We start from the raw sequence: 72089 nt of genomic DNA on the forward strand, positions 1-72089 counted from the left end.
TGAATTCATAATGTATTGCATACTAGTAACCAATACCACTTTGTATAGCCGGCTGCCAGACTAGACTAGAGACTACTGTTATCTTGATAGCAGGAATTTAATGCAATTACCATATCATAATCTGACGTTTTTAATAATTCCAGTAGGTTGGTGAAGTTGTACTCCTAACATCAGAGATGGTAATGGTGGTAATGTATATAAAAAAAAATGGGTTTCTAAAGTAGAAGTAGTGACCTCATCATACTGAGTTTGATAATCAACTAATACATGACTGAATTGCACATTGACCCCGACGTTGAAGAGTTGACCTTTGTCCTCTAGCTACCTGCTCAATCTCTTCACCTTGTCTTGACCTGCTCCTGCTAAATGCTGAACTGTGCCACAACATCTCCACTTCTACTCTCTTTCCTCTATTAATTAAAGGTGCGCTCGATGACTTTGAGAAGACAAACTCGGCCACCTTGGGCCCAGCCCTTGCTGCTGCCATGGCTCCCCCATCAGCCAAGGGCAGTGAGGAGAAAGTAAGTCAATCTTTTCCCTGGTTTCTAGAATGTCCCTTAGCTTCACCAATTGCTTATAAGTGCTTGCTTATAAGAAACTCTGGTTGTTGGTGTTCTGATTGTGGTACAGAAGATATCTTTCAGTGTCTCCTCAATGTCTGTCAACCCTTCCCTATACATTTCTCTCTGTGAATGGGGGAAGATCAATTGACCAAGAGTTTACCTGTTGATGCAAATCTCTCTAGCTCCCTCTACTGGAGGACAGTCAGTTCTTCGAGGCTCTGTTTGAAGGTGAGATGGCCTCTCAGGCAAAGGAAGAGTGGGAGAAAGCCATGACTGAACTCGCACAGGAAGAACCTGAGCTGCTGCAACACTTTCACAAATTGTCAGAGGCAGCAGGGAAAGTTGGTAAGCATCCACATATTTTCAGTTCTGTTTTCCCCCTGTGTTTTGCGGATATATATATATGTATATATTTTTTTACAGGTACTGATGTAGCCTCCCAACAAGAATTCACTTCCTGTCTCAAAGATACCCTCAGTGGATTGGCTAAAAATGCAGACAACTTACAGGTAGTTCAGATGATTATAATTTGGATGTTTTTTAATAAGTAATGAAAGGTTTGGTTATCACCACCCTTGGACAATGTTCTGAAAATATTGACCTTTGGTGGACTGTCCCTTTATTTGTACTTCAATGCATTTCAGACTGTTCTCGTGTTTTTATTAATCAGAGTGCAGGATTGGCTGGAGAGGCTCTGGCAAAGACTCTGGAAGGGCTGGATTTAGATGAGGGTGGAGAGCGGGGCGGGCAAGATGGAAACATCCTGCCGATCATGCAGTCCATCATGCAGAATCTTCTCTCCAAGGAAGTGCTCTACCCGTCTCTCAAAGAAATCACTGAGAAGGTTAGTGTGTTTTTCTTGGCTTATGTTTGGGTTTTTCCTCAAATTATACTTTATTCTTATTTTTTATATATCTTGCCCTTTACCCAACTTTCTAACTGGATAACTGATTGTCATTCACTCCTCATGCAGTATCCTGAGTGGCTGAACAGCAATCGTCAGTCCCTCCCCCCAGATCAGTTCCAGCGCTACGAACAGCAGCACAGGGTCATGGGAGAGATCTGCAGCCAGTTTGAGAAGGAGGGAGATGTGGAGAACAGCTTTGAGAGCATTCTGGAAATCATGCAGCAGGTGAGACAAACTTGCATGAACTGTTGGTTGTCATCCATACTGATGGTTTCCTGTGTATGGATATTGATTGAGTTATCTGAATTTTCAGCTACAAGACCTGGGCCAACCACCCAAAGAGCTGGCTGGTGAATCAGTATGTTTCTCCTCTCACTTGCACTCTCTTTCTTTGTCTACCAACCTATCTTTGTTAGTGCAGCTGTATAGTAACGTTAAATTGAACCCCATATCTGTTTTCCCCCATCAGCCACCTGGCCTAAACTTTGACCTGGAATCCCTGAATCTCCCAGGAGCCTCTGGGACTGGAGCTGCAGATCAGTGCTCGATCATGTGATCTCAGAGCAGCCAGTTCAATTGATACACAGGCTTGGGCCGTGTGCAACGGGGCTGACGAGGGAGGACCATCAATCACTAGAGCAGAAGGACAAGGAGGAGAACGAGACTGTGCACTGCTCTCCTCCTAACATATGTTTCTGTGTCAAAATAGAAGAGCACTGTGAAGGGTGGCAAAACAAACCAATGTGACCACACCCTTCGGTAACTCACTGATCATTACATAACTGATTTTAAGTCAATTGCTTTGGTTTGTCATAATAAGCTCTTCCAGGTCATTTATAGTACAGGTAATAGCTTTCCCACGCACAGCTCAACTGACTAGCACTTGACTTATCTGGCAGTTTTTACACTCACCACTGTTTAGCCTCATGGTAAGACTGGTTGAACTGCCCTATTGGTTAAAACAGTGCCTTGCACATTTTTCTTGAGAATGTTCATTATTGTTCTGAGTCTTACAGCAGGGATATTAGGTTTCTCTGTTGTAAGAGTTGCTGAGTGATTGAGTTGTATCATGGGGCTGCATGCCTAACAAAGGTTGTTGAGTCAGTGTCACAGTTCCACTCATCAATAAAGTAACACTAACACCTCAGGTTGATTCAGGTTGTTTCTGACCACTAGTTTAGATTTACAAAATGTGTCATTGAATTATTTAAGGAAAAGAAAATGGAAGAGTTAAACTTGCCTCCTAATTTCATAACATAATCATAAGACGGCTAGCTGATTTTAGAGACTTTACCTGGGTTCTCGGTTAGTTATATCTTCCCAATAGCTGCCATGTTGTACCAGAGATGGTAAACTGGTCTGTGCACATGATTTGACCTCTAGTTTTCATGTTGGTTCAAAAGTCATTGTTATATCAATAAGAGTCCACAGCCGCAGAGCCAGTCATGCGGCCAATTGGGGCTCCCGAGTGGCGCAGCGGTCTAAGTCACTGCATCTCAGTGCAAGAGGTGTCACTACAGTCCCTGGTTCGAATCCAGGCTGTATCACATCCGGCCGTGATTGGGAGTCCCGCAGGGCGGTGCACAATTGGCCCAGCATCGTCTGGGTTTGGACAGGGTCGGCCGTCATTGTAAATAAGAAATTGTTCTTAACTGACATGCCTAGTTAAAAAAAAAAAAAATAGGTGTTTATAAGGGACATTATTCAAGTGTATAAACCGGTTAGTTCATTTGGGGCTGTGGTTAGCTCATTGGCACTCTGACTAGATGGGTTCGAGTCGTGATGGGGCTAAAGCCAACGTCAGTCAGCAACCGTCGGGGTAACGACGGCCCCAGATTCCCAGGGTCATCTGTCCAGTAGTAGGACCACAGACACCACTAAGATTGTTAACTTTTTGGGTACTGCAACCACCTTTGCTTTTTATGTCGCTACAATTTATGCCGACGTTATGAAAAAAGGGTGTGTGACACCAACGTGACCACAATCTTGAAATAGGATTTGTGCCTTCAGGAGAAAATACTGTGTTTTGCACGATTATATTGAAACCGGTACCACTACCGATATGTGACCTTGCTTTGATCTAAAGAAAAATAATACAAACTATGATAATATATGGTATTTGTTTTTTAAAGCGACAGATACAAGTACAAATATTTAAAACCTTTTCTGAGAACCTTTACAGGTGTGGATTTTAAGTGATGTGCAAAAATGACTTTTCCCAATGGCCTTTGCTGTGGGCACAGTGATAGTAGTGTTAGAGATACTGTGGAAGTAACCCCCTCGTGTTTGCCAGTAGTTTGCTGTTTCTTTAGTTTAGAGTGAGTGGAGTGACCATGACATTCCTTATATTTCATATGCCAACATATGCATTGACTGAATCTTAGGGAGTAGCCTTAGTTAGTAATGATTTTCATTAGTCAAATTGGGTGACTTCATTAGACTACCTGTATGTACTCTTCCATGCCCTACATCCAGACATGTCCTGGTCATAGAATGTATTGGCATCTAGAGCGGATCACCTCAAACAATGTGACTTACTTAATTTGCATCACTTGTGGTAAACATACATCAGGTTGATAGACTCATGGAACAGCAGATAAGAAGAGGAGTGTGATAGAAATAACAAATAATATATAGGCTTCCCATTTGCATATGGCTGTGAGGGGAGATGAAGGTAGCCTATTATTGCCACATGTTACTGCAAGAGGAAAATTATCAGACCATGTAACACCGTCAGAGCTGATAGCCTCTGTTCAGGACTGGTGTCGTTCTTCCAATTATTTTTACCCGATTAGCTACATGTCTTTCCCCTGTCATCATTCAATCATCTGCCTGAATATATTGTATACATAAACTAACTCTGTGTAATATCCACTATATATACAAAAATATGTGGACAACCCTTCAAATTAGTGGGTTCGGCTAATTCAGCCACACCCGTTGCTGACAGGTGTATAAAATCGAGCACACAGCTATGCAATCTCCATAGACAAACATTTGCAGTTGAATGGCCTTACTGAAGAGCTCAGTGACTTTCAACGTGGCACAATCATAGAAGGCCACCTTTGCAACAAGTCAGTTCGTCAAATTTCTGCTCTCCTAGAACTGCCCCGGTCTACTGTAAGAGCTGTTATTGTAAAGTGGAAACCGTCTAGGAGAAACAACGGCTCAGCCACGAGGTGGTAGGCCACACAAGCTCATAGAACCGGACTGCCGAGTCCTGTAGTACGCAAAAATCATCTGTCCTTGGTTGCAACACTCACTACCGAGTTCCAAACTGCCTCTGGCAGCAACGTCAGCACAAGAACTGTTCGTCGGGAGCTTCATGAAATGGGTTTCCATGGCCGAGCAGCCACACACAAGTCTAAGATCACCATGCGCAATGCCAAGTGTTGCCTGGAGTGGTGTAAAGCTCTGAAAACACTTTGTGTAAATAGTGCCGAAGAACATGGCTGACCTTTTACATTGTCCCAACCAACTGTGCTATTTTGTTATTTTTTAAAAAGTTTTGTGTAACTTATTTTTTAACTTATTGTGTACATAATGTTGCTGCTACTGTCTCTTGTGACCGAAAAATAACTTCTGGACATCAGAAAAGCGATTACTCAACGCGGACTGGAAGAAACTTTTTCCTTTAACGAGTCCGACGAGAAGGATATCCTGCTTTCAGTGGAACAGGCCCAGATCCACGCCTTTTGCGTGAAGAAAAGATGCCGGAAAAGGGGACACAGATCGGGGATCCTTCTGAGAATCCGGAGGCGAGGGAGTAAACTCCCAATGCCTTCCATTCATCTTGCTAACGTGCAATCATTGGGAAATACAATTGATGACCTACTATTAATATTATCCTACAAATGAGACATTAAAAACTGTAACATCTTATGTTTCACCGAGACGTGGCTGAACGAAGATACGGACAACATAGAGCTAGTGGGATTTTCCATGCACCGGCAGAACAGAGACGCTATCTCTGGTAAGACGAGGGGTGGGGGTGTGTGTCTTTTTTGTCAATAACAGCAGGTGCGCAATGTCTAATATTAAAGAAGTCTCGAGGTATTGCTCGCCTGAGGTAGAGTACCTTATGATAAGCTGTAGACCACATTATTTACCAAGAGAGTTCTCATCTGTATTATTCGTAGCCGTCTATTTACCAACACAAAGCAAAGCTGGCACTAAGACCACTCTCAACCAACTCTATAAGGCCAAAAGCAAAGAAGAAAATGCTCACCTAGAAGCGGTGCTCCTGGTGACCGGGGACTTTAATGCAGGCAAACTTAAATCAGTTTTACCAAATTTTTACCAGCATGTCACATGTGCAACCAGGGGGGGGAAAAACCCTAGACTACCTTTACTCCACACACAGAGATGCATACAAAGCGCTCCCCCGCCCTCCATTTGGCAAATCTGACCATAATTCTATCCTCTTGATTCCTGCTTACAAGCAAAAACTAAAGCAGGAAGTACCAGTGACTCGCTCAATACGGAAGTGGTCAGATGACGCGGATGCTACACTACAGGAATGTTTTGCTAGCACAGACTGGAATACGTTCTGGAATTCATCCAATAGCTTTGAGGAATACACCACCTCAGTCATCGGCTTCATCAATAAGTGCATCGATGACGTCGTCCCCACAGTGACTGTACGTACATATCCCAACCAGAAGCCATGGATTACAGGCAACATCCACATCGAGCTAAAGGCTAGAGCTGCCACTTTCAAGGAGCGGGAGACTAATCCGGACGCTTATAAGAAATCCCACTATGCCCTCAGACGAACCATCAAACAAGCAAAGCGTCAATACAGGATTAAGATTGAATCCTACTACACCGGCTCTGACGCTCGTCGGATGTGGCAGGGCTTGAAAACTATTACGTACTACAAAGGGAAATCCAGACGCGAGCTGCCCAGTGAAGCGAGCCTACCAGACGAGCTAAATGCCTTTTATGCTCGCTTCGAGGCAAGCAACACTGAAGCATGCACGAGAGCACCAGCTGTTCTGGATGACTGTGTGATAACGCTCTCGGTAGCTGATGTGAACAAAATCTTTTAAACAGGTCAACATTCACAAATTCGCTGGGCCAGACGGATTACCAGGACGTGTACTCAAAGCATGCGTGGACCAACTGTCAAGTGTCTTCACTGACATTTTCAACCTCTCCCTGACCGAGTCTGTATCAATCATCGACAACGAGCAGTTGCCATACTGCTCGTTGTGTCCCCTGCTCGTTGTGTCCTCAGCAAACCTAATGATGGTGTTGGAGTTGTGTTTGGCCACGCAGTTGTGGGTGAACAGGGAATACAGGAGGGGGCTAAGTACACACCCCAGAGGGGCCCCAGTGTTAAGGATCAGCATGGCAGACGTGTTGTTGCCTACTCTTACCACCTGGGGGCGGCCCGTCAGGAAGTCCAGGACCTCCTCCTATAGGGAGGAGGTCAGAGAATTGGCAGTGTGGTGCCAGGACAACAACCTCTCCCTCAATGTGAGCAAGACAAAGGAGCTGATCGTGGACTACAGGAAAAGGCGGGCCAAACAGGCCCCCATTACCATCGACGGGGCTGTAGTGGAGCGGGTCGAGAGTTTTTCAAGTTCCCTGGTGTCCACATCACCAATGAACTATCATGGTCCAAACATACCAAGACAGTTGTGAAGAGGACATAACAAAACCCTTTCCCCCTCAGGAGACTGAAAAGATTTGGCAGAAGGTCCTCAAAAGGTTCTACAGCTGCACCAGAGAGTATCCTGACCGGTTGCATCATCGCCTGGTATGGCAACTGCTCGGCATCTGACCATAAGGCGCTACAGAGGGTAGTGCGAACGGCCCAGTACCTCACTGGGGCCAAGCTTCCTGCCACCCAGGACCTATATAATAGGCGGTGTCAGAGGAAAGCACATAATATTGTCAGAGCCTCCAGTCACCCAAGTTATAGACTGTTTTCTCTGCTACCGCACGGCAAGCGGTACCGGAGCGCCAAGTCTAGGACCAAAAGGCTCCTCAACAGCTTCTACCCCCAAGCCATTAGACTGCTGAACAGTTAATAAAAATTGCCACCGGACAATTTACATTGACCTCCCCCCTCCCTTTTGTACATTGCTGCTACTCACTTCGCCCCCACCTACATGTACATATTACCACCCTGCACACTTACTTGGTACCAGTGCCCCCTGTATATAGCCTCCTTATTGTTATTCTTGTTACTTTTTATTATTACTTTTTTATTTTAGCCTACCTGGTAAATATTTTCATCTTCTTGAACTGCACTGTTGGTTAAGGGCTAGTAAGTAAGCATTTCACGGTAAATTTCATGTAATTCCACATGTTCAATGGCTCAAATTGATAATTCACATGATTGACGTTTTATGTGAGCTATATAAACGATAATTGTGAGGAAAGGTTGATGCCACAGAATTAATTGAGTACAACTCATTGGGATGCAAGCCCCACCCGTAGACTGTAGTAGTGACTCCATCACTGCGCCGTGGCGTGGAGCTTTTTGCATCAGCTGCAAAGACCTATGTGTATGAACTTTATTGTTCCCAAGCAAAAAAACATTGCACCAACAGGTCGACGTGTCAGGAAATAGTCGGCGCAAGTAAATGGGCTAAAGAAGGAGTTGGGTAACAGTCTGCGAAAAACAACAGTTTCAAAGACTTTCAAAAATACATTTTCAGCGTGAAATAAATATAGCTAGCTAACGTTGGTTGTCACCGCTTTCTTACGATGTTGACCAAATTCGAGACGAAGTCGGCCCGTGTGAAAGGTAAGTTAACGTCGTTAAGTTAGCAGCCTGTGTTAGCTAGCTAACGACGTTGCCCATGTTCATGTAAAATGTTGCTCTTTAGTCGTTGTAAATTTACAAGACATATTTATTGATTATATTAGCAATGTCATTGTCACGATCTCTAGATTGTTCATGACTTCGCTAGCTAGCTTCAACCCTCTGATTGCAAGGAAACGTATGCTATCTTCGCTAATGCTAACGACACTACATGACCAAAACACATCTCGATTTGTTCAAATTTATGGGCGATTCACGATAAAACAGTAACAGTCAAAAGTTTGGACACCTACTCATTGAAGGGTTTTTCTTATTTTTTTCTAGTTTCTACATTGTTGAATAACAGTGAAGACATCAACTATGAAACAACATATGTAATCATGTAGTAACCAAATAAAGTGTTAAATCAAAATATATTTTATATTTGAGATTATTCAAAGTAGCCACCCTTTGCCTTGATGACAGCTTTGCACACTTGGCATTCTCTCAACCAGCTTCACCTGGAATGCTTTTCCAACAGTCTTGAAGGAGTTCTCACGTATGCTTTTCCTTCACTCTGCGGTCCAACTCCCATCTCAACTGGGATGAGGTCAGGTGATCTGATGCAGCACTCCATCACTCTCTTTCTTGGTCAAATAGCCCATAAACAGCCTGGAGGTGTGTTGGGTCATTGTCCTGTTGAAAACAAATGATAGTCCCACTAAGCGTAAACCAGATGGGATGGCATATCGCTGCAGAATGCTGTGGTAACCATGCTGGTTAAGCGTGCCTAGAATTCTAAATACATCGCACAGTGTCACCAGCAATGCACCATCACACCAACTCCTCCATGCTTCACGGTGGGAACCACACATGCGGAGATCAACCGTTCACCTACTCTGCATCTCACAATGACTTGGCGGTTGAGTCCAAATTTGAGATTTTTGGTTCCATCAGACCAAAGGACAGATTTCCACCAGTCTAATGTCCATTGCTCGTGTTTCTTGGCCCAAGCAAGTCTCTTGTTCTTATTGGAGTTCTTTAGTAGTGGTTTCTTTGCAGCAATTTGACCATGAAGGGCTGATTCACGCAGTCTCCTCTGAACAGTTAATGTTGAGATGTCTGTGACACATTTATTTGGGCTGCAATCTGAGGTGCAGTTAACTCTAATGAACTTATCCTCTGCAGCAGAGGTTACTCTGGGTCTTCCATTCCTGTGGCGGTCCTCATGTGAGCCAGTTTTATCATAGGGCTTGATGGTTTTTGCGACTGCACTTGAAGAAACGTTCAAAGTTATTGAAATTTTCCAGATTGACTGACCTTCATTTCTTAAAGTAATGAAGGACTGTAATTTCTCTTTGCTTATTAGAGCTGTTCTTGCCATAATATGGACTTGGTCTTTTACCAAATAGGGCTATCTTCTATATACCACCTCAACCTTGTCACAACACAACTGATTGGCTTAAATGCATTGAAGAAGGAAATAAATTCCACAGCACCCGTTAATTGAAATGCATTACAGGTGACTACCTCATGAAGCTGGTTGAGAGAATGCCAAGAGTGCAAAGCTGTCATCAAAGCAAAGGCTGGTTACTTTGAATAATTTCAAATATAAAATAGAAACAGGACCCTGTCTTTTCAGGACCCTGCCTTTCAAAGATAATTTGTAAAAATCCAAATATCTTAACAGATCTTCATTGTAAAGGGTTTAAACACTGTTTCCCATGCTTGTTCAATGAACCAAAAACAATTAATGAACATGCACTTGTGGAACGGTCATTAAGACACTAACAGCTTACAGACTAGAGGTCGACCGATTATGATTTTTCAACGCCAATACCGATTGGAGGACCAAAAAAAGCCGATACCGATTAATCGGCCGATTTAAAAAAAAAAAAAAAAAAATTACATTTATTTGTAATAATAACAATTACAACAATACTGAATGAACACTTATTTTAACTTAATATAATACATAAAATCAATTTAGCCTCAAATATATAATGAAACATGTTCAATTTGGTTTAAATAATGCAAAAACAAAGTGTTGGAGAAGAAAGTAAAAGTGCAATATGTGCCATGTAAGAAAGCTAACGTTTAAGTTCCTTGCTCAGAACATGAGAACATATGAAAGCTGGTGGTTCCTTTTAACATGAGTTTTCAATATTCCCAGGTAAGAAGTTTTAGGTTGTAGTTATTATAGGAATTATAGGACTATTTATCTCTATATGATTTGTATTTCATATACCTTTGACTATTGGATGTTCTTATAGGCACTTTAGTATTGCCAGTGTAACAGTATAGCTTCCATCCCTCTCCTCGCCGCTACCTGGGCTCGAACCAGGAACACATCGACAACAGCCACCCTCAAAGCAGCGTTACCCATGCAGAGCAAGGGGAACAACTACTCCAAGTCTCAGAGCGAGTGGCGTTTGAAACACTATTAGCGCGCACCCCGCTATCTAGCTAGCCATTTCACATCGGTTACACCAGCCTAATCTCGGGAGTTGATAGGCTTGAAGTCATAAACAGCCATTGCGAAGAGCTGCTGGCAAAACGCACGAAAGTGCTGTTTGAATGAATGCTTACGAGCCTGCTGGTGCCTACCATCGCTCAGTCAGACTGCTCTATCAAATCATAGACTTAATTATAACATAATAACACACAGAAATACGAGCCTTAGGTCATTAATATGGTAGAATCCGGAAACTATCATCTCGAAAACAAAACGTTTCTTCTTTCAGTGAAATACGGAACCGTTCCGTATTTTATCTAATGGGTGGCATCCATAAGTCTAAATATTCCTGTTACATTGCACAACCTTCAATGTTATGTCATAATTACTTACAATTCTGGCAAATTAGTTCGCAATGAGCCAGGCGGCCCAAACTGTTGCATATACCCTGACTCTGCGTGCAATGAACGCAAGAGAAGTGACACAATTTCACCTGGTTAATATTGCCTGCTTACCTGGATTTATTTTAGCTAAATATGCAGGTTTAAAAAATATATACTTCTGTGTATTGATTTTAAGAAAGGCATTGATGTTTATGGTTAGGTACACGTTGGAGCAACGACAGTCCTTTTTCGCGAATGCGCACCGCATCGATTATATGCAACGCAGGACACGCTAGATAAACTAGTCATATCATCAACCATGTGTAGTTATAACTAGTGATTATGATTGATTGATTGTTTTTTATAAGATAAGTTTAATGCTAGCTAGCAACTTACCTTGGCTTCTTACTGCATTCGCGTAACAGACAGGCTCCTCGTGATGCAGGTGGTTAGAGCGTTGGACTAGTTAACCGTAAGGTTGCAAGATTGAATCCCTGAGCTGACAAGGTAAAAATCTGTCGTTCTGCCCCTGAACAAGGCAGTTAACCCACCGTTCCTAGGCCGTCATTGAAAATAAGAATGTGTTCTTAACTGACTTGCCTAGTTAAATAAAGGTGTTAAAAAAAATATATATGCAAAATCGGCGTCCAAAAATACCGATTTCCGATTGTTATGAAAACTTGAAATCGGCCCTAATTAATCGGCCATTCCGATTAATCGGTCGACCTCTATTACAGACGGTAGGCAATTAAGGTCACAGTTATAAAAACTTATGGCACTAAAGAGGCCTTTCTACTAACTCTGAAAAACACCAAAAGAAAGATGCCCAGGGTCCCTGCTCATCTGCCTGAACATGCCTTAGGCATGCTGCAAGGAGGCATGAGGACTGCAGATATGGCCAGGGCAATAAATTGCTATGTCCGTACTGTGAGACGCCTAAGACCATGCTACAGGGAGACAGGACGGACAGCTGATCGTCCTCGCAGTGGCAGACCACGTTTAACAACACCTGCACAGGATCGGTACATCCGAACATCACACATATGGGACAGGTACAGGCTGGCAACAACAACTGCCCAAGTTACACCAGGAACGCACAATCCCTCCATCAGTGCTCAGACTGTCTGCAATAGGCTGAGAGAGGCAGGACTGAGGGCTTGTAAGCCTGTTGTAAGGCACGCCCTCACCAGACATCACCAGCAACAACGTCGTCTATGGGCACAAACCCACCGTCGCTGGACCAGACAGGACTGGCAAAAACTGCTCTTCACTGACGAGTCACAGTTTTGTCTCACCAGGGGTGATGGTCGGATTCGCGTTTATCGTAAAAGGAATGAGCGTTACACCAAGGCCTGTACTCTGGATTGGGGTCGATTTAGAGGTGGAGGGTCCGTCATGGTCTGGAGCTGTGTGTCACAGCATCATAGGACTAAGCTTGTCATTGCAGGCAATCTCAACGCTGTGCGTTACAGGGAAGACATCCTCCTCCCTCATGTGGTACCCTTCCGGCAGGCTCATCCTGACATTACCCTCCAGCATGACAATGCCACCAGCCATACTGCTCGTTCTGTGCGTGATTTCCTGCAAGACAGGAATGTCCGTGTTCTGCCATGGCCAGCGACGATCTCAATCCCATTGAGCACGTCTGGGACCTGTTGGATCGGAGGGTGAGGGCTAGGGCCAACTCCCCCCACAGAAATATCCAGGAACTTGCAGGTGCCTTGGTGTAAGAGTGGGGTAACATATCACAGCAAGAACTGGCAAATCTGGTGCATTCCATGAGGAGGAGATGCACTGCAGTACTTAATGCAGCTGGTGGCCAGACCAGATACGGACTTACTTACCCCCCCCCATTTGTTCAGGGACACATTATTCAATTTCTGTTAGTCACATGTCTGTGTAACTTGTTCTGTTTATGTCTCAGTTGTTGAATCTTGCTATGTTCATACAAATATTTACACATGTTAAGTTTGCTGAAAATAAACGCAGTTGACATGGACGTTTCTTTTTTTTGCTGAGTTTATGTTGATTTGTTAAACACTTTTTTTTGTTACTACATGATTCCGTATGTTATTTCATAGTTTTGATGTCTTCACTATTATTCTACAATGTAGAAAATTGTAAAAAAATAAATAAAGAAAAACCCTTGAATGAGTAGGTATGTCCAAGCTTTTGACTGGTACTGTATATTCTCTAAATATGCTTTGTTGTACAATTTTTTAAGGTCAAATACACTGCATTTAAAACAGCCAGCAATAATCTAATAAATTCAGAGCTTGTGTAATTATACCTAGGCTAAATATATGCCTTCCAAACCATAAGACCCACTAATAATTTTGATTTTATAATTTCTTTTTTGCAATCACTGAACTGGCTTTCAGTTCTGTCTATAAAAACCCTTTTACAAATGTAACTAGAACAATCCATAATGCACATACAGTTTTAGTGAATCAGGCATTATAGAAAATTAACACCTGTCTCATAAACAATCTCTCCAGCACAAGCCCATGTGCTAGTGAGTAGCCAGCTTATATGTATGTATGTGTGTGTATATATATGTTTGAACATGGCATCCGATCTCAGAAATCTGACTTCAGTGCGTTCAAGACAACTGATAACTTGGAAAAAACTAGCTCCGATTGGGGCAAAAAAAAATTGAGCGGTCATCCAACTCAGAATTTCAAATCTGAAACTAGGGCATCTTTCTAGAATTCCGACCTGAAGATCACTGACATCGTTTTTCCAGTTTCCAGTTTCTTGAAAGTACCAATAATCATTTATTGTGTACTTGATGACCATGTTGCCATTCATTGGTGTCATAGCTAGTAGACACAGATTGTGTAACTAGCGAGTCTCCCTAGGCAAACTTGTTACCGCCCACAATGTGTCAAGCTTTGCCTAGGGGCGGGTTTACAAGACTAGTAAGTCAACTTTCTAAAACCATTTATTTTCCATAGGGCTGAGTTTCCACCCTAAGCGGCCCTGGATCCTTGCTAGTCTTCACAATGGAGTCATCCAGCTGTGGGACTATCGGATGTGCACACTGATTGACAAGTTCGATGAACATGATGGTAAAATGAGTTTTGTAACTAATTTCAACAGCAAAAAAATGGAAGAATTTGATCCATTTTGATTGGTTATTGATTATGATGTTTGTTTTTTTATTGTAAAGGCCCTGTCAGAGGAATTGATTTCCACAAGCAGCAGCCTCTTTTTGTGTCTGGAGGTGATGACTACAAAATCAAGGTTAGACATTTATATTAGGGATGTGAAAAATTTACAATTTTGTTTAACTTTTAAACTGCCATTTGAAAAAAATAGTTTTTCCATTAAAATTATAAGAAAAAAAATCATACAATTCCATGTCAATTCACAATGCAGAATAATGGTCCTATTACATATGTATATACCCTTGAAAGCGCTACGACATGTTTGTTTGTCTGTAAGGGTATACAATGGCTTTTTAACACTAGAACCGCCTGTCCTTTCAGCCTAGTACCCGCTAGAGAACATTGCTAACGTTGCCGGGCGTCCCCTTTAGCATACACATCAGATGCATATCAACCCGCAAGGTTGCAAAGATATTCTTGGAGAAAGTGATATTTGGAAAAGAGCTGCACCTCTTGAATTGAGTTATTTGACAGAAGTTAGTGTCACAGAAAGTGCAGAATGTTCTTTTTGATACTATATAGAAATCAAAAAGTTTCACATGCATGTGACTGAAGGAGGATTTGATAAAGGGATGCAGGTAGACTGGCTTCGTTTGCTTCCCCTTGCTCATCAACTCAGTCAAAGATATATTTTTCATTATTCCAAAGGCCTACTGCAACACAGGATATTTTTGTTTCCCTTACAGTAAATGTAATTCGTAATAATAGAATTATGGTAAATAAAACAGTCCCGTAAAGCTTATTTTAACAAAGTCAAATGTAAAATAGGATGATATCGACCTGCCAGGCACGTGGTCAAATTATTTGCCATAAACATGAGTGCCAATGCTGATTAAATAGGCATAACGCAAACTCATCGTTACACTATTGTTCTAAATTAAATCAACCTCTGACCCTCATTGTCATTCAGTTAGGCCTGGCTGGGTACCAACGTCCTACATCACATTGTCTTTGAATAAGTAAGTAAATAAATAAAATACAAACATTAAGGAAAAGTCGGGGAAGGACATAATTGTTTGGGGGCCATTTAAAAAAATTAAAAAATATATAATTTTGTTTTTGACACCATCTAGGCGGTTCTAGTGTTAGGCGGTTCTAGTGTTAGGCGGTTGTTCTAGTGTTAGGCGGTTGTTCTAGTGTTAGGCGGTTGTTCTAGTGGTTAGGCGGTTGTTCTAGTGGTTAGGCGGTTCTATTTTTAAATGCAGACATAAAACCTTCTCTGTAGATAGTTTCATAGCACCACTGAATGGGCATTTTACTTGTCTGTTAAGGAATGCCGCTTCACTAGGCGACCAGAACTGTCAAACAAATAATCTCAAGCTGCCTGCACACAGCCTGTCTACTTCTTACGGGCAGACCACTCGTTCCTTTATCAAATAAAATGTTATTGGTCACATACACATGGTTAGCAGATGTTAATGCGAGTGTAGCAAAATGCTTTAAAGTTACTTAAATACTGTGACTTACCAAGACGTTTAGTAGAAAGAGAACACCCCTTCCGCTAGGAATCGACTCCTAAGATTCAGTGTTTTTGAAACGGAGGAGACTGATTAGCTGCCGTAATTTCGAGAACACAAACACTTGCATCTTTCATAGCGAGCTAGCAAGCGACCGAGAGCGAGGGGAGGGGCACAATATAGGCAGGTCGGCCACTAGGCAGACGGAGTCAGAACCATAAACTAGGCCTATCTATCGGCAGTCAAAAGTTGTATCTCGCAATGGTATTTAGCCATTTCTTGGCCTCCAATGTCTCGTAACTTCAGTAAAGTAGGGCCTATCATCAATGAATAGGCTAGGATATTCTACACACAACAGAACGAAGACTGAAAACACACTCTCATCAGCGAAGAGAAAGAGCAAGTGAGCCAGCTGCACTGTGATTTACATTTTGTGAGGGGAAAAAACATTGTTTTCCATTAGAGATTTGTCTTAACGTTAAGGATCCCAATTTAATTTTAACGTTTAAACATTTACACCCCTAATTCATACACCCTCACCTTCTCCCTCATATTTGTTTTAGCAGAGAATACATCCTAAAACATACTGGAAAACTGTGATGTCACTGCTCTATTAACTGTTTATCTCCCTTTACCAGGTGTGGAACTACAAGCTGCGGCGTTGCCTCTTCACTCTTCTTGGACACCTGGACTACATCCGCACCACCTTCTTCCATCATGTGAGTCCTTTCTTATTTTTACATACAAAATGGCTAGCCTACATCCATTTTGTTGTCACTTACGTTAAGGCCCAACCTTTGAATGTCATGTTTATCACTTAGTTTCATGTTCTCAATGCGTTCTGAAACCCATTCCTTTCCTTTCTCCAGGACTATCCCTGGATTCTGAGTGCCTCAGATGACCAGACCATCCGCATCTGGAACTGGCAGTCCAGGACATGCGTCTGGTAAGTCTGTGCCTGAGCCAAGAGTTGGCACCTCACTCAAACGCTTGCATGTGTCTTTTTTTCTAACTGTAAATTATGATATAATTTTTTGTGTTTCTCTCCTGCAGTGTCCTGACAGGGCATAATCACTATGTAATGTGTGCTCAGTTCCACCCATCTGAGGACCTGGTGGTGTCGGCTAGCCTGGACCAGACTGTGCGCGTGTGGGATATCTCTGGTGAGGTCGTGGGGATGGGACTCAGGGTAGCGGGTGGGGGTGGGGTTTGGGGAGGGGGCTGGGTGGTATGGAAAGGAAGCCAGGGACAGGACATGTCCTGAACCCCTTCCGCTCCTCTTTGTAGAGAATTAATCTCTATGGGCTGTTTGCAGAAACACCTCTCTCCTTAGTTGAGATGGACAGGTGAATAGAAAGAGTGAAAAGGATAGGGGAAGCAGATGATGAGAGCATAGCTATGAACAGAACTAAAGACCTTTCAGTGAAGAATTGTAGAGCACGGTAGTTAAATGAGATAAGGTAACACTTTGTCAGATGGTGAGATTGAGAGAGAATATGGGAGAGGTGTTTCTGTGCTTCTGCATGTTTTAATATCTACTTATCGTCTGATCGTGTTTGACTGTCCTTCCATCATTCTTTTACTCTTCTCATATACTAACCCATTTTGGGTATCTACGTTTCCTACCTCATTCTCAACTCACACACACACACCACATAATTCTGTTCCTGCCACCTTTGGTAGATCAGTGTTGGTATGCATGGCTTCAGTGACTTCTCATAACCAAATAAAATGTTATTTGTCACATGCTTTGCAAACAAAAGGTGTAGACTAACAGTGAAATGCTTACTTACGGGTGCTTCCCAACAATAGAGAAAAATATAGAAAAAAGAATAACACAAGGAATAAATACACAATGAGTAACAATAACTTAGCTATATACACAGGGTACCAGTACCGAGTAGATGTGCGAGGTTATTGAGGTAGATATGTACTGTAGCTCACAATCCTGTGCAGCTGGGAGGTGTGGAATTCCCTTATTTATTCTCACTATTCTGTGCGCATGAATGTCCCAGATTACATGATAGCCAGCCACTGTCTCCAGGCTCAGTTTGGCCGTTACAATTTCACCTCTCAAATACCCTAAGTAAACTATGTTAGGCATCAGTGCCGTGCTACTACTCACTATTAACTGCTCTCATTGATGATAACGCATCACCTCGCAAACTTACCAGTTGTTATTACCCTTTACTAATAAGTAATATATATGCATGATATAATGCTCTACCTGTGCAGTGTGCAATGTCTCCATGGCACAGTCAGTAATACTGTAAGTAGCCATAACATCCTCTTTCAGACTTTATCAATATCATCTTTGCATTTCCTGATCAATGCTGTAGATTACATTAACTTGTAATTGATAAGTTTGTTGGTCAGTAAGCATGAACTCTTGGCATGACTCAAACCTCAAAGCAGCAGAAAGATGTTTAGTTTGTAGCAGTATCTAACCCAAGCATGGACTCTCCAAAATACTACTCACCCCTCCTGACATTCAACGCCCAATCAGAGCACCTCTTTACAACCCCAACCACCACCTCCACCAGCCCATCAGCCAAGTCCATCCCTTCCCACTTCCACCTGTGTCACCTGTCCCCATGCTCTCCCTGGAAACATCCACACCTGCACATGGGTTCCTAGTGCAGTTCTCCTTCATGAATCCGCTTGATCCTGTTGGCTTATTTGTTCACCACATGATTTCCCTGGGCTAGCGACACTGACACAAACTGTGTTCTCTCCATATTAAGTGTGTGATCTGACTCGAGTCCTGGACATCATCTTTTTGTAATTGATTAATTGTGAACCAATGACGGGGAACTGGGATGCTCTTTGTGTGTTGGTGATTAATTAACCCCATTACGGCTGTTTTGATGTGCCGTTAAAAAGAGATGGTAGTTCCTGGACTCGAGTTAGGACCACACTGAGAAAACAGGTTGTGTTGTTGCTTTTCAGTGCATGTGTGTGTGTGTTCCAACAGCTACGTTTTTATGTTAGAGCTCTCAAATCATGCACTGCCTTTACTCTCACTGATGGTATCTCTGAGTGTATTAACGTGTGTCAATCCGTCTCTTTCTCCCTCCCCTGTATGTGGATTCCCCTGTGTAACATATATATGGATTCCCCTTGTGCGTGGTGCTATGTTTGTTGGTTCCAGGTCTGAGGAAGAAGAACCTCTCTCCCAGTGCCGTGGAGACTGAGGTGCGAGGCATCTCTGGCGTCGATTTGTTTGGCGCTTCCGATGCAGTCGTCAAACACGTGCTCGAGGTGAGTCATTGATGTCTGTTGAAAGTAAAGTCGGTGTTTACCCTAGGATGTTTTTCAACAGTGGTGGCAAAGTTAGCGTGGGGGGTGTGGTAGTAGTGGATGTGGTCAATAGTGCGGTTTTAGAGGCCCTCTTGGCCACAGAGACATGTTAGCGTTTTAGAGCAAATTTCCTGCAATTCTACATATTTGCCATGTTTTATGCTTTGTTCTTATGCAATCTAAGTGACTCAAACATAATAAAATCAATGGGAGCCCCATGACATTATTATTATTATTTTTTTAGATTAACCCTATCTGTAGTTTTTATTTTGATTGTTAGGTCTCAAAGATGATCTTATTTAAAAAAATCTATAGCTCCATTATCTTTTCTACATAATTTATGTCTGGTTTTAGTCATCCATAAAATTAAAAGTATTCACACCCCATTACTTTTTCCACATCATGTTGTTACAGCCTGGATTTAAAATGGATTCCATTTCGATTTTTTTGTCACTGGCCTACACACAATACCACCTAATGTCAAAGTAGAATAATGTTTGTAGATTTTTTAAACAAATTAATAAAAAATTAGAAGCTAAATTGTTTGTTCAGGAGTGAAACAAGTCACGTAATACGTTGCATGGACTCACTAGCCCTGTTTCCGTTGGCTCGAATGTAATTATCAAATTCAAGCTGGGCCAGCGCAGCCCATTTTCCCAATTGCTGCCAACTCGATTAGAATTCGGGCTGGTGATGCCGTTACTATGTAACCACCAGCTGATCACTGCTGGATGCTGTCACCACGTTTAGCTAGCTCGTCTCGGCTTGTTGCTGTTAGCTAGCACATGGACAAGCAGTACTGCAGTAGTCAGACAGGACATTAATTACCACCATAACTGAATCCTTCATTAATTGTTGCATTACACAAACTTTTATGAGAACAGTCAGCCCTCAAATGCTAGCTACCTAACGTTAGCTAGGACTGAAGCTAGCCTGTTATGCTAGCGACAATGCTAACCTTTCAGCTAGCTAACAAGCTAAAAATCCTTGCTAAATGCATAGCTCCGAGTCTGGCTGGCAGTGGCAGGAGTATGGGGTAACGTTAGTAGCATCATGGTGAGGGTGAATACAATTCTTCATCTTGCTAGCTAGCACCATTAGCGAAGCCAGCTGCACATTCACGGCTACCTAGCAAGATTACATAATTTCTCATTTCTGGAGGCAGTGGAAACCCAATTTGAGCTAGCCCACCAAGGCCAGCCTAATCCGGGTTGATTTTAAAGTGCCAATGGAAACGTGGCTTCTGTGTGCAATAATAGTGACTTTTGAATGACTACCTCATCTGAGTGAAAAGGAAGCCTGTACATAATAAAATATATTCAAAAACATGTAATACTGCAAAACAAATTGGAAAAGCAATTCACTTTTTGTCCTAAATATAAAGTGTTATGTTTGGGGCAAATCCAATTCATTACTGAGTACCACTCTCCGTATTTTCAAGCATTGTCTTGGCTGCATCATGTTATGGGTAGGCTTGTAATTGTTAAGGACTGGGGAGTTTTTCAGGATAAGAAACAGAATAGAGCAAAGCATAGGCTAAATCCTAGAGGAAAACCTGGTTGTCTGCTTTCTACCAGACACAGAGAGATGAATTCACCTTTCATCAGGCCAATAACCTAAAACACAAGGCCAAAGCTACACACACACACACACATAGAATAAAGATATAAATCCACGTAAAGTGTTGGTCCCAGGTTTCATGAACTGAAATAAAAGATCCCAGAAAATATGCACATGAAGGTTATTATTATTTTTTAAGGCACATTTTTTGTAGGTCCTTGTTAATGTGCTTTTTTCCTTTGCCTGTTTCATCAGCATGATCATTACACAGGTGCACCTTGCGTTGTGGACAATAAAAGGCCACTCCTAAAATGTGCAATTTTGTCACATAACACAATGCCACAGATGTCTCAAGTTTTGATGGAATGTGCAATTGTCATGCTGACTTTAGAAATGTCCACCAGAGCTGTTGCAAGATAATTTAATTTTAATTTCTCTACCGTAAGCTGCATCCAACGTCATTTTAGAGAATTCCAAACAGCCTCACAACCGCAGACTGAGGAGTATTTCTGTCTGTAATGTAGCACTTTTTGTGGGGAAAATCTGATTCTGATTGGCTGAGTTGGCTCCCGCCCAGTCTTGTGAAATTCATAAATTATGGGCCTAATGAATTTATTTCAATTGACTGATTTCTGTATATGAACTGTAACTCATTAAAATCGTTGAAATTGTTGCATGTTGTGTTTTTATTTTTGTTCAGTGTATCTATCTAGATCTCAATATATATAATATATTTGTGTAGTGGCGACAACGATGTAGCTAGGGCATCCCGCTGCTAAAATCTAGGGGAAACACTGAAAGTAGTTGTGGTGTGCCTCAGAATTTCCTATTTACAAGTATCCTATATGCCCGTCTTTGGAGAAGCAGAGCGGTGTGAGCTGAGCAGATCACTGAAATTAATAATATTTTATTGGTAGGCCCTGGAGTTTGTACTGCCCAAGAAAAGCTCTGAGCCATCTGAGGGCCAGTTATGAACCATGTGAGTTTTCCTCTCCCTGCAGGGTCACGACCGTGGGGTCAACTGGGCCGCCTTCCATCCCAGCATGCCTCTCATCGTCTCGGGGGCTGACGACCGGCAGGTCAAGATCTGGAGGATGAACGGTGAGTGTGTGTAACTGGAGGATGTATTGTCTTACTATGTACAGTACTTTCAGAAAGTATTCACACCCCTTGACTTTTTTCACATTTTGTTACAACCTGAGTTTGAAATGTATTAAATTTAGATTTTGTGTCGCTGGCCTACACACATTACCCCACTCATGTGCAATAATTGTGTTTAACATGATTTTTGAATGCCTACCTCATCTCTGTACTCCACACACAAAATGATTTATAACTTGATTGTCTTACTTTCTCCCACCTCTCCAGAGTCCAAGGCATGGGAGCTGGACACCTGCAGGGGCCACTACAACAACGTGTCCTGTGCTGTCTTCCACCCCCGCCAGGAGCTCATCCTTTCCAACTCTGAGGACAAGAGCATCCGTGTGTGGGACATGTCCAAGAGGACTGGTGTCCAGACCTTCCGCAGGGACCACGACCGCTTCTGGGTGCTGGGGGCTCACCCCAACCTCAACCTATTTGCTGCCGGTAAGTGACTAACGTATAATGATAACAATGAATCAAATTGATATGGAGCTTTTTATTGTGCTCAAAGTAGATTACATTGTGAGGCAGATAGAGGTGGTATTCTTGACTCACCACCTATGCAGATGGGCACACATACTGAATATCGCTGCACTTAATTTTACTGTCTTTCAGTGACAGTGTGCTGTTGAAGACATTTGTTAATTAGAAGTTGAGTGCGTAACCAGGCTGTTTGTCCTCCAGGTCATGACAGTGGTATGCTGGTTTTTAAGCTGGAGCGTGAGCGTCCGGCCTATGCTGTGTACGGAAACATGCTCTACTACGTCAAGGACCGCTTCCTGCGACAGCTCGACTTCAGCAGCAGCAAGGACACTGCCGTCATGCAGTTGCGCAGGTGTGTGCGTGTGCATGCTCATATAACACTGCGAAGTCTGTATTGTCCTTTAACTGAATTCTGAAGGATGAGACTGACTGCTTGCGATTTTCTAAAAGAATGCGAGAGGTCAGCTGGTTTTGTCATGTGAATTCTAACCACTGTTCTGTTTTTCTACTAGTGGGTCAAAGTTCCCAGTGTTCAGCATGTCTTACAACCCTGCAGAGAATGCTGTCCTGCTCTGCACTGTGAGTCTCACTCTTAAAACAAACTTGCATGCACATAATAAGTTATACAGTCATGTCCTAAATTATTGGCACCATTGATTAAGCTGAGCAGAACAGACTACATTAAATAATTCAAATACTGAGCTATATTGTGTACTTAAAAAATTGGGAAATTATATCTATTTTATACTAAGACCATTGAGAGATTTTGATTTAATGAGTCTTTATTATTTTAATTATTTGTAACCCAGTTTTCATTACCTCACCTTTGCGAGGATAACCGCACTGAGCCTTTTTCGAAAATGTTTTATGGGATTGGAGACAACATTGGGAGGGATCTTAGACCAGTCCTCCATACAGAACCTTTCCAGATCCTTGATATCCTTCATCTGTGCTTACGGCAGTGTTGTATGTAGTGCCCGAGACCGGTCTCGAGACCACGACTTATCAATTATGTAGTACAATAGAGAAATCATGCACAAAGTAGCCTATACAATCACAAAGCACGTGAAATACACTGCTCAAAAAAATAAAGGGAACACTAAAATAACACATCCTAGATCTGAATGAATGAACTATTCTTATTAAATACTTTTTTCTTTACATAGTTGAATGTGCTGACAACAAAATCACACAAAAATTATCAATGGAAATCAAATGTATCAACCCATGGAGGTCTGGATTTGGAGTCACACTCAAAATTAAAGTGGAAAACCACACTACAGGCTGATCCAACTTTGATGTAATGTCCTTAAAACAAGTCAAAATGAGGCTCAGTAGTGTGTGTGGCCTCCACGTGCCTGTATGACCTCCCTACAATGCCTGGGCATGCTCCTGATGAGGTGGTGGATGGTCTCCTGAGGGATCTCCTCTCAGACCTGGACTAAAGCATCCGCCAACTCCTGGACAGTCTGTGGTGCAACGTGGCGTTGGTGGATGGAGCGAGACATGATGTCCCAGATGTGCTCAATTGGATTCAGGTCTGGGGAACGGGCGGGCCAGTCCATAGCATCAATGCCTTCCTCTTGCAGGAACTGCTGACACACTCCAGCCACATGAGGTCTAGCATTGTCTTGCATTAGGAGGAACCCAGGGCCAACCGCACCAGCATATGGTCTCACAAGGGGTCTGAGGATCTCATCTCGGTAAATAATGGTAGTCAGGCTACCTCTGGCGAGCCCATGGAGGGCTGTGCGGCCCCCCAAAGAAATGCCACCCCACACCATGACTGACCCACCGCCAAACCGGTCATGCTGGAGGATGTTGCAGGCAGCAGAACGTTCTCCACGGCGTCTCCAGACTGTCACGTCTGTCACATGTGCTCAGTGTGAACCTGCTTTCATCTGTGAAGAGCACAGGGCGCCAGTGGCGAATTTGCCAATCTTGGTGTTCTCTGGCAAATGCCAAACGTCCTGCACGGTGTTGGGCTGTAAGCACAACCCCCACCTGTGGACGTTGGGCCCTCATACCACCCTCAAGGAGTCTGTTTCTGACCGTTTGAGCAGACACATGCACATTTGTGGCCTGCTGGAGGTCATTTTGCAGGGCTCTGGCAGTGCTCCTTCTGCTCCTTCTTGCACAAAGGCGGAGGTAGCGGTCCTGCTGCTGGGTTGTTGCCCTCCTACGGCCTCTTACACGTCTCCTGATGTACTGGCCTGTCTCCTGGTAGCGCCTCCATGCTCTGGACACTACGCTGACAGACACAGCAAACCTTCTTGCCACAGCTCGCATTGATGTGCCATCCTGGATGAGCTGCACTACCTGAGCCACTTGTGTGGGTTGTAGACTCCGTCTCATGCTACCACTAGATTGAAAGCACCGCCAGCATTCAAAAGTGACCAAAACATCAGCCAGGAAGTATAGGAACTGAGAAGTGGTCTGTGGTCACCACCTGCAGAATCACTGCTTTATTGGGGGTGTCTTGCTAATTGCCTATAATTTCCACCTGTTGTCTATTCCATTTACACAACAGCATGTGCAATTTATTGTCAATCAGTGTTGCTTCCTAAGTGGACAGTTTGATTTCACAGAAGTGTGATTGACTTGGAGTTACATTGTGTCGTTTAAGTGTTCCCTTTATTTTTTTGAGCAGTGTATATTCACATGCGCGCTGCACACAGCCTAGTTTCAGCGGAATATCATCTGCAGGCAGCGAGAGTGTGCAGCTCTCAGCTGGTTTTGGCATGGAGCAGCTCACAGAAGAATGACATCGGTAGCCGGTAGAGTTGGAAAGACGTTTCAACTTATATCTACCAGTAAATGCTAACTAAGCCAGCAATGGGTATGCAAACCAGGTATTGGAAAAGCTGAGTCTGAAGTGTTGGTTAGTAGGCTATTTGTGATGCGCAATTATCATTATGCATGTTTGCATCAGGGGCGTAGACAAGGATGTGCCTTGATGTGGTGGTTTAAGCATTGTTGTGGACTTAGACATCACCTTTTTTTTTCTAGAAAAAGTATTATTTTAGGGAGTGGAAATCTGATCAATCTAAAAATATATATATATAAAAAAAAAATATATATTTTTCACACAGGGTGCCTTTCCGTATGGGAACTTTTGGGCAAAATTAGAGTATACCCACTTCTACAGACGCCACTGCATAGAGCCGATGGAAAGACAGCAGTCACACACATGATATTAAAGGATAAGCAGTCCATAAACTTGGACATAATAATCCAGTAGGTCCCAGTCATAAGAATACAAAAACACAACCATTTAAGGATTTCCCAGTCGAAATGTACAACTATTACATCACATAGCAAAAAACATTTCACGTTTAGCACACAAAGTAACCGGTGACCTTAAGTTTACAGTGGAACTGACAGCGTTTTAACTACTTTGCAGATACGAAACACAATCATATTATCAGTAAAAAAAATATCAAATTCTCTGTATCTGCTACAAAACCAACTTTATAAGATGTTTTAAAAATAGGTTATATTTGACTCCATGTTCCATGACGTACGCTAGGGCATTGTTGGCAGAATAGATGGATGCAGTTCAATGCATGATTAATATAATTCACCAATACATGTCTATTAAATGTCAAAACGCACTGCCGCTTTCCTACTCTGCATCAGTATACGTAATTCCCAAACATTGTAAGAATTGATGAAAACTTGAAAATGACCATATCTAAGTTTAATTCTTCCTGGGGGTGTATATGAACAGATGTGGCTAAAATGCTATCAGTTCCAATTTAAATGCAACAATATTTCACACACAAGCTATTTTCAAAGAGATGACTAACAACAGGAAGTGCGCTGCAATAAACCCAGTTCCACTCACCAGATGATGATAATTTGAAACTTAACTTGTTTAAAGTTATTCTTGAAAAGAGAGAAGCTAACAAATAAGCAACAACATCCTCTTTGATAACACCTACTGCAGCCGCTACAAACTAGCAGAAAACAAAAGCTAACTAGCTAGACCGTGAGAAAACTGCTCGCTATTGCGCAGTGACCTGTTGGCCTTCAAGTTTGTTTTTATAAAAACGGTCCCACTCGGGGCCTCCTGAGTCGAGCAGCGGTCTAAGGTACTGCATCGCAGCGCTAGAGGTGTCACTAGTGTACCTCATTTGCACATGCTGTTTATAGATTTTTCTACTGTATTATTGATTGTATGTTTGTTTATTCCATGTGTAACTCTGTTATTGTATGTGTCGAACTGCTTTGCTTTATCTTGGCCAGGTCGCAGTTGCAAATGAGAACTTGTTCTCAACTAGCCTACCTGGTTAAATAAAGGTAAAATAAATAAATAAAACTATAGACCCGGGTTCGATCCCGGGCTGTATCACAACCGGCCATGATTGGGATTCCCATAGGCGGCACATAATTGGCCCAGCGTCGTCCGGGTTAGGGGAGGGTTTGGCAGGTGGGGCTTTATTTGGCTCATCGCGCTCTAGCGACTCCTTGTGGCGGGCTGAGCGCCTGCAGGCTGACCTCGGTCGTCAGTTGAACGGTGTTTCCTCCAACACATTGGTGCGGTTGACTTCCAGATGAAGCGGGCGGGTGTTAAGAAGCGCTGTTTGGCGGGTCATGTTTCGAAGGAAGCATGACTCGACCATTGCCTCCCAAGCCCGTTGGGGAGTTGCAGCGATGAGACAAGTCTCAAACATACAAGTATTATACACCATTTTAAAGATAAACTTCTTGTTAATCCAACCACAGTGTCCGATTTCAAAAAGGCTTTATGGCGAAAGCACACCATGCGATTATGTTAGGTCAGCGCCTAGTCACAGAAAACCATACAGCCATTTTCCAGCCAAGGAGAGGGCTCACAAAAGTCAGAAATAGCATTAAAATGAATTACTTACCTTTGATCTTCATCTGGTGGCACTCCCAGGACTCCATGTTACACGATAAATGTTTGTTTTGTTCGATAATGTCCCTTTGTCCAAAAACCTCAGTTTTGTTGGTGCGTTTAGTTCAGTAATCCAAAGGCACAATGCGCGCTTACAACATCCAGACAAAAAGTCAAAGTACAATAAAAGTTCGTAGAAACATGTCAAACGATGTTTAAAATCAATCCTCAGGTTGTTTTTGTCATAAATAATCAATAATATTTAAACCGGACAATAGCTTCGTCAATAGAAAAGGAGAAACAAGAAAGGCGCGTTCCCGATCACGCGCTGGACTCATGTCTGGAAATTATCACTGTCCACTCATTGAAAGTGCTGTATCTCCCTCATTTTTCAGAGTAAAAGCCCAAAACAATGCCTAAAGACTGGCCACATGCAGAAGAAGCCATAGAGATCGTGAACTGGGTCCTAAGTCTTTGTATGGTTGATAGGCTTTCAATGGAAAAACAGCCTTTCAAAATAATAGTACTTCCTGGATGGATTTTCCTCAGGTTTTCGCCTGCACTATCAGTTCTGTTATACTCACAGACATTATTCTAACAGTTTTTGAAACTTTTAGAGTGTTTTCTATCCAAATCTACCAATTATATGCATATCCTAGCTTCTGGGCCTGAGTAGCAGGCAGTTTAATTTGGGCACACTTTTCATCCAAAATTCCGATGCTGCCCCCTACCCTAGTGAAGTTAACCTGTCTGACTCTGGCGTTCCGCTAGCGGAACTCCTCCCACATTCCACTGAAAAGGCAGAGCGCGAAATTCAAAATATATTTTTTTGAAATATTTAACTTTCACACATTAACTTCTTATGGCGGCAGCCCGACGTCGGTACACTTATGACAACAGCCAGCTCAAAGTGCAGGGCGCGAAATTCAAAAGATATTTTTTTTAAATATTTAACTTTCACACATTAACAAGTCCAATACAGCATATGAAAGGTACACATCTTGTGAATCAAGCCAACATGTCTGATTTTTAAAATGTTTTACAGGGAAGACAAAATATGTAAATCTATTAGCTAACCACGTTAGCAAAAGACACCACTTTTTTTTACTCCAACAGTTTCTTACTCCATCAGTAGCTATCACAAATTCGACCAAATAAAGAAATAAATAGCCACTAACCAAGAAAAAACTTCATCAGATGACAGTCTGATAACATATTTATTGTATAGCATATGTTTTGTTCGAAAAATTTGCATATTTCAGGTATAAATCATAGTTTACATTTCAGCTACAATCAGAAATTGCACCGAAAGCAGCCATAATATTTACAGACACCAATGTCAAATACCTAATTACTCATCATAAAACATTTCTGAAAAATACATAGTGTACAGCAATTGAAAGACAGGCATCTTGTGATTCCAGACAATATTTCCGATTTATCAAGTGGTTTACAGCGAAAACAAAATGTAGCGTTATATTAGCGTAGCCACAATAGCCAGAAACACTTGGGCGCCGACGAGCAGTTCACATGCACGACAGATATTAGAAATAGCATCATAAAATGTTTCTTACTTTTGGTGATCTTCCGTCAGAATGTTAGACAAGGTGTCCTTTGTCCAGAACAGTCGTTTGGATCTGGAACGGCAAATTTCCCTCTTCATTTAGCATGGGCACTTGCCAAGTGCTACATATCTCTCCAACGTCAACAAAGTCAGAGAACGGAACACGGCAAAACTCCCGAAAAAATTTCAATAATCTGATTAAACTATATTGAAAAAACATACTTTACGATGATATGGTCACATGTATCAAATAAAATCTAAGACGGAGATGTTAGTCGTCCATAACGAGAGCAAAACAGAAGGCAAATCCATGTCTTCTTTCGCGCGCTCCAGAAACAGGAAGTGGCCGGTCACGTCAAACAAAGAGCTTTAATTCCACCTCAGACCAAGATAAACACAAAAAAAAATCTCTCACCGCCTCTTGACAACCAGGGGAAGGTGTATGAAGTGTACGTAGCCTCTTACGTCTCATGCCCATGTATAGGCAGGAAGTTGAACAGAGCATCGATTTCTGACATTCCACTTCCTGGTCAGGAAATGTGCTGCAGAATGAGTTCTGTTTCACTCAGAGAAATAATTCAAACGGTTTTAGAAACTAGAGAGTGTTTTCTATCCAATAGTAATAATAATATGCATATTGTACGAGCAAGAATTGAGTACGAGGCCGTTTGAAATGGGCACGATTTAACTGGCTACTCAATACTGCCCCTTGCAGCCATAACAGGTTAACAAGTCCAATACAGCAAATGAAAGGTACACATCTTGTGAATCCAGCCAACATGTCCGATTTTTAAAATGTTTTACAGCGAAAACAGCACGTATATTTATGTTAGCTCACCACCAAATACAAAAAAGGACAGACATTTTTCACAGCACAGGTAGCATGCACAAAGCCAACCTAACTAACCAAGAACCAACCAAACTAACCAACAAACAACTTCATCAGATGACAGTCTTATAACATGTTATTCAATAAATCTATGTTTTGTTTGAAAAATGTGCATATTTCAGGTATAAATCATAGTTTACATTGCAGCTACAATCAGAAATTGCACCGAAAGCAGACAGAATAATTACAGACACCAACGTCAAATACCTAAATACTCACCATAAAACATTTCTGAAAAATACATAGTGTACAGCAAATGAAAGACAGGCATCTTGTGATTCCAGACAATATTTCCGATTTCTTAAGTGTTTTACAGCGAAAACACAATATAGCGTTATATTAGCTTACCACAATAGCCAGAAACACAAGCCATTCCCCAGCAGTAAAAGTTAGCGATCGTAACAAACCAGCAAAAGATATATAATTTTTGACTAACCTTGATATGCTTCATCAGATGACAGTCCTATAACATCAGGTTATACATACACTTATGTTTTGTTCGAAAATTTGCATATTTAGAGCTGAAATCAGTGGTTATACATTGTGCTAATGTAGCATCTTTTTCCCACAACGTCCGGATATTTTTCTGACACTTTTTCTGACACACATATTCTGACCAAATGACTATTCATAAACATAACTAAAAAATACATGTTGTATAGGAAATGATAGATACACTAGTTCTTAATGCAATCGCCGTGTTAGAATTCTAAAAATAACTTCATTACGACATCCAGCTTAGGTATAGCGAGAGAGTACCCAAAAGCTGGGCGCAAACGACTAGCACAACATGTTCGACAGATATATGAAATAGCATCATAAAATGGGTCCTACTTTTGCTGATCTTTCATCAGAATGTTGTACAAAGGGGTGCTTTGTCGGGAACAATCGTTGTTTGGATTTAGAACGGCCTTTTTCCCTCTCGATTTAGCAAGCGGCGCGAATCTCTCCATGTCAACAAACGGAAGAGAACGGAACACGGCAAAACTTCCGAAGAAATTTCAATAATCTGATTAAACTATGTTTTTTCAATATACTTTACGATGATATTGTCACATGTATCAAATAAAATCAAAGCCGGAGATATTAGTCGTCCATAACGTCAGCTTATCAGAAGGCAAATCCAGGTCCCTCCTCGCGCTCTCCAGAAAACAGGAAACTGGTGACACGTCATGCCAAGAGCTATGATTCGAGTCCAGATCAAGTTACACACTCAATTTCTTCTCTCACTGCTTGTCGACATCTAGTGGAAGACGTATGAAGTGCATCTAAACTAATAAATAACAAGGACTTTAATAGGCAGCCCCTAGAAGAGTGCGTCGATTTCAGATTTTCCACTTCCTGTCAGGAAGTTTGCTGCAAAAGGAGTTCTGTTTTACTCACAGATATAATTCAAACGGTTTTAGAAACTAGAGAGTGTTTTCTATCCAATAGTAATAATAATATGCATATTGTACGAGCAAGAATTGAGTATGAGGCCGTTTAAATTGGGCACGATTTTCCCCCAAAGTGAAAACAGCGCCCTCTGTCCTCAACAGGTTAACAGCTTACTACACAACATACATTTAGTATTACTTTCTTAGCTACCGTATACATATCTCCCTGGCATATTACATAATTTATGCAGCAGCATACAAGACATTTTTGCACTCCCCTTGTTGTGCTGTATTCACTTTAACAGGAAGGTGGCGTGGCGGTCCTTGCGTGGGCAAATTTTGTCATCGAAATCTGGCATTCTCTGGATTTATGGTGCTTTCAAGACAACTGGGAACTCTGAAAATCATGATGACTTCAGTGATCTTCGGGTCGGAGCTCTAGAAAGTTCCGACTTGCAATTCCGAGTTGGACGACCGTTCAAAACTTATTTTCCCAGTCTGAGTTCCCAGTGGTCTTGAACGCACTGTAGTCAGATTTCTCAGTTACGAGTTTCCAGTTGTTTTGAGCACGGCAGAAGTCATGCTGGATTGACAGCATGGCCAATGTTGAATGTTTATCATTTTAACTTCTTAGGGCTGCAATCCTGGTAACGGGATCGATATGACAACAGCCAGTGAAAGTGCAGGGCGCCAAATTCAAAAAACAGAAATCTCATAATTATAATTCCTCAGACATACATGTGTCTTATACCATTTTAAAGGTAATCTTGTTGTTAATCCCACCAAAGTGTCCGATTTCAAATATGCTTTTCAGCGAAAGCACCACAAACGATTATGTTAGGTCACATCAAACCACAATAAGCACAGCCATTTTTCCAGCTTAAGATAGGAGTCACAAAAAGCACAAATAGAGATAAAATTAATCACTAACCTTTGATGATCTTCATCAGATGACACTCATAGGACTTCATGTTACACAATACATGTATGTTTTGTTTGATAAAGTTCATATTTATATCAAAAAATCTGAGTTTACATTGGCGCGTTACATTCACTAGTTCCAAAAACATCCAGTGATTTTGCATAGCCACATCGTTTCAACAGAAATACTCATCATAAATGTAGATGATAATACAAGTTATACACATGGAATTATAGATATACCTCTCCTTAATGCAACCGCTGTGTCAGATTTCAAGGTGGGGCTCAAAACAGGTGGGGCGCTCGTCATGGTCAAGTCATATTGGCAAAGTTGTTGTGAAAATGGGGAGCAGTATGTCTGTTATAAAAAAAGATGTTCTGAGTTTTTGATTCAAATCAACTAGATGTTCCAAAGGTCTGCATCAATGGCTTGTAGGCTATGCGTGGAAGCCAGGAGATGCCAAATGTGTTTGTTAGTAAATGTTCAATTACCGTGAGACTGGCAGTAATTTGCTTGACAATCACTGGCTGACAAAATGTCATGACTGCCACAGCCCTAGGCTTTACTGTCATATAGCACAATGTTTTATGGGTACATAATCATGATAGGACAAAGGTTGACCTCACCCAACCCTACATTCAACAAATGTAAATGCCACTTGGCTTGAAACCGGTGCTATGGTCAGATGAGCCCTTTGGCCACGCACACGCAATTGTATTATTTATTTGATCGTCTTTTTTGCTCATCTTTATCAAGGTTGCCAATCATTTTGGACCTGACTGTACTTACACATACAGTGCATTCAAGTATTCACACCCCTTGACCTTTTACACAATTTGTTGTTACAGCCTGAATTTAAAGTGGATTAAATTTAGTTTAGTCACTGGCCTACACACAATGCCCCATAATGTCATTGAAATTATTATTATTTTATTAAATAATTAATTACAAATGAAAAGCTGCGTTCCACCAGACACTGAGATTAATATATCTTTCAGCAGGACAATAACCTAAACCACAAGGCCAAATCTACACTGGAGATGCTTACCAAGAACACCGTGAATGTTCTTGAGTTGCCGAGTTACAGTTTTGACTTAAATCTGCTAAAAATCTATGGGAAGACCTGAAAATGGCTGTCTAGCAATGATTAACAACCAATTTGACAGAGCTTGAAGAATTTTGTAAAGAATAAATGGCAAATGTTGCACAATCCAGGTGTGGAAAGCTCTTTGAGACTTACCCAGAAAGACTCACAGCTGTAATCGCTGCCAAAGGTGATGTATTGACTCAAGGGGTTGAATACTTAATCACAATATTTGTTTTTCATAAATTATAACATTTGTAAAAAATATATATATATTTTTTTTTAAATCTTCCATTTTGCGATTATTTTGTGTAACTTGTTGACAAAAAATGACAATTAAATCCATTTAATCCCACTTTGTAACACAACAAAATGTGGAAAAAGTCAAGGAATGTGAATACTTTCTGAAGGTACTGTACATACTCATCATTTAGACACTTTCTTTAGTTGTTGAAAATGTATTGACGTGTCTCTTCTATTGCAGAGGGCAACTAACCTGGAGAACAGCACCTATGACTTGTACTCCATCCCCAAAGAGAGCGACTCTCAGAATCCAGATGGTAAAACTACACTCTTTTTCTCTCTTAACGAGACGACATCTGTCAAATGTGAATGGATTTCTAATTTCATATCTTGCTTTTTAGATGATTTAATAACCCCACTAAACCCATGTTAATTCTTTCTCCCCCTCCTGCAGCTCCTGAGGGGAAGAGGTCCTCTGGTCTGACCGCAGTCTGGGTCGCCAGGAACAGGTTCGCTGTTCTGGACCGCATGCACTCGGTAAGTGTGTGTGTGCACATGATTAAATAGCATGTATTGTCTGGACCAATGGCTGTAGTTATTCTAAATATGGTTACAGTACAGTTAAGAGGTCAGAGGATGACTATAGTAATGATGGTGAACCCTGCTCTACCTCCAGCTGCTGATCAAGAACCTGAAGAATGAGATTGTGAAGAAGGTACAGGTACCTAGCTGTGAGGAGATCTTCTATGCCGGGACGGGCTCCCTGCTGCTGCGCGACGCAGACGGAGTCACCCTCTTTGACGTGCAGCAGAAACGCTCGCTGGCCACCGTGAAGATCGCCAAGGTCAAGTATGTGGTCTGGAGCGCCGACACCAGCCACGTGGCCCTGCTGGCTAAACACGGTATGTACTAAACACACATCTTATCTGTCTTTTCATCTCTGTTTTGCTGCCAAGATTTTCTCCATACTAGTTGTTTTTCCAACCTTTCACAGATTCTCTCTCTCTCTACCTGTTGTCAACAACCTATCCCAAATGTACACCCTATCTAGCTGTTCACTCGCTTTCTAGTACCCCCAGATGTTAGCCTTCCTTTACCTGTTAATAAACCTGATTGTCTGCTTGCCCCGGCAGCCATTATGATCTGCAACAGGAAGCTGGAGAGTCTGTGCAGCATCCATGAGAACATCCGTGTGAAGAGTGGAGCCTGGGATGAGAGTGGAGTCTTCATCTACACCACCTCCAACCACATCAAATACGCCCTCACCTCAGGGTAAAGACACACCACTACTGCACAAGACACCGCTCTAGTGACGAGTTTGAGAGAGGAGAGCAGTATCCAACTTTTCTAATCACACTCCACTCCTCTTTCTGTAGTGATCATGGTATCATCCGGACTCTGGATCTGCCCATCTACGTGACCCGGGTCAGAGGCAACAGTGTCTATTGTCTTGACCGTGAGTGCAGGCCCCGCGTGCTGAACATTGACCCCACGGAGTACCGCTTCAAACTGGCCCTGGTCAACCGCAAATATGAGGAGGTGAGGAGGAGGTCATTTGATGCTCCTTCTCTCTTTTCCCTTTCTGGAGTTACTTTTTGACTGACTTTGTTTGACCGACTTTGTTTGACCCCTGACCTCCTACAGGTGCTGCACATGGTGCGTAACGCCAAGCTGGTTGGCCAGTCCATCATCGCCTACCTGCAGAAGAAGGGCTATCCGGAGGTGGCCCTGCACTTCGTCAAGGATGAAAAGACCCGCTTCGGTCTGGCTTTGGAGTGTGGAAACATTGAGGTGAGTTTGAGACCCCAGGTTTCATTCAACATCTCTGAGAGGACCGTCTGTGTGAAACACTGTGTGGTGTAATTTGCCCTCCGATCCTGTAGGTGGCGTTGGAGGCCGCCAAGGCTCTGGATGAGAGGGGCTGCTGGGAGCGGCTGGGCGAGGCGGCGCTGCTGCAGGGTCACCACCAGGTCGTGGAAATGTGCTACCAGAGGACCAAGAACTTCGACAAGCTCACCTTCCTCTACCTCATCACCGGCAACCTGGCCAAGCTCCGCAAGATGATGAAGATAGGTTAGACAGATAGAGTAGTGGGTTTTGTTTCAGACCAATAGTGCCTGTGTTTGTCAGAGTTGTTTGACTGACAAGTGTTTGATCACTGTGTTGCAGCTGAGATCAGAAAGGATATGAGTGGACACTACCAGGGTGCTCTGTATCTGGGGGACGTCAGCGAGAGAGTCCGCATCCTGAAGAACTGTGGCCAGAGTGAGTCTTCTTAAATGAACACACACCTCTTACTCTCTCTTTCCAACTCCCTCAATATTTCTGACATGGGACTCTTGTTTGTGGTGCTTTTGGTCTAAACTGCTTGTCTGTTAACTCTGTGGCTGTCTTCCATTTGTAGAGTCACTGGCATATCTGACTGCTGCTACCCACGGGATGGACGAAGAAGCGGAAGCCCTGAAAGAGACCTTTGACCCAGAAAAGGACACTGTCCCTGAGGTGGACCCCAATGCCCAGCTGCTGCAGCCACCACCTCCCATCAACCCCCTGGATACCAACTGGCCCCTGCTCACTGTGTCCAAGGGCTTCTTCGAGGGAGCCATTGCAGCCAAGGGTGAGTCCCCTGCCCGGACAGCACATTTTGTGTTAGCCATTTGGGACTAGCCTGCGGTAGTGTATTGTGTCGTGTCAGCATATTTGTTGTGTAGAGTTGTTACATTCGTTTTTTTATTGTGTGTGTTGCAGGGAAGGCTGGTCAGATGGCTGCAGACATGGATGTTGATGCCCCAGGAGGAGAGGGCTGGGGAGAGGACGCAGAGCTTCAGCTGGACGAGGGTGAGTCCTTCTCAAAAAATCCTTAAATGAGTTGACAAGACTTTAGATTGGCACTATCTTACCCCATCTCTTTCTATGTTCCTCTCATTTATCTCCTCTCTTTTATTTATTTGTATAATTTTTTAGGGGGTAGATCAGCTTTAATATTGCAGATATTTTGTAGCTTCCATCAATGTAGTTTTCTGCATCACTTCCAATCCCCCATATATTTTTTTGCAAATATACAGTACCAGTCAAAAGTTTGGACACGCCTACTCATTCAATGTTTTTTCTTTATTTTGACTATTTTCTACATTGTAGAATAATAGTGAAGACATCAAAACTATGAAATAACACATACGGAATCATGTAGTAACCAAAAAAGTGTTAAACAAATCAAAATATGTTATTTTAGATTCTTCAAAGAAGCCACCCTTGCCTTGAGGACACTTTTTTTGGTTACTACATGATTCTATGTGTTATTTCATAGTTTTGATGTCTTCACTATAACTCTACAATGTAGAAAATAGTCCAAATATAGAAAAACCCTTGACTGAGTAGGTGTTCTAAAACTTTTTACCGGTAGTGTATGTTTTACGGACACAGTATGTTTTACATTAGTTATCTTGTTATTATTTGTCATTATTCCCAACCTTAAGCTCCATTCAACCCCTCCCATCTATCTCTTAACACCATCCATATTGGATTTCTATTTGACATCTCTCTCTTTCCATCAGATGGTTTCATGGATGCCCAGGATGGATTAGGGGAGGAAGGAGGTGCCACGAAGGAGGAGGGAGGAGGCTGGGAGGTAGAGGAGGATCTGGACCTGCCTCCAGAGCTGGTGAGATGATTCTCTTCTTTAACATGAAATCTCCACTCTTTGGTTTAGCAGGACTCATAGCATGACTGATGACTAGTCAGTCTGAGAATGTTGTCTCTTCTCTCTCCCACTAGGAGTTGCCAGCTGGTGCCGGAGTAGGGGCTGAAGATGGTTTCTTTGTCCCTCCTACCAAGGGCATGAGCCCCACTCAACTGTGGTGCAACAACTCCCAGCTCCCTGTGGACCACGTCCTGGCTGGTTCCTTTGAGACTGCCATGAGGGTAATCTCTCTCTCTCTCTCTCTCTCTCTCTCTCTCTCACTCACTCACTCACTCACTCACTCACTCACTCACTCACATACACACATGCCGTTTATACTTTATACTAGTCTCTCTCTTTCTCTACTTTTCAGTTGCTCCATGACCAGGTTGGGGTGGTGCAGTTCGGGCCCTATAAGCAGCTGTTCATGCAGACTCTATCCCGCGGGAGGACATGCTACCTGGGCCTGCCGTCTCTGCCCTGCCTGCGTGGTAACCCGCAGAGGAACTGGAAGGACTGTGGGGCCAAGCAGGGGCTGCCCGCTGTGGGTCTTCGTCTCTCAGATCTCATTGCCCGCCTGCAGCAGTGCTACCAGCTCACCACTGCCGGCCGCTTCGAGGAGGGCGTTGAACGCTTCCGCACCATCCTGCTGTCTGTGCCACTGCTGGTGGTCGACAACAAGCAGGAGATCGCAGAGGTACGTAGACTTGTTTAGACTAAGGTTAATCAAGTGTGGGCCTGATGGTATTTAGTGGTGATAACCCGATTGAGGTCACTGTCTTTTAGGCTCAGCAGCTGATCACAATCTGCAGAGAATACATTGTTGGCCTCACCATGGAAACGGAAAGGAAAAAGTTGCCTAAAGACACATTAGACCAGCAGAAGAGGCTGTGTGAGGTATTGTCATTGTGTTTATCTACTTCCCAACTGAACCATTAGTCCGCCATCTCCCTATTCACTGAGGAGCTCACTACCCATTGATCCTTTTTTAAAGATTGTATGTGTTGTTTTTCCCAGATGGCAGCTTACTTCACCCACTGCAGTCTCCAGCCAGTCCACATGGTCCTTGTCTTACGTACAGCACTAAATCTATTCTTTAAACTGAAGAACTTCAAGACAGCTGCCAGTTTTGCCCGTCGTCTGCTTGAACTAGGACCCAAACCAGAGGTGGCACAGCAGGTAACAAAGTGTGTGTGTGTGCTATGTCCCTTTATACACATGCAATTATTTCTATATATTCACTGTCTCTTACCTTCTCCATCTCTGTATTAAAGACACGCAAGATCTTGGCAGCATGCGAGAAGACGCTGACAGATGCCCACCAGCTGAACTACGACCCCCACAATCCATTTGACCTGTGCGCTGCCTCGTACACGCCCCTGTACCGTGGACGCCCAGTGGAGAAGTGCCCCCTCTCTGGGGCCTGCTATTGCCCCCCCTACAAGGGCCAGGTCTGCAGGGTCACACAGGTCAGTCAAGAGAACAGCCCTACTGTGTTGTCATGTACAGAATGCCCCTCTATTTAGAATTGTCCCGCTTTGATATGAAGTTGTATTAATTGCTTTGTAACTGAGTGTTAAAACATATTTTAGGGCCTCCCGGGTGGCGCAGTGGTCTAGGGCACTGCTTCGCAGTGCTAGCTGCGCCACCAGAGTCTCTGGGTTCGCGCCCAGGCTCTGTCGCAGCCGGCCGCGACCGGGAGGTCCGTGGGGCGACGCACAATTGGCATAGCGTCGTCCGGGTTAGGGAGGGTTTGGCCGGTAGGGATATCCTTGTCTCATCGCGCTCCAGCGACTCCTGTGGCGGGCCGGGCGCAGTGCGCGCTAACCAAGGGGGCCAGGTACACGGTGTTTCCTCCGACACATTGGTGCGGCTGGCTTCCGGGTTGGAGGCGCGCTGTGTTAAGAAGCAGTGCGGCTTGGTTGGGTTGTGCTTCGGAGGACGCATGGCTTTCGACCTTCGTCTCTCCCGAGCCCGTACGGGAGTTGTAGCGATGAGACAAGATAGTAATTACTAGCGATAACCTTCTTGTTTCCAAGGTGACTGAGATCGGAAAGGATGTGATTGGTCTGCGTGTCAGCCCTCTGCAGTTTCGTTAGAGGACGTGAAAAGGACCAGGAATGGGGAAGAACAACATTGATCCATTAAGCGAAACACATCCACACTTTATTCTATATACACCGTTTCTTTCTTGGATTAGACAGAAGAAAACATGATTAATGAGAGAGAAGGGTTGGTAGGGTGACATACGATTTATTGGTGAGCAAATGTTATTTTGATGTTAAGCCTTTTTATGTTTCTGACTGTGACTGCCTGCTTTACCTTTCCTGTGATGCTGTACTTGTGAGTGTTATATCATCTCTGCTCCAATTGTTGTTTTATTAGAACCCTACTAGACAAACCTGTCCGTCTCTTTCTGACCTGTAAGCCCCATAAAATGAATAATACAAAATGAACATCACTGCTTTGTGTAACTTGTTAAATATAATAAAAGCTCTACTACTAATATGTTGGTGAACAATTCTGTAATTTCACAAGTGTCATTCTAGCTCGTTTCAAGTCCTGGTTTTCAAACATGGAAACCCCAAACAATGCTTTGAAAGCTCTGGATCAAAGTCATGTTCTGCTAATGTTGCAAGTACAACATGAAAGGGACAAATTGGTGCAAATAAAAGACAAAATGGCACAACATTAAATATAATTTCTTCCTTTTCCCCCAGAGGAACAGGTTGAATCATTCATATGTAGAAATCATTGCCATTGTATCATTTTGAGGAACCATCTTGGGAGTTTTCAATGTGTATTTTTGGTAATAGAATGCATACCAGCGATTGGATATGCCTTTTAAACAATGGAGGACGGCTCCATTGGCTGGAACAGAGCGAATGGAATGCCATTGCCGTGTCTTTGGCTATGCCGGATTAAGTGATATGACATGCTATTCTATAAAATAATTTCTCTGTAATTAATATTACCCGATTAGCTAATCAGGTAAATGTAATTAACTAGAAAGTCGGGGCACCACGAAAGAATGTTTATAGAGCTGTTATCTTCCGAATAAACTCTTAAAGACCTAGTAATCTTTTACATCAGTAGCAGTCAATATTTAATCGTCACTTTATTCAGTCTCATCTGAAAGTTGTAAATTCATGGTTATCTTCACGAACCCTGGCTAACAAGTTGAATCAGCAATACAACATTTGGTTAAATTATTTATTTACTAAATACCTAAATAATCACACAGAATTACATCTACACAGAATGGATCATACATTGATTACAAATTATGTCAAAGGAAAACGTCCCTTGCGGATGGAACAGATATGACGTCTGGTTACACAAAGAAAGGGGGGTTGGGTTTTGAATGGAAGAGCGGGAAGACTGAGGAACAAAAATATTTTGTGTCTCTATTGGGCCGTAGGCAGCTATGCTATCGTAAATACAGTATCTTATGAATTCTAAATAACCGCCCATTTGAAAAAGGAAAATGCAATAAATATTTGCTCTGAGCTGCGCTTCAGTAGATTGGTCGTAGATAGATGGCCGGGTTGTCCAGCATGGAAGAATGTCTAGTGGTGAACTGGAGCGTGGTAGAATGGATACTCTGTCCATCCTCTCCTAGGCCATGTTTACAGCTGCTGTTGCTAACGCAACGGCTAGGAGGTATCACTTCTTTAGTGAATAAGAGTTCAAAGTTCATACCATACTTTTAAGCTCGTGCTATATTCTGGCTGGTATAGTCGAAATTCATCCTTCGGCGTGTCGATCGTCACATTGAACACGATGCTAATTTCGTTAGGTTATTATCTGAGCCCTTTTAACGTAGGACCGTCGTCCTCACGTCCCCGGAACAGGAAGTTGAATTTTCGTCAACGGGTTTATATAGTGGTGAAAGAAGGGCGTGTTTCATAGTTTACAACCCATGTTTGTTCACTTGGGCGGGGCCTCTGAGTGAGCAGAGTGGTGTTCTTATGACAAACCGTTCTCTCATTAAGAAGCTAAAAATTACATTTAATCTTTTCACAAATAGTTTCATATTTAAACATTTAAATTGCACAACAATTCCATGTGAATCTGATAACTAGAATGTGTAGATGTTCCAAGATAGTTTATGTCGTCCTATCATCAGTAATCATGTCTGACGCCAACTGATCTGACATCATATTCATCAAGTACCAACGCATATTTTCAACTGGTTGGATTACCGAAATATGGTTCCGTTTCCCAACTTTTGATGTTCCCAGAATCTCTATGTTAACAAAGGGCTTTTCAAGAGTCAACTCTATAAAGTAGAGAAAGAGAAACGGGGGGGTATTTATGGGGGTCATAAACCTCCCCCATCAGGCCAACGTCATGACACCATCAAACCAGTATTTGATACCATTCTACTCATTCTGCTCCAGCCACTACCGTGAGCCTTGTCCTCCCCATCAACCTCCTGTACTTTTAAAGTACGATTTTTGAATGTTAGAAATGTATTAAACTGCTTTATCAAGGCTTGTCTGTGTTCACTACCATTTTGAAGACTGGGCAGCCTTGTTGTGCGCAACCGGTTCTTGCAAAAAACATTCTCTATTCAGGCTGCAAAGGCTTTGATTTCTATACTATACTGAACAAAAATGTATGCAACATGCAGCAATTTCAAAGATTTTACTGAGTTACAGTTCATAGAAGGAAATCGGTCAATTGAAATAAATGAATTAGGCCCTAATCTATGGATTTCACATGACTGGGCAGGGGTACAGCCATGGGTGGGCCTGAGAGGGCATAGGCTGACCCGCTAGGGAGCCAGGCCCACTCACGGCAGAGCCAGGTCCAGCCTATCAGATTTAACCCACAAAATGGCTTTATTACAGACAGAAATACTCCTCAGTTTCATCAGCTGTCTGGGTGGTTGTTCTCAGACGATCCCGCAGGTGAGGAAGCTAGATATGGCGGTCCTAGGCTGGAGTGGTTACACGTGATCTGCGGTTGTGAGGACGGTTGGACGTAATGCCAAATTCTCTAAAATTAAGTTGGAGGAGGCTTATGGTTGAGAAAACTGCCCATTTTAGAGTGGCCTTTTATTGTCCCCAGCACAAGGTGCACCTGTGTAATGATCATGCTGTTTAATCAGTCCATTACATGAAATCCAAATAAAAATCCAAATTAAATGACAGGTTGTAATGCAACAAAATAAGAAAAAGGCCAAGGAGGATGAATACTTTTGCAAGGCTCTTTATTCCTCTGTGGAAAAAATAATAAATTATGTAAAGAAGAAATTAGGTTTAATGTTTTGCCATTTAATCTCAAAGACTGAGATGTTAAGGACAACTTTTATTTGCTGCAGTTGCTTGGTTTCCATCCAATTGGGGACAGATTTTCATGTGATTATAAACAAATTGCTAAAATAAAATATGTGCATTTTCCCATCAGAGTTGTTTCCATCAAATTGACTTGTTGTGGATAAAAGTATGTGCGTGATGACATAGTGCACATGAAAATTACTTTTGCGGTTAAATTCCCATGTACCGAATAAAAATACAAGTTAAATGGGTTTCCATTGCATTTCCAACTCTACTAATGGTTTGTCACAAAAATGTTTGCCCTATAGAGCGAATGTGCCCACTAGTATTGGCACATATGCTCTAGCCAACAACAAGCTGATACAGTGAGGGTATAACCTATGATAAGAGCATGATGGACAAAAGAGCAAGAATATTTACATTTGTCAAATAGCAGCCAAGCATCGATCATCATGTCACCAGAATAAGACCTTCGATATTTATTGGAAAGGAGCATCAAGCTCATCACCTTGCACTTTCACCATCCTGTAAAATTCATAATAACTTACTCCATCTGTAGCCTAATAAACTGCATACTTTCCCGAGTCGTAGGGAAGGCCACACAAAATGTCATCAAGTGACTCAAATTTACTTCGATATGATGGTTATTATACTGTATCAATATCTCCATTTTATTTTTTGTACGATTTTTTTATTTATAAATAAGAATACAAAACATCACATACAAACAACAATATACAGACGCCAACAAACATCCACAACATCACCCCTGCCCAGATCCACATTCTCACACCCCCATCTCCAGCGCCCGCATCACTCTTCGCCACATAGCCACAACTTGCACCATTTTGTTCCTCTTCGTTGCCCACGCCCTTATTTCCTTTAATGACATCACAAAATAACAAACATAATGACATTAGTGTTCTATAGATCGCCTCTGACCATTCCCCACATTCTAGGTTCGAAATATTGTTCCAGTAGTTGCTTTTGAATGTGTTAGTTTCAGCAGGAAAAAGGTCTGTTGAGACAAAGCACATTCCTTTTGTGAATTTGGAGAGGGAGACCTGAATCTTCTCCCCTTGATTTACAACAGGATGTGAGTTGTTAATCCCCACTAGTTATTTCCTCCCCCCTCTGTGGGTGAGAGGAAGTTATTCATTGCAAACCTGATCAAGTTATTCATTGCAAACCTGATCTGACCTGTTTAGATTGTCGTGGACAGTAATGACACACCCTACCTTGTCACAACACAACTGATTGACTCAAACGCATTAAGAAGGAAAGAAATTCCACAAATTAACTTCTAACAAGGCACACCTGATAATTGATATGCGTTCCAGGTGACTACCTCATGAAGCTGGTTGAGAGAATGCCAAGTGTGCAAAGCTGTCAACAAGGCAAAGGGTGGCTACTTTGAAGAATCTCAAATATGAAATATATTTCAATTTAACACTGTTTTGGTTACTACATGATTCCAAATGTGTTATTTCATAGTTTTGATGTCTTCACTATTATTCTACAATGTACAAAATTGTAAAAATAAAGAATAACCCTGGAAAGAGTAGGTGTGATCAAACGTTTGACTGGTACCGTAAAAGTAACATACGCATCTCAACATCAACTGTTAAGAGGAGACTGCGTGAATCAGGCATTCACGGTCGAATTGCTGCAAAGAAACCACTACCAAAGGACACCAATAATAAGAAGAGACTTGCTTGGGCCAAGAAACATGAGCAATGGACATTTGTCTGATGAGTCCAAATTTTAGATTTTTGGTTCCACCCGTCATGTCTTTGTGAGATGCAGAGTAGGTGAACGGATGATCTCCGCATGTGTGGTTCCCACCGTTAAGCATGGAGGAGGAGGTGCGATTGTGTGGGTGTGCTTTGCTAGTGACACTGTCAGTGATTCATTTAGAATTCAAGGCACACTTAACCAGCAAGGCTACCATAGCATTCTGCAACGATTCGCCATCCCATCTGGTTTGGGCTTAGTGGGACTATCATTTGTTTTTCAACAGGACAATAACCCAACACACCTCTAGGCTGTGTAAGGGCTATTTGACCAAGAATGAGAGAGATGGAGTGCTGCATCAGATGACCTGGCCTCCACAATCCCCCGACCTCAACCAAATTGAGATGGTTTGGGATGAGTCGGACCACAAAGTGAAGGAAAAGCAGCCAACAAGTGCTCAGCATATGTAGGAACTCCTTGAAGACTGTTGGAAAAGCATTCCAGATGAAGCTGGTTGAGAGAATGCCATGAGTGTGCAAACCTGTCATCAAGACAAAGTGTGGCTATTTGAAGAATCTCAAATATGAAATATATTTTGATTTGTTTAACACTTTTTTGGTTACTACATGAACCCATATGTGTTATTTCATAGTTTTGATGTCTTCACTCTAATTTTACAATGTAGAAAATAGTAAAAAAAATAAAGAAGAACCCTTGAATGAGTAGGTGTTCTAAAACTTTTGTCCGGTAGTGTGGCTACCTCAATTACTTTGTACACCACATCGACTCGGTACTGGTACTCCATGTATATAGTCATGTTATTTTTTCCTTGTTATTGTTATTCGTTATTCACTGTGTATTTATTCCTCGGTGACTGTTTCTATTATTATAATTGTTTTATCTTTATTTTTAACTCTGCATTGTTGGAAAAGGACCCGTAAAGTAAGCATTTTTACACCTGTTATTTACCAAGCATGTGACAAATAAAATTGGATTAGATTTTTTGTGTGTGTGAAACAAAGCTAGAGGTTTTACTCATCCCAAAATCTTTCCACGAAATGAGGAATTTTTCCCTGGAGGTTAATGAATTTGGTCAACAAAAAACTGAATTGCTAATTTGCTAAATTAGGTGTATTTGACCGAATATAAGTTTTGTAATGGTTAGGTTCCTGTGGGCAAAATGAATGGGTATAGAATAAGGTTTAGAAATAAACGTTGAAAATACGGTCTGAGGTTAACACAAGTTTAAGAGATCTTATATGATTTTTAGATTAGATAATATCAGTCAGTTAACATGACCTTCATGGAATATGAAGCCTTCATGTGCGTTATGTTTTTTCACAAAATTCACAAAAAAAGTGACAGTAGCTGATTAAGATTATCACATAGAACAAAACGCACAAGATCTCCTAAGCCTGTCTTTACCACAGACCTTATTTTCTGTGTTTATCCAAAAACTCCATACATTTTCCCATACGTTTTGGTGGAGTTAGTGCCAAAAAAAAGACACCATTACTATTGCTCTCTATAGCCATTGAGGGCTCCCACCATTTTAAAGTAGTCAACTGTGTGCGGATTCCGATGAGTTGGGACCAATCAGCCAATGAAGAAGAAGAAAATGGACTTCTTTAAAATGAAGATTGCCTCAATGGCGCAGCCAATGCTGTCACAGACACTATAATGGCACAGTTCCAAAGATGAGTCCTCTATCTATTTCTATGGCTTGTTGGTCACATTCGTATCTGCCCTATCATTGGCTAGAATGGTCCCACCTAATCTCGTCTCCTCCTGCCTGCCTTCCATCTTTGAGGACATGTGTTTCCATTGTTAGAACAGTCACATATATATCTTGTCAATATAATACACCATTTTTGCTTGTAGTAGACAGCGTCTCTTCACTATCAGTTGAAGCAGCATACTCAAACTAACATTGAAAAACATCCGAGCTTGCTAACGAAACAATGTAAATAGCAAATAAACACGATGACAAACTCTCACTTTGTAGACTTTCGAGTTTTACGCCTGCACACAGCGCAAAAATGAATCTATCAGCACTTAACTCACATTGAGCACAGCTGCCCAGTCAGGCAGTGTTGCTGCACATCCATGAAACAAAACGGAAGAAATACTTTGAAATCAGCTACTGCAGCATTTTTCTGATATAAATTGCAACTCACATGTGCTCATTATTGACTTCTGACTATATTTTGATTCGCAAATGTAATGCTCTCACTGTAGAGCCCTGCAAATTGACCACCCGCCAACATGGCTGGAGAAACATTCTTACCCGCCAATACCTAAATCTACCTGCATTTGCCCTAGTAGTGTTGCAGTAAAAGGGAGGTTCCTTCTACCCAGGAGAACTTCTAGTTTCCAAATCCACAGAGGTTTGGGATCTAAAATTTGTTTATTATGATCAAGTTCGATCACAACAGTGAATTATTTTAAAGTTCGCTACAAATCGAGTTATTTCATTGAATGGTGATCCATTATGACTATATAAAATACAGTACAGAAACTACTTCTCCAACAGACATCCCCAATCACACTTCTAGGCGATGTCATGGCGACGTTGGCTAACAAAGCACATGCGTAGAAACGGTCTCTCGCGCCAAACTGCGCATGTCAATCCGTCAACTAAAAGGCACTCCTTCAATATAAAGCTAAAAAGCTGTTTTTGACGAAAATGGAAACATGTCAGTTTGTCATTTTCTCGAGATTGGAGTAATAACATGTTTAGCTAGATAAGACATTGGCTCGAATCTAGGTTGTGGCATTAGATTTCGAGAAAATTTACAACTAAGGAATCATTTTTTACTTCTCTCCTTTACTTCTGAAACCCCCAAATTCCGGTGTGGTCGGCTTGGTCTGTTTCAGAAGCGTGCCCGGAAGTCTCACGATGTTGCACCTCTATGTTTAGAAATTCTGTGGCATGACCTTTACAACAACCATGTGATCAAAGGTCATAAACGTTCGACTGTTGTCGACTGGAAATTTCTATCATTGGTTAATATCAATGCATGTTTACTGTTTTGGGTGGATGACTATTGAGAGCTTATATACATCTTTATCCTTACAATGTATTTACATCCAAATGTCTAACATCCAAATGTCTAACATAAATAAATGAAATATCCTCCTTGTGACAATATAGCTCATGTATTTATCTAGATGTTACTTCAATGTTGTGTCCCATGTTATAGCCTAAAGTTTGTCTTGCCAGTAATATTGTTGTTACAAAACAAATTAAAATGTGTTGATTGTCTTTTAGGTGTGAATAAAATGTAATACATGTTGTAGGCTACACAAGGGTTATTGTAAGGGGTTTCTACACTGGTAATTTTAGAGGCTTAATCTGTGTCCGGGAAACCGTCCCTTAATGAGCAAGTACCGCAGACACCCGTCGTGAGGTCAATACCAAGTGAATTTGACTGCTTGGCATATTGCCTGGCATATTGTTTACCTTATGTGAACTGATGTACGTGTATAGTCTAATCCTTTTCTGTACTGTGATTATTTTGTCCTTCATGTGATTGAATCAAATTCTGTTCTTTACTTGCTTACTGACAAAAGCAACTTAAAGATTGAGAATTAAAGAAATAAACTGCAGGCTGTAGTAATGCTGACATGCTATCAATTACCATACATGCAATCACATCTGTTACAATTCCATGTTGCACGATCACAAATAATAATTAGGACGGTACAAGGGCATGGCATCAAATAACATTTTATTGGTCGAGTACACATATTTTACAGATGTTATCGCAGGTGCAGCGAAATGCTTATGTTTCTAGCTCCAACAGTGCAGTAACACCTAACAATACACACACAAATCCCCCCTCAAAAAAGAAAGGAATTAACAAATATCAGAATCCGGAATATAAATATTTGTATTTATTTATTTCACCATTATTTAACCAGGTAGGCCACTTGAGAACAAGTTCTCATTTACAACTGCGACCTGGCCAAGATAAAGCAAAGTAGTTCGACAAAAACAACAACACAGAGTTACACATAAACAAACGTACAGTCAATAACACAATAGAAAAATCAATGTACAGTGTGTACGAATGTAGAAGATTAGGGAGGTAAGGCAATAAATAGGCCATAGAGGATAAATAATTACAGTTTAGCATTAACACTGGAGTGATAGATGTGCAGATGATGATGTGCAAGTAGAGATACTGGGGTGCAAAAGAGCAAAAAGATAAATAACAATATGGGGATGAGGTAGTTGGGTGTGCTATTTACAGATTGGCTGTGTACAGGTACAGTGATCGGTAAGATGCTCTGACAGCTGATACTTAAAGTTAGTGAGGGAGATATAAGTCTCCAGCTTCAGTGATTTTTGCAATTCGTTCCAGTCATTGGCAGAAGAGAGCTGGAAGGAAAGGAGGTGTTGATCAGAGAATCACCAGCAGCAAGAGCGACATCATTGATATATCAGTGTCGGCCCGAGAATTAAACCCTGTGGCACTCCCATAGAGACTGCCAGAGGTCCGGACAACAGGCCCTCTGAATTGACACACTGAATTCTATCTGAGAAGTAGTTGGTGAACCAGGCGAGGCAGTCATTTGAGAAAGCAAGGCTATTGAGTCTGCCGATAAGAATGCGGTGATTGACAGAGTCGAAAGCCTTGGCCAGGTCGATGAAGACGGCTGCACAGTACTGTCTTTTATTGATGGCGGTCATGAAATTGTTTAGGACCTTGAGTGTGGCTGAGGTGCACCCATGACCAGCTCGGAAAACAGATTGCATAACGGAGAAGGTACGGTGGGTGGTGATCTGTGATCTGTTTGTTAACTTGGCTTTCAAAGATTTTAGAAAGGCAGGGCAGGATGGATATAGGTCTATAGCAGTTTGGGTCTAGAGTGTCTCCCCCTTTGAAGAGGGTGATGACCGCGGCAGCATTTCAATCTTTGGGGATCTCAGACGATACGAAAGAGAGGTTGAACAGGCTAGTAGTAGGGGTTGGAACAATTTCGGCAGATAATTTTAGAACGACAGGGTCCAGATTGTCTAGCCCAGCTAATTTGTAGGGGTCCAGATTTTGCAGCTCTTTCAGAACATCAGCTGTCTGGATTTGGGTGAAGGAGAAACGGGGGGAGGGGGGGGGGGGCTTGGGCAAGTTGCTGCAGGGGGTGCATCGCTGTTGGCCCGGGGTATGGGTAGACAGGTGGAAAGCATGGCCAGCCGTAGAAAAATGCTTATTGAAATTCTCGATTATCGTAGATTTATCGGGGGTGACAGTGTTTCCTAGCCGCAGTGCAGTGGGCAGCTGGGAGGAGGTGCTCTTAAATATACTGTATACAGTGGAATCTGAAAGTATTCAGACCCCTTCACTTTTTCCACATTTTGTTACGTTACAGCCTTATTCTAAACTGGATGTAATTGTTTTTTCCCTCATCAATCTACACACAATTTTTGCAAATGTTAAAAGAACTGAAATATCACATTTACATAAGTATTCAGACCCTTTAGTTGAAGCACCTTTGGCAGCGATTATAGCCTTGAGTCTTTTTGGGTATGACGCTACAAGATTGGCACACATATATTTGGGGAGTTTCTCCCATTCTTCTCTGCAGATCCTTTCAAGCTCTGTCAGGTTGGATGGGGCGCGTCGCTGCACAGCTATTTGCATGTCTCTCCAAAGATGTTTGATCGGGTTCAAGTCCAGCCTCTGGCTGGGCCACTCAAGGACTTTCAGAGACTTGTCCCAAGGCCACTCTTGCGTTGTCTTGGTTGTGTGCTTAGGGTCATTGTCATGTTGGAAGGTGAACCTTCGCCCCAGTCTGATGTCCTGAGCGCCCTGGAGCAGGTTTTCATCAAGGATCTCACTGTACTTTTCTCCGATCACCTTTTCTTCGATCCTGACTAGTCTCCCAGTCCCTGCCGCTGAAAAACATCCCCACAGCATGATGCTGCCACCACCATACTTTACCGTAGGGTTGGTATTGGCCAGGTAATGAGTGGTGCCTAGTTTTCTCCAGACATGATGCTTGACATTCAAGCGAAAGAGTTCAATCTTGTTTTCCTCAGACCAGAGAATCTTGTTTCTCATGGTCTGAGAGTCCTTTAGGTGCCTTTTGGCAAACTCCAAGCAGGATGTCGTGTGCCTTTTACTGAGGAGTGGCTTCCGTCTGGCCACTCTACCATAAAGGCCTGATTGGTGGAGTGCTGCAGAGATTGTTGTCCTACTGGAAGGTTCTCTAATTTCCACACAGGAACTCTGGAGCTCAGTCAGAGTGACCATCGGGTTCTTGGTCACCAACCTGACCAAGGCCATTCTCTCCCGATTGCTCAGTTTGGCCAGGCGGCCAGCTCTAGTGCTCTGACATGTACTGTCAACTGTGGGACCTTATATAGACAGGTGTGTGCCTTTCCAAATAATGTCCAATCAATTAAATTTACCACAGATGGACTCCAATCAAGTTGTAGAAACATCTCAACGATGATCAATGGAAAAAGGATGCACCTGAGCTCAATTTCGAGTCTCATAGCAAAGGGTCTGAATAAATATGTAAATAAGGTATTTCTGTTTTTGTTTTTTTTATACATTTGCAAAAAAATCTATAAACCTGTTTTCGCTTTGTTAAAATGGGGCATTGTGTGTAGATTGATGAGGAAAACAATTTATTTAATACATTTTAGAGTACGGCTGTAACGTAACAAATTTTGAAAAAAGTGAAGGGGTGCCGAATGCACTGTATGTACATGATGGTGTGTATAGACAGTATAGACAGTACAGTGGCTTGCGAAATGATTCACCCCCTTGGCATTTATTTTTATTTTGTTGCCTTACGACCTGGAATTAAAATGGATTTTTGGGGGCTTGTATCGTTTGAGTTACACAACATGCCTACCAATTGAAGATGCAAAATATTTTTATTGTGAAACAAACAGGAAATAACAGAAAACTTGAGCGTGCATAACTATTCACCCCCCCCCAAAGTCAATACTTTGTAGAGCCACCATTTGCAGCAATTACAGCTGAAAGTCTCTTGGGGTATGTATCTATAAGTTTGGCACATCTTGCCACTGGGATATTTGCCCATTCTTCAAGGCAAAACTGATTCAGCGCCTTCAAGTTGGATGGGCTCTGCTGGTGTTCAGCAATCTTTAAGTCATACCACAGATTCTCAATTGGATTGAGGTCTGGGCTTTGACTAGGCCATTCCAAGACATTTAAATGTTTCCCCTTAAACCACTCGAGTGTTGTTTTAGCAGTATGCTTAGGGACATTGTCCTGCTGGAAGATGAACCTCCGTCCCAGTCTCAAATCTCTGGAAGACTGAAACAGGTTTCCCTCAAGATTTTCCTTGTATTTAGTGCCATTCATCATTCCTTCAATTCTGACCAGTTTCTCAGTCCCTGCCGATGAAAAACATCCCCACAGCATGATGCTGCCACCACCATGCTTCACTGTGGGGATGGTGTTCTCGGGGTGATGAGAGGTGTTGGGTTTGCGCCAGACATAGCGTTTTCCTTGATGTTCAAAAAGCTACATTTTAGTCTCATCTGACCAGAGTACCTTCTTCCATATATTTGGGGAGTCTCCCACATGCCTTTTGGCGAAAACCAAACGTTTTTGCTTATTTTTTTCTTTAACAATGGCTTTTTTCTGGCCACTCTTCCGTAGAGCCCAGCTCTGTGGAGTGTATGGCTTAAAGTGGTCCAATGGACAGATCCTCCAATCTCCGCTGTGGAGCTTTGCAGCTCCTTCAGGGTTATCTTTGGTCTCTTTGTTGCCTCTCTGATTAATGCCCTCCTTGCCTGGTCCGTGAGTTTTGGTGGGCGGCCCTCTCTGGCAGGTTTGTTGAGGTGCCATATTCTATGCAATTTTTAATGATGGATTTAATGGTGAGCCGTGGGATGTTCAAAGTTTCAGATATTTTTTTATAACCCAACCCTGATCTGTACTTCTCCACAACTTTGTCCCTGACCTGTTTGGAGAGCTCCTTGGTCTTCATGGTGGCGCTTGCTTGGTGGTGCCCCTTGCTTAGTGGTATTGCAGACTCTGGGGCCTTTCAGAACAGCTGTATATATACTGAGATCATGTGACACTTAGATTACACACAGGTGGACTTTATTTAACTAATTATGTGACTTCTGAAGGGAATTGGTTGCACCATATCTTATTTAGGGGCTACATAGCAAAGGGGGTGAATACACACATATGCACGCACCACTTTTCCGTTTCTTTTGAATTTATATATATTTTTTAAGAAGTTATTTTTTTCATTTCACTTCACCAATTTGGACTATTTTGTGTATGTCCATTACATGAAATCCAAATAAAAATCCATTTCAATTACAGGTTGTAATGCAACAAAATAGGAACAACGCCAAGGGGGATGAATACTTTTGCTTGGCACCGTATATGAATAGAAAAGGTGTGTACAGCAGTAGTTATATAGGATGAGCCTTGACTAAAATACAGTATGTACATAAGAAGTGGGTAAAACAGTATGTAAACATTATTAAAGTGACCAGTGTTCAATGACTACTTATATAGGGCAGCAGTCTCTAAGGTACAGGGTAGATTACCGGGTGGGAGCCAGCTAGTAACAGTGACTAAGTTCAGGGCAGACATATTCTGATTGCGAAGGGAAGTAAGCATGATGTTTCTTTCATCTGCTGCAGTAAGTTTCCTTGTCCAACCCCTGCGTCTACGTTCCTCAACGTTGCCTGTTTCAGTTGATGATTGTGTTTCAACCTACATATTGAATTGATGATCATTAGCACCTGTTTGGTATAATTGTTTAATAATACACCTGACTATATGCCTACAAAATCCTTGACTTTATGCAAGTGTACCTAGAAGAATTCATGCTGTTTTGAATGCAAAGGGTGGTCAACCAAAATATGGATTTGATTTAGATTTTTCTTCTGTTCACTCACTTTGCATTTAGTTAATTCATAAATATAATCTATTAACATGTCTGTTTTTGAAAGCATTCTTTCTTTACAGCATTTTTTCACACCTGCCTAAAACTTTTGCACAGTACTGTACAGTCGTGGCCAAAAGTTTTGAGAAGGACACAAATATTAATTTCCACAAAGTCTGCTGCCTTAGTGTCTTTAGATATTTTTGTTACATGTTACTATGGAATACTGAAGTATAATTACAAGCATTTCATAAGTGTCAAAGGCTTTTATTGACAATTACATGAAGTTGATGCAAAGTGTCAATATTTGCAGTGTTGACCCTTCTTTTTCAAGACCTCTGCAATATGCCCTGGCATGCTGTCAATTAACTTCTGGGCCACATCCTGACTGATGGCAGCCCATTCTTGCATAATCAATGCTTGGAGTTTGTCAGAATTTGTGGGTTTTTGTTTGTCCACCTGCCTCTTGAGGATTGACCACAAGTTCTCAATGGGATTAAGGTCTGGGGAGTTTCCTGGCCATGGCCCCAAAATATCCATGTTTTGTTCTCCGAGCCACTTAGTTATCACTTTTGACTTATGGCAAGGTGCTCCATCATGCTGGAAAAGGCATTGTTCATCACCAAACTGTTCCTGGATGGTTAGGAGAAGTTGTTCTCGGAGGACGTGTTGGTACCATTCTTTATTCATGGCTGTGTTCTTAGGCAAAATTGTGAGTGAGCCCACTCCCTTGGCTGAGAAGCAACCCCACACATGAATGGTCTCAGGATGCTTTACTGTTGGCATGACACAGGACTGATGGTAGCGCTCTCCTTGTCTTCTCCAGACAATCTTTTTTCCGGATGCCCCAAACAATCAGAAAGAGAATTCATCAGAGAAAATTACTTTACCCCAGTCCTCAGCAGTCCAATCCCTGTACCTTTTGCAGAATATCAGTCTGCCCCTGATGTTTTTCCTGGAGAGAAGTGGCTTCTTTGCTGCCCTTCTTGACACCAGGCCATCCTCCAAAAGTCTTCGCCTCACTGTGCGTGCAGATGCACTCACACCTGCCTGCTGCCATTCCTGAGCAAGCTATGTACTGCTGGTGCCCCAATCCCACAGCTGAATCAACTTTAGGAGACGGTCCTGGCGCTTGCTGGACTTTCTTGGGCACCCTGAAACCTTCTTCACAACAATTGAACCGCTCTCCTTGAAGTTCTTGATGATCCGATAAATGGTTGATTTAGGTGCAATCTTACTGGCAGCAATCTCCTTGCCTGTGAAGCCCTTTTCGTGCAAAGTAATGATGACGGCACGTGTTTCCTTGCAGGTAACCATGGTTGGCAGAGGAAGAACAATGATTCCAAGCACCACCCTCCTTTTGAAGCTTCCAGTCTGTTATTCGAACTCAATCAGCATGACAGAGTGATCTCCAGCCTTGTCCTCGTCAACACTCACACCTGTGTTAATGAGAGAATCCCTGACATGATGTCAGCAGGTCCTTTTGTGGCAGGGCTGAAATGCAGTGGAAATGTTTTTGGGGGATTCAGTTAATTTGCATGGCAAAGAGGGAATTTGCAATTAAATGCAATTCATCTGATCACTCTTCATAACATTCTGGAGTATATGCAAATTGCCATCATACAAACTGAGGCAGCAGACTTCGTGAAAATTAATATTTGTGTCATTCTCAAAACTTTCGGCCACAACTGTATATGTCAGAGCGGCATTGGACTAAGATACAGTGGCATAGTATAGAGTACAGTATATACATATGAGATGGGTGATGCAATATTTACAAACAATTAAAGTGACTAAGATACCGTAGAATAGTATAGAGTACAGTTTACACATATGAGTAATGCAAGATACGGAGACATTATTAAAGTGGCTACTGTTTCATTTCCTTGAAGTGGCTAGTGATTCCTAATCTATGTCTACAGGCAGCAGCCTCTGATGTGCTGGAGATGGCTGTTTAACAGTCAGTGGTGTAGTCTAGAACACAATACAGTATATACAGTACATACAGTTGAAGTCGGAAGTTTACATACACTTAGGTTGGAGTCATTAAAACTCATTTTTCAACCACTCCACAAATGTCTTGTTAACAAACTATAGTTTTGGCAAGTCGTTTAGGACATCTACTTTGTGCATGACACAAGTCATTTTACCAATAGTTGTTTACAGACAGATTATTTCACTTATAATTCACTGTGTCACAATTCTAGTGGGTCAGAAGTTTACATACACTAAGTTGACTGTGCATTTAAACAGCTTGGAAAATTCCAGAAAATGATGTCATGGCTTTAGAGGCTTCTGATAGGCTAATTGACATAATTTGAGTCAATTTGAGGTGTACCTGTGGATGTATTTCAAGGCCTACCTTCAAACTCAGTGCCTCTTTGCTTTACATCATGGGAAAATCAAAAGAAATCAGCCAAGACCTCAAAAAAAATTTGTAGACCTCCACAAGTCTGGTTCATCCTTGGGAGCAATTTCCAAACGCCTGAAGGTACCACGTTCATCTGTACAAACAATAGTAAGAAGTAAAAACACCATGGGACCACGCAGCCATCATACCGCTCAGGAAGGAAACACGTTCTGTCTCCTAGAGATGAATGTACTTTGGTGCGAAAAGTGCAAAACAATCCCAGAACAACAGCTAAGGACTTTGTGAAGATGCTGGACGGAACAGGTACAAAGTATCTATATCCACAGTAAAACGAGTCCTATATCGACATAACCTGAAAGGCCGCTCAGCAAGGAAGAAGCCACTGCTCCAAAACCGCCATAAAAAAGCCAGACTACGGTTTGCAACTGCACATGGGGACAAAGAGCGTACATTTTGGAGAAATGTCCTCTGGTCTGATGAAACAAAAATAGAACTGTTTGGCCATAAGGACCATCGTTATGTTTGGAGGAAAAAGGGGGAGGCTTGCAAACCAAAGAACACCATCCCAACCGTGAAGCACGTAGGTGACAGCATCATGTTGTGGGGGTGCTTTGCTGCAGAGGGGCTGGTGCACGTCACAAAATAGATGGCATCATGAGGCAGGAAAATGATGTGGATATGTTGAAGCGACATCTCAAGACATCAGTCAGGAAGTTAAAGCTTGGTCGCAAATGGATCTTCCAAATGGACAATGACCCCAAGCATACTTCCAAAGTTGTGGCAAAATGGCTTAAGGACAACAAAGTCAAGGTATTGGAGTGTCAATCACAAAGCCCTGATCTCAATCCTATAGAACATTTGTGGGCAGAACTGAAAAAGCTTGTGTGAGTAAGGAGGCCTACAAACCTGACTCAGTTACACCAGCTCTGTCAGGAGGAATGGGCCAAGATTCACCCAACTTATTGTGGGAAACTTGTTGAAGGCTACCCGAAAAGTTCGACCTAAGTTAAACAATTTAAAGGCAAAGCTACCAAATACTAATTGAGTGTATGTAAACTTCTGACCCACTGGGAATGTGATAAAATAAATAAAAGCTTAAATAATCATTATTTCTACTATTATTCTGACATTTCACATTCTTAAAATAAAGTGGTGATCCTAACTGACCTAAGACAGAAATTTTTTACTAGGATTAAATGTCAGGAATTGTGAAAAACTGAGTTTAAATGTATTTGGCTAAGGTGTATGTAAACTTTCGACTTCAACTGTATGAAATGGGGGATGCATGTGGAGTGCATGTGGAATAGTGTGGAGTGTGGTTTATACATATAAGATGAGTAATGCTAGATATGGAACATTATTAAAGTGGCTAGTGATCCATTTCTAAAAGTGGCCAGTGATTCCTAGTCTATGTCTGTAGGCAGCCGCCCCTGATGTGCTCGTGATTGCTGTTTAGCAGTCTGATGGCCTTGAGATAAAAGCTGTTTCTCAGTCTCTCGGTTACAGCTTTGATTCACCTGTATTGACCTCGCCTTCTGAATGATAGCAGGGTGAACAGGCAGTGGCTCGGGTGGTTGATGTCCTTGATGATCAATTGCCATACAAGGCGGTGATACAGCCCAACAGGATGCTCTCAATTGTGCATCTGTAAAAGTTTGTGAGGGTTTTAGGTGTTGAGCAAAATTACTTTAGCCTCCTGAGATTGAAGAGGCACTGTTGCGCCTTCTTCATCACACCGTCTGTGTGGGTGGACCATTTCAGTTTGTCAGTGATGTATACGCCAAGGAACTTGAAGCTTTCCACCTTCTCCACTGTGGTCCCATCGATGTGGATAGGGGGTGCTCCCTCTGCTGTTTCCTGAAGTCCACGATCATCTCCTTAGATTTGTTGACATTGAGTGAGGGGTAATATTTCTGGCACCACACTCCCAGAGCCCTCACCTCCTCCCTGTAGGCTGTCTCATCGTTGTTGGTAATCAAGCATACTACTGTTGTGTCGTCTGCAAACTTGATGATTGAGTTGGAGGCGTGCTTGGCCACGCAGTCATGGGTGAACAGGGAGTACAGGAAGGGGCTGAGTACGTACCCTTGTGGATCAGCGAAGAGGGGGTGTTGTTTCCTACCTTCACCACCTGGGGGCGACCCGTCAGGAAGTCCAGGACCCAGTTGCACAGGGCGGGGTTCAGACCCAGGGCCTTAAGTTTGATGATGAGCTTAGAGGGTACTATGGTGTTGAATGCTGAGCTATAGTCAATATTAAGCATTCGTACATAGGTTTTCCTCTTGTCTAGATGGTACAGGGCAGTGTGCAGTGTGGTGGTGATTGCATCGTCTGTGGATCTATTGGGGCGGTAAGCAAATTGAGGAAGGTCTAGGGTGGCAGGTATATAAACAAACAAAATACTGCAGAGTTGCTTAAGAGCTAGTCGCAATGCTGCCATCTCCGTCGGCGCCATCATGTCTCCATTTGTAGTCTCCAATTGTAGTGGGTCTAGGGCAGGTTTGGGCAATTATGGTCCTCGGGGGCCTGATTGGTGTCACACTTTTCCCCCATCCATAGCAAACACACCTGATTTAAACTAATTGCATTTTTAACTGAAGATCATGATTAGTTGATTATTGGAGTCAGGTGTGTTAGCTGGGACTGGGGCAAAAGTGTGACAACAATCAGGCCCCCGAGGACTGGAGTTGCCCAGGCCTGGTCTAGGGTGTTGGGTAGGGTGGAGGTGATATGATCCTTAACTAGACTCTCAAAGCACTTCATTATGACAGAAGTGAGTGCTACAGAGCAATAGTAATTTAGTGCAGTTACCTTCGCTTTCTTGGGTACAGGAACAATGGTGGATATCTTGAAGAAAGTAGGGACAACAGACTAGGGAGAGATTGAATATGTCCGTAAACACTCCAGCCAGATGGTTTGCACATGTACGGAGAATGAGAGCTTTACAGTCCTCGTGAGCGGCGGTGGCCTGCGTCAGCGGCACTGTATTTTTCTTGAAGGAGGCGAAGAAGGTGTTTAGCTTGTCTGTGAGCAAGGCGTCGGTGTCAGCAACATGGCATGCTTTCCCTTTATAATCTGTGATTGTCTGTTGTCCCTGCCACATACGTCTCGTGTCTGAGTTGTTGAATTTCAACTCCACTTTGTTCCTGTACTGTCGTTTTGCCTGTTGGATTGCCTTATGGAGGGAATAGCTGGACTATATGTACTCATCCATGTTCCCAGTCACCTTGCCGTGGTTAACTGCGGTAGTTCACGCTTTCAGTTTTGTGCGAATGCTGCCATCTATCCATGTTTTTTGGTTTGGATAAGTTCTAATCGTCACAGTGGGAACAACATCCTCTATCCACTTCCTGATGAACTCAGTCACAGAATCAGTGTTTACGTCAATGCTAATCTCAGAGGCAACCGGGAACATATCCCAGTCTGCATGATCAAAACAAACTTTAGGTATAGATTCTGATTGGTCAGACCAATGTTGAACAGTCCTTAACACGGTTACTTCCTGTATACGTTTCTGCTTTTCGGCGGGGAGGAGCAGATTGGAGGCGTGATCTAATTTTCCGAAGGGAGGGAAGGGGAGGGCCTTATAGCCGCCCCGGAAGGGGGAGTAGCAATGGTCAAAAGTGCCCTATGAACAAGTAGCACAGGAGATGTGTTGATAAAACTTCGGTAGCATTTTCCTCAGATTTCCTTTATTAATGACCCCAAATACAATAAATGCGGCCTCAGGATATGCGGTTTCCAGTTTGCACAAAGTCCAGTGTAGTTCTTTGAGATCCGTTGCGGTGTCGGCTTGGGGGTGAATATCCATGGCAGTGACTATGACCGAAGATAATTCACTCGGGTGGTAATGCGGACGGCATTTGAGGGTGAGGTATTCCAGATCGGGAGAACAAAAGGACTTCAGTTCCTGTACATTACCACAATCACAACATGAGCAGTTAATCAGGAAACATACAACTCCACATGTATTTTTCCTAGAGAGTTCTTTCTTCCTTTCCGCTCAATGGCAAACAACCAAGCATATCCCATATGCTGCAAAAACACCTCTGTCATTCTAGTAGCCAATGCACTCACTACCTGGTTATATTTTGAGAAAACCATCACAAAAATACAAAACAAGTTTTGTGAATGTTAAAAAGAGCTTGGGCTGGTATCTAATTTTCTTATCATCAGGATATTAATTCCTTGGACCATGTTGATCATGTTCTGCTTTGCGTAGAAGTTAAATTTCAATAGCATCCACTTCATGGGCAATAACAAAGGGGAATGCCATGCCTGCCATTGTCGCGTTTCCTAGAAATAGCAGAAATAGCTGTCGGTGGATATGTACCTCCTCCAGCTTTACTTGTCGACTTCCGTCAGCATCCGTCTACAGACGGCTACTTTCGGCTGACCACTCAAACGCGCCCATAGACATTAAGGTTAACTTTCTCAGGCAGGATGAGAATTACGACATCCTTTGCTAGTTACAACTATTTCACCATGATCCTTAGAAAAAAAAATTGGGCCATAGAGAGCAATAGTAATGGCGTCTTTTTGAAGGCACTAACTCCGCCATGAACAAAGCCTATGGGAAAATTCATGGAGTTTTTGTAGTTTTTTTTGATAAACACTGAAAATAAGGTATGTGGTAAACACAGGCTTAGGAGATCTTAGATGTTTTGTTTAATCAGATAATCTTAATCAGCTAACATCACTTTCTGTGATTTTTTAAAACCATTTATGTTATTTAGAAAGCATAAAAAGGCTTCATAATTCATAAAGGTCATGTTAACTGAACTACATTATCTCATAGAACAAAACTTATAAGATCTCATAAGTCTGTGTTAACCTCAGACCTTATTTTCGTTGTTTATTCCAAAACTCTATTCTTTACCCATACATTTTCCCCATAGGAATGCCTGAACGAACCAGACGTAAATCATGTCCTATTTTTAGGACTACAAGCCTGAGAGCTCTATAGAAATAAATAGTAATGGCGTCTTTTTGTAGGCACTAACTCTGACCGACATGGTGGAGTTAGTTAATGACTTTTTGGATAAACGCAGAAAATAAGGTGTGTGGTAAACACAGTTTTAGGATATTTTATACGTTTTCTTCTATGAGATAATCTTGTGTTAACCTCAGACCTTATTTTCGGAGTTTATTCTAAAAACCTATTCTTTCACCATTCATTTTCCCCATATGGCTGAGCGAACCAGGTCACAGATTTCTGGGTTTGAGGACTACACGCAAAAACAGAAACTCTCTGCTCAAGCTTCCAATTCTCATTCATGCCACAAGGTGGTAGACTAAACGGAGCGCTTCAAATTAAAATAATTCCGGCTTCATGCGCCATTGGGAGTGTTCCCATAGCACTGACGTCATCCACGTAGTCCTATCTCTTGGTTTTTAATATCTATGGTTTCACAGCGTTGTTTCTGAAACCAGGAAGATGGGTTTGGAATCGTCGAAATGGGCTATAATATTCTTAGTTTGTTGGCTTTACAAAAGTAAGTTTACCCTTTGTTTATAATACTAGCTACATACGTTCAGTTACCTATAATTACCGTTTAGTTTGGCTTAGCAAGTTATCCTCTTTGTTGGGCGATTGCATTGGCTATTTCCATTGTAACTCGCAGCTAACGTTACTGTAAATGGTATAGTAGCTAGCTTAGAGCCCAAGGCTACATCTAAATTCTAGCCAGCTGACAGTGAGGTCATATTTTTACCCCATTACACTCTTCGACAAACACAATTAACGTTATGTAGCTAGTTTGTTGAAGTCCCGTATGAGATGCACTTAGCTAGGTTAGCCAGCTGGCTAGTTAACACGATTGTAAAACTGATAGCTACTGTAACTCGTGATCTTAAGTCAAACAGTGAGTGGGTGGCTATACAGGCACTATAGGCTTCAGGATGACTGGATGAAAGCACATTGGATGTTTAGCAATATGGTTAGGTGTTTTGGGAATGGGAATACATGACTACAGAAACTGGCCACTTCAATTGTATTTTTCTTTTGTCTTTCAGATGTGAGCTGTAACTCTGTTGAGCAGAAGATTTATGTGGAGCTGAATAACACTGTACCATGCGTTCGACTGCTCAATGCTACACATCAGATTGGCTGCCAGTGTGAGTGACATAGCATGACACACACTGGATTTCTTTGTAGAAGGAATGTGGGTGTCATTTCCAGTGACTTTTTAAAAGGACATTCTACTCCAAAATGAATTCAAATCTAATGGATGCTTAAACCATCTATCTCTAGCCCCCCCCCCCCTCCCAGAAATGAACACAAGTACATATTGGTCCAATTTTTTTTTACGGTTGATTCTTTTACGATAGCATAAAAAATAAAAAAATAAAACATTAAATAGGCCTAATACTCCTACCGTGGCACACTTTCAAGATGCTAGAGAGCTCAACATGTGAGACTGTGTGTGTGCGTGTAAGATGGCGCTGCATTGCATAGCAGCTGTTTTACGGGCTCCTGACCAATTCTGCTAAGTTTATATACAGTATCAGTCAACTTTGTACACACCTACTCATTCCAGGTTTTTTATTTTTTTTAACTATTCTACATTGTAGAATAATAGTGAAGACATCAAAACTATGAAATAACACACATGGAATCATGTAGTAACCAAAAAAGTGTAAAACAAATCAAAATATATTTTATATGTGAGATTTGTCAAAGTAGCCACCCTTTGCCTTGATGACAGATTTGCACCCTGTAGACCTAAGCAAGCCTTTTTCTGTATCCAAAAGGGGCTACTTTCCTGTAATTCCATTTTTTTCTCTTGTTTTTATTTATTTTTTATTTCACGTTTTATTTAACCAGGTAAGCCAGTTGAGAACAAGTTCTCATTTACAACTGTGACCTGGCCAAGATAAAGCAAAGCAGTGCAACACAAACAACAACAGAGTTACACATGGAATAAACAAACGTACAGTCAATAACACAATATGAAAAATCTATATACAGCGTGTGAAAATTGAAGTAAAATTAGCGAGGTAATGCAATAAATAGGCCGTAGTGGCGAAATAATTACAATTTAGCAAATTTACACTGGAGTGATAGATGTGCAGCAGATGAATGTGCAAGTAGAGATACTGGGGTGCAAAGGAGCAAAAATTTAAAAAACTATAACAATATGGGGATGAGGTAGTTGGATGGGCAATTTTAAAGATGGGCTATTGTTAGAGGAATGTATTTCCTATATGTTCAATTAAAACACTGTCCGTTTCTAAGAATTTGTAAGATACTTATTTGCATAAAATGAACAGAGACCAGTCTCATAATTAATCGGTAGCGTTTATTTTCGAGAGCTCTGATCATAGTACAATTTACATCAGGTTATATAATAAAAAATGACGTCATAGGTTTTTAAAATGTCCTTCCTCCTCTCGGATACAATGACAATATAGTTCACAAGCCTTCCCACATTGTGTGCCACCTGTTAAACAATCTACTACTAGCCCAAGGTCTCTCCCCTCCCTGGGTAGAGACAGAATGTCCTGTAAGGAACACAGCATTCCAGCCGGTCTGACGATAGCTCCATTCGTTTCTAACAAGGAACAGAAAGTCCTTGTTCTAATTCTTGACTAAAACTACACACATTATATTCAGTATTATGATTATAATAAGATTCATACATCCACACAGTAACATAGTTGTATTCTGTTTAGTTATAAGTTAAATGTATACATAATTTAGTCATTATTCATAAAAATCCCATAACAGTTATGTACAGGTGCATTGATCTGTAAGCTGCTCTGATAGCTGATGCCTAAAGTTAGTGAGGGAGATATGAGTCTCCAGCGTCAGTGATTTTTGCAATTCGTTCCACTCATTGGCAGCAAAGAACTGGAAGGAAAGGTGGCCAAAGGAGGAATTGGCTTTGGGGGTGACCAGTGAAATATACCTGCTGGAGGGCGTGCTATGGGTGGGTGCTGCTATGGTGACCAGTGAGCTGAGATAAGGCAGGGCTTTACCTAGCAAAGACTTATAGATGACCTGGAGCCAGTGGGTTTGGCGACGAATATGAAGCGAGGGCCAGCCAACGAGATCATACAGGTCGCAGTGGTGGGTAGTATATGGGGCTTTGGTGACGAAACAGATGGCACTGTGATAGACTGCATCCAATTTGCTGAGTAGAGTGTTGGAGGCTATTTTGTAAATGACATCGCCGAAGTCAAGGATTGGTAGGATAGTCAGTTTTACGTGGGTATGTTTGGCAGCATGAGTGAAGGAGGCTCTCTTGCAAAATAGGAAGCCGATTCTAGATTTAATTTTGGATTGGAGATGCTTAATATGAGTCTGGAAGGAAAGTTTACAGTCTCACCAGACACCTAGGTATTTGTAGTTGTCCACATATTCTAAGTCAGAGCCGTCCAGAGTAGTGATGCTAGGCAGGCGTGCAGGTGAGGGCAGCGATCGGTTGAAGAGCATGCATTTAGTTTTACTTGTATTTAAGAGCAATTGGAGGCCACGGAAGGAGAGTTGTATGGCATTGAAGCTCGCCTGGAGGGTTGTTAACACAGTGTCCAAAGAAGGGCCAGACGTATACAGAATGGTGTCGTCTGTGTAGAGGTGGATCAGAGAATCACCAGCTGCAAGAGCGACATCATTGATGTATACAGAGAAAAGAGTCGGCCTGAGAATTGAACCCTGTGGCACCCCCATAGAGACTGCCAGAGTTCCGGACAACAGGCCCTCCGATTTGACACACTGAACTCTGTCTGAGAAGTATTTGGTGAACCAGGCGAGGCAGTCATTTGAGAAACCAAGGCTATTGAGTCTCCCGATAAGAATGTGGTGATTGACAGAGTCAAAAGCCTTGGTCAGGTCAATGGATACGGCTGCACAGTATTGTCTTTTGTCGATGGCGGTTATGATATCGTTTAGGACATTGAGCATGGCTGAGGTGCACCCATGAACAGCTCGGAAACCAGATTGCATAGCGGCGAAGGTATGGTGGGATTCGAAATGGTCGGTGATCTGTTTGTTAACTTGGCTTTCGAAGACCTTAGAGAGAGGTTGAACAGGCTAGTAATAGGGGTTGCAACAATTGTGGCTGATAATTTTAGAAAGAGAGGGTCCAGATTGTCTTGCCCAGCTGATTTGTAGGGGTCCAGATTTTGCAGCTCTTTCAGAACATCAGCTATCTGGATTTGGGTGAAGGAGAAATGGGGGAGGCTTGGGCAAGTTGCTGTGGGGGATGCAGAGCTGTTGACTGGGGTAGGGGTAGCCAGGTGGAAAGCATGGCCAGCCGTTGAAAAATGCTTATTGAAATTCTCGATTATCGTGGATTTATCGGTGGTGACAGTGTTTCCTAGCCTCAGTGCAGTGGGCAGCTGGAAGGAGGTGCTCTTATTCTCCATGGACTTTACAGTGTAACCGAACTTTTTGGAGTTTGTGCTACAGGATGCAAATTTCTGTTTGAAAAGCTAGCTTTTGCTTTCTTAACTGCCTGTGTGTATTGGTTCCTAACTTCCCTGAAAGGTTGCATATCGTGGGGGCTATTCGATGCTAATGCAGTACGCCACAGGATGTTTTTGTGCTGGTGTAACAGTACTCTTCTTGCATTGTGTACAATCAATCATCGACACAAACTCCAACTTGTAGCACCAGTCATGGAGCTTTATTCTGATAGAAACAGCACAAAATTGCACGTCATGCAATGCACGGCTCACCATCCAACTCTGCACTCACGCACTGTACAAAATATATAACCCCCCCCACCAGACACAGTAAGTTGCTAGCTAGTATTAGAGGGAATTCTCTACAACAAATATTCACCAAAAAACGCTGCATCTTATGTGTGATGTTCGAATAACATTTACAAACAAATTGATATAAATTGCACATTTAAATCATCACTTGGGAGTATAAAAATCACTTTTGACGTACAGTGCTTTGCAACCAACAACTTACCGCTGGTTTGGTGCTTGTTCACTGGGACGATTCTAACTGAAACATCCTCCCTCGTAAGCAAGCTACGCAAACCAGCCAATAAGATGCCATGTTGAGTAGGTGAAGGCAAGACAAAACCAAAAACCCATTGGCTTAACAATAAAGTGGCAAGGGGAATCACCAATATAACCCTGTTACACTGGTCAAGGGCAGTTAGGTCTGGAGTGAACCAAGGGCTACATCTGTTCCTGGTTCAGTTTTTTTTGAATGGGGCATGCTTATTTAAGATGGTGAGGAAAGCACTTTTAAAACCTCTTGAAGCTAAGGGGCAGTATTTTTATGTTTGGAAAAATAACGTTCCCAAAGTAAACTGCCTATTTCTCAGGCCCAGATGCTAGAATATGCATATATTTGGCAGATTAGGATAGAAAACACTCTAAAGTTTCCAAAACTGTCAAAATATTGTCTGTGAGTATAACAGAACTGATTTTGCAGGCGAAAACAAGAGGAAATCCAACCAGGAAGTGCCTCTTATTTTGAAAAATCCCTGTTCCATTGCCTGCCTTCCCTCCATTTAAAGGGATATCAACCAGATACCCATTCCTATGGCTTCCACTGGGTGTGAACAGTCTTTAGACATAGTTTCAAGCTTTTATTCTGAAAAATGAGAGAGATTTATCACATCGCGTCAGTGGACTGCCAGATGTCCTTCGATTAGTTCATGCGCGCGACAGTGGTAGCTAGACATTTTCTTTCTCGCTTGTATTGAATAGTTTACCGTTTGGTTGAAATATTATCGATTATTTAGGTTAAAAACAACCCAAGGATTGATTATAAAAAAAACGTTTGACATGTTTCTACAAACTTTACGGATACTATTTGGAATTTTTGTCTGCCCGTCATGACCTGCACGAGCCTGTGGATTACTCAACAAAACGCGCCAACCAAATGGAGGTTTTTGGATATAAAAATAATCTTTATTGAACAAAACGAACATTTATTGTGTAACTGGGAGTCTCGTGAGTGCAGATCATCAAAGGTAAGCAATTCATTTTATTGCTTTTCTGACTTTCGTGACCAAGCTACTTTGCTGCTAGCTGTTTGTAATGTTTTGTCTACTGATCGATGTCCTCACACAAACGCTTGGTTTGCTTTCGCTGTAAAGCTTATTTTCAAAATCTGACACGCCAGGTGGATTAACAGCAAGCGAAGCTGTGTTTTGGTATATTGCACTTGTGATTTCATGAAAATTTAATATTTTTAGTAATTTAATTTGAATTTGGCACTCTGCAATTCAGCGGATGTTGACAAAAATGATCCCGCTAAAGGGATCTGTGCGCTGAGAGGTTTTAAAGAATAACCAGGCATCCTCTACTGACGGAATGAGGTCAATATCTTTCCAGAATACCCAGGCCAGGTTGATTAGATAGGCCTGCTCGCTGAAGTGTTTTAGGGCGTGTTTGACTGTAATTAGGGGTGGTCGTTTGACCACGGACGCAGGCAATGAGGCAGTGATCGCTGAGATCCTGGTTGAAGACTGCATGGAGCTGAGAGAGAATGTTGCAGTTTTTCAATAACTTTTTTTCTGCAATTCTACACATTTTGCCATGGCTAATTTTGTGTTTTTATGCTCAAACAACAAAATCAACAAGGACCCCAATTTGGGCATGTGGCCTGCGTGCCCGGTCGGTAATCCGTCCATGCCAATAGTACTCCTAAATTCATAGTCTATTTTATTGGTTTCATTGTTTTAGCTTTTATTTTGGTGATTTCTAGTTCTTAAAAGTTGAGATTATAAAAAAATATATAGGTCAATTATCTTTTCTACAAACTTTCTGACAGGTTTTAAGTTTATACTGAACGCATTTTTCCCTCCTGAAAATGTTTTTTTTTTTTTTTATGTGGGTGGCGGCAACAATTTAGCAGCAGCGGTATGCCGCTGCTAAATTAATACAGGGGAAACACTGACTGGGGTTTCTAACCAAGCATTACTTTTCGTAATGCTGGAATACAGATCGAAGATTTGCATACTAAGACAAGCGTTTTCTCTATCCTGTGTGTCAGCCTCGATATCAGGTGATACAGGTGTGATCCATGTCTTGGAGTCTGAGGCAGATCTCGAATGGCCTTTGAGCAAAGGACCCAATCCTCCTTATATGGTTCTGTTGGAATCATCCCTCTTCACCAGGTAGGCTACACACACAGCCAAAAACATTTAACACACTCACTCACAGTGAATATTGTTCATCACAGCCGCACAATGATATGATCCATGTCCTAGTAGCCCTGTCACGCTCAAGGATTGTCTTCTCTCTACAGGTCCATCATGATGAAGATGAAGAATGAATCCAATAGGGTAGCTGGGGTTGCAGTGGTGGTCCCAAATACTAGCCCACCAGAGTTCTCGCCACACACGACATGTCCCAATGAGAACACAGGTAGGTGGATCAGACGTTAGGACTCCAGTCCGTCAAAATGACTAGAGTACCAGTCAAAAGTTTGGACACACATACTCATTCAAGGGTTTTTCTTTTTTCTCTTTTTTTTTACTATTTTCGACATTGTAGAATAATAGTGAAGACATCAAAACTATGAAATAACACATGGAATGATGTAGTAACCAAAAAAGTGTTAAACAAAATAAATGTTATATTTGAGTTTCTTCAAAGTAGCCACTCTTTGCCTTGATGACAGCTTTGCACACTCTTGGCATTCTCTCAACCAGCTTCATGAGGTGGTCACCTGGAATGCATTTCATTTAACAGGTGTGCCTTGTTAAAATTTCATTTGTGGAATTTCTTTCCGTAATGCGTTTGAGCTAATCAATTGTGTTGTGACAAGGTAGGGGTGGTATACAGAAGATAACCCTATTTGGTAAAAGACCAAGTCCATATGGCAAGAACAGCTCAAATATGCAAAGAGAAACGACAGTCCATTACTTTAAGACGTGAAGGTCAGTCAATCCGAAAACTTTGAAGAGCTTTGAACATTTCTTCAAGTGCAGTCGCAAAAACCATCAAGCGCTATGATGAAACTGGCTCTCATGAGGACTGCCACAGGAAAGGAAGACTGAGTTACCTCTGCTGCAAAGGATGCGTTCATTAGAGTTACCAGCCTCAGAAATTGCAGCCCAAATAAATGGTTCAGAGGAGACTGCGTGAATCAGGCCTTAATGGTCGAATTGCTGCAAAGAAACCACTACTAAAGGACACCAATAAGAAGAAGAGACTTGCTTGGGCCAAGAAACGTGAGCAATGGACATTAGACTGGTGGAAATCTGTCCTTTGGTCTGATGAGTCCAAATTTGAGATTTTTGGTTCCAACTTCCGTGTCTTTGTGAGATGCAGAGTAGGTGAACGGATTATCTCCGCATGTGTAATTCCCACCGTGAAGCATGGAGGAGGAGGTGTGATTGTGTGGGGGTGCTATGCTGGTGACACTGTCAGTGATTTATTTAGAATTCAAGGCACACCTAACCAGCATGGCTACCACATCATTCTTCAGCGATTTCCCATCTGGTTTGTGCATAGTCCCACTATCATTTGTTTTTCAACAGGACAATGACCCAACACACCTCCAGGCTGTGTATGGGCTATTTGACCAAGAAGGAGATTGATGGAGTGCTGCATCAGATGACCTGGCCTCCACAATCAGCCGACCTCAACCCAATTTGAGATGGTTTGGGATGAGTTGGACCGCATAGTGAAGGAAAAGCATCCAACAAGTGCTCAGCATATGTGGGAACTCCTTCAAGACTGTTGGAAAAGCATTCCAGGTGAATCTGGTTGAGTGAATGCCAAGAGTGTGCAAAGCTGTCATCAAGGCAAAGGGTGGCTACTTTGAAGAATCAAAAATATATTTGGATTTAACACTTTTTAGGGGGAATTACATGATTTCATATGTGTTATTTCATAGTTTTGATGTCTTCACTGTTAGTGTACAACGTAGAAAATAGTCAAAATAAAGACAAACTGTTGAATGAGTAGATGTCAACTTTTGACTGGTACTGTATGTGATCTTTTCTAACTGGGGTGCTTTTTAAACGTCATTTGTTTTACTTGGTTTACTTTTTCCTCAGGTGTATACTCTGACAACTATGGTCCTAATTTGGCACACTGTAACACTACTGTATGGAACCCTCTGGGGAACGGTCTATCCTATGAGGAATTTGACTTCCCTGTCTTCTCCCTGAAAGAAGACAACGAAACAGAGTTCATCAAACAGGTGAGGGATCACTTCAAGCTGTCACAACCCAGTCAGGATTAATATCATGTCACTAAATGACCATTAACTGTCTTTATCCGAAGAACATCCTACAGTATTTCTGTGTATTGAAATTGTACCCTTCATTCTGATAAATGTATCCACTCTACTTGCAGTGCTACTTGGACCATAATCGCGCAGTGAACGGCAGTGCCCCGCAGTACCCTTTGTGTGCCATGCAGCTCTTCTCCCACATGCACGCAGTCACCAATACTCCAACCTGCATGAGACGCAACGACATCAACTTTAGCATCAACCCAGGTACACAAACAGCCACTGTCGTTAGCAGAGATACATTATTGTTAGGGCCATGCTTTTTAGGCACTTTGCTTTTACCAGTATTTCCAGTTTTATCCACTAGGTTTGCTGCAGGTAGAAAATCCTAGGAAACATTCTTTAATTGTCTCAATCAATCAAGGAATGTCTGGTTGTGCTTCTGTGTTTGGTGGGGGCAGGGCCGGTCCTGTACTTTCTGCCGCCCTAGCCGAGACAGAATCTGACACTTCCCCCCTCATAGGCCTATGCTACAAATTAAACACAATTTTTAACACATCTGGTTAGTAGGCTATATAATCTGTTCAATGTCAATAACAGCCTAATATTTTCTATCTGATTACATTGATAAAATCACCAATGCCCTGGACGTTCTGCCGCCCTAGGCGAGACAAAAATAATTACATCTTAGACATCCTTATGAAGCACGGCACTTTCAAAAGTTACCTTTGCACCCAGACAGAGGCTCTACTGACACAGAAAACTGTAAGCTTTAACTGCTGGCTACTCGTTTGTTGTATAACCCAACAACAGAAGTGCTTCCCTAAAAGCTGCCTGGGTTTAAACAAACATCTCTTTTCAGAAAGAGAAAAGCTCAATTAATAGGGACAGAATCTCCTTGGATATTATAGGCGCAGTTTAGCTTCAGATTGTCATTGAGAGGAATCAATATATCCTCATATGCATCGGAGTCATGTATTTCACAGGCATTTTAGAGCTTGTTTCTACCACAAGGCATCACCAAGTTGAAGCATTGTTATAAACTCAGCAAAAAAACGTGTGTAAATCGTGTGTGAGCGGTGTGGTGAGCATGTAAGATGTTTGGTGCAGAATTTCTCAATTAAAAAATTTGCTTGAAAATGAGTCGTCTCTCGTTGAATGACAACAGACTTTACTGAAGAATCCCTACTCTTGATCAATCAGACAAAGGGGCGTAGACTTTGGATACCGATTTCTGATTGGGCACACATTTCTTTGTTGTTGAGGCAAACTGCCGACAAAAGCCTTACCAAAGTCCAAAGCGAACAAAATCGTCACAACATATACACAAACTCTTCCGAACTGTATCGGCTGGGAAGCATGCAGACGTCTTAAGCCATGGAAGGCGTACTCTGCGCATCTTGAATTGTGAGGTGAAGAATCACTGCTCTACAAATAGTATTCCTTGCCAAATAATAGGCTTTGTGCAATTTAAGATTCGCTGAGCTACACCTCGCCTGGCTCAGGCGATTCCCCCCCCCCCTGCCCCCACCACCAAACACACACGTACAACCAGACATTGATTGATTGGAGACGGCTTGTGTCAATTTAATTAATGTGTGTAAATGTGGGAGGCGTATATCTGCAGATCTTAATCGCACAAAGCCTATTTGGGATTGTGGCTAGGTTTGTCAGCCGACTTTCTACCTGCAGCAAACCTAGTAGATAATGCTGGAAATAATGGTAAAAGCAAAGTGCAAAAAATAAAGTATAAAAACCATGGCTCTAATTATTGTGTATATGTGAATAGTTAGTATACACATTCCATCATGTACACTGATTGATGATTCACCAGGTGAAAGCTATGATCCCTTTAAATACCAGTTAAATCCACTCCAATCAGTGTCGATGAAGGGGAGGAGACATGTTAACGAAGGATTTTTAAGCCTTGAGACATGGATTGTGAGACATGGAGGGTGAATGGGCAAGACAAAAGATTTAAGTGCTTTTGAACAGGGTGTGTCAAGAACTGCAACACTGCTGGGTTTTTCACAGTTTCCCGTGTGTATCAAGAATGGTCCACCACCCAAAGGACATCCGATCAACTTGACACAACTGTGGGAAACATTGGAGTCAACAGGAGCCAGCATCCCTGTGGAACGCTTTCGACACCTTGTAATCCATGCCCCGAAGAATTGAGGCTCTTCTGAGGGCAAACGGGTATAACTTAATATTAGGAAGGTGTTCCTAATGTATTGTACACTCAGTGTATATCTCACTCACATATCTACCTCTCTCACAGAGATGGTGTGTGACCCTCTGGGTGATTATAATGTTTGGGGTTCCATTCGGCCCTATAACGACACCGTCTTGGGCCACAAGGAGAACGAGAGCGTTGTTATAGCAGCAGCCAGGGTAAGTGACACAAAGGCCTGCCTCCCTTTTACACATCTTGTCACATGTTCACAGATGTGTTAATGCTGTGTTCATAACCAAGTGGAAAGGTGGTAATTACCAGTTGTAAATACCAGTTGGATGCTTTGAGCTTGTTGAGAAAACCAATTGGCTAATGGTCAACAAGCTACATCAACAATAAACTAAAAGTACAGCTATTTTGCTTGTAAAAAAATGGTGTTCAAACCCCATGTTAATAGATTGCTTTTTAGAAATATTGTTTTGTTACATTTAACTGCAGAAAATTCTGTTATCGTGGCCATTTCCTTAGTAGGTAACGTCAGAGGTCAGTATGTGGGAGAAGTCGGAGCTCAGGGATGATAGACGAGTTTCCCACTAGTAATTATGAGTTGGAGGTGTGTTCAAGTGGATTCTTCCCAGTCGTATGTGGTAAATACCACCTCCCCACTTGGTTATGAA

The 72089-nt window shown here is 42.1% G+C and overlaps 3 protein-coding genes across 4 annotated transcripts in view; all 3 read left to right on the plus strand.

Moving 5' to 3' along the window:
* Positions 1–2615, plus strand: part of LOC120019980 (peroxisomal biogenesis factor 19-like) — a 3184-nt gene extending 569 nt beyond the window's left edge. Inside the window, exons 2-8 of the mRNA XM_038963394.1 lie at positions 424–521; positions 746–908; positions 987–1072; positions 1234–1407; positions 1537–1695; positions 1784–1828; positions 1940–2615. Of these exons, the coding sequence (XP_038819322.1) occupies positions 424–521; positions 746–908; positions 987–1072; positions 1234–1407; positions 1537–1695; positions 1784–1828; positions 1940–2026 (812 nt within the window). The 3' untranslated portion in view covers positions 2027–2615. The remainder of the gene's footprint in view (positions 1–423; positions 522–745; positions 909–986; positions 1073–1233; positions 1408–1536; positions 1696–1783; positions 1829–1939) is intronic.
* A 5395-nt stretch (positions 2616–8010) lies between these two features.
* Positions 8011–39304, plus strand: LOC120020217 (coatomer subunit alpha-like). Its single transcript, XM_038963739.1, has 28 exons — positions 8011–8230; positions 14023–14136; positions 14238–14311; positions 16331–16411; positions 16562–16638; positions 16746–16855; positions 18844–18953; positions 21554–21653; positions 21921–22139; positions 22380–22530; positions 22691–22757; positions 33359–33434; positions 33572–33654; positions 33794–34019; positions 34251–34389; positions 34494–34656; positions 34762–34908; positions 35001–35190; positions 35287–35382; positions 35522–35734; positions 35866–35955; positions 36672–36778; positions 36892–37038; positions 37170–37493; positions 37583–37693; positions 37814–37975; positions 38071–38265; positions 38836–39304. The coding sequence occupies exons 1-28, from the start codon at positions 8191–8193 to the stop codon at positions 38893–38895; spliced, it is 3672 nt and encodes a 1223-aa protein (XP_038819667.1). The 5' UTR covers positions 8011–8190; the 3' UTR covers positions 38896–39304.
* Positions 39305–60444: 21140 nt separating this feature from the next.
* ncstn (nicastrin) overlaps positions 60445–72089 on the plus strand; it is a 15459-nt gene continuing 3814 nt past the window's right edge. For both annotated transcript variants that reach the window (XM_038963740.1, XM_038963741.1), the window contains exons 1-7: positions 60445–60573; positions 61094–61195; positions 67044–67167; positions 67299–67417; positions 69058–69203; positions 69359–69503; positions 71518–71630. In XM_038963740.1, the coding sequence (XP_038819668.1) occupies positions 60516–60573; positions 61094–61195; positions 67044–67167; positions 67299–67417; positions 69058–69203; positions 69359–69503; positions 71518–71630 (807 nt within the window). In that variant the 5' untranslated portion in view covers positions 60445–60515. The remainder of the gene's footprint in view (positions 60574–61093; positions 61196–67043; positions 67168–67298; positions 67418–69057; positions 69204–69358; positions 69504–71517; positions 71631–72089) is intronic.

The sequence above is a fragment of the Salvelinus namaycush genome, chromosome 25, assembly GCF_016432855.1.
Source record: "Salvelinus namaycush isolate Seneca chromosome 25, SaNama_1.0, whole genome shotgun sequence".
In the NCBI taxonomy this organism is placed as follows: Eukaryota; Metazoa; Chordata; class Actinopteri; order Salmoniformes; family Salmonidae; genus Salvelinus; species Salvelinus namaycush.

Coding starts and splice junctions, on each gene's coding strand:
- LOC120020217 (XM_038963739.1), top strand. CDS start 8,191: ATGTTGACCAAATTCGAGACGAAGTCGGCCCGTGTGAAAG. Junction 16,856..18,843: donor GCGCGTGTGGGATATCTCTG/GTGAGGTCGTGG, acceptor TGTTGGTTCCAG/GTCTGAGGAAGAAGAACCTC. Junction 36,779..36,891: donor TGGACCTGCCTCCAGAGCTG/GTGAGATGATTC, acceptor CTCTCCCACTAG/GAGTTGCCAGCTGGTGCCGG.